At 37.6% G+C, this 68,878-nt stretch overlaps 1 protein-coding gene across 1 annotated transcript; it reads right to left on the bottom strand.

Annotated features, from left to right (window-relative positions):
* Nucleotides 1–10,676: 10,676 nt before the first annotated feature.
* Nucleotides 10,677–40,183, bottom strand: CRISP1 (cysteine rich secretory protein 1). Its single transcript, XM_067755750.1, has 7 exons — nucleotides 40,091–40,183; nucleotides 21,483–21,611; nucleotides 17,592–17,682; nucleotides 16,273–16,421; nucleotides 14,642–14,733; nucleotides 12,442–12,530; nucleotides 10,677–11,310 (listed from the first exon to the last, which is right to left on the bottom strand). Exons 1-7 carry the CDS (start codon nucleotides 40,181–40,183, stop codon nucleotides 11,183–11,185), a joined length of 771 nt encoding a protein of 256 aa, XP_067611851.1. The 3' UTR covers nucleotides 10,677–11,182.
* Between the last annotated feature and the right edge of the window lie 28,695 nt (nucleotides 40,184–68,878).

Genomic DNA, 68,878 nt, shown 5'->3' with positions numbered 1-68,878 from the left:
TAGCTTATTGGATAAGAGCACAGTCTTTGGAAACCATCAGTTCTTGAAAAATCTTCTCTGATCTACAGATTTCTCTTCTGTAAACTGTGGATTATCATATCATAATTTTGCTTTGAAAACAGCATAATGTACATAAAACACCTACTATGATGCCTGACATATAATACTCAATAAATGGAAATTATTAATATTTTATTATTACCCTTCGCAATGAGTAGCAGTCTGCTGAGCTCATACGCTCTCTCTGTAAATGCATGTTGTTTGAACTGCTAGTTTTAGAAGTGTTTATAAGACCTGTTTTTACTTCCAGGTGTCATAGGAAAAAAATCACTATGATCTAATCATATATTCCAATGCTCAAGGCCCAGTTCCGCTGGAGACCTTTTGGCTAACTTGATATCTAGGCTGTTGTATCCTTTGCTACCCAAAGAGCTGTATCCTATCAGCTCTTTGAAAGACATACACATGAGCCTGACAATTTTGTATAGCTTAATCATGCCACAGGTTTCCATTAGATGACCCGTAATTCCATAATTTAATAGACAAAAGATGCCACATACTCCTCCCTGACACTTTCCTCTCCCTACTCCCTCACTCACCCAACCTAATTTTTTGTTGTATCAGTGAAGGCAGTGACACTTTGGGTGACAAATATTTAAAGAAAAATTGATATTTTATTCCTTTAAACCCTAATTCGTGCGTAGTTGAAAAGCTGGCTGCCATTATTTTACCTGGATACTTACTAATGGAAAAGTACTGTGCCCTTTCTTGTAGGTGTTTTAAGACCAGGATGATATGGTTCTTCTAGGGTGTCTACAAGAAGAGCATGGTGTATGGTTTTGTAATCCTAGAATAGGGAAAAAGAATATTTAAAGTAAAGACATGAAGAAGAGATAGGTAGTATCAATAATCCCTGTCACAAACTTAAAACGACTCAGCTGTTTCGTATTGTTTTTCTAATGCTTTACTGCATTTATTTGATCTCACCATTAAGACAATAATCTCCTTCTGACATCATTTTGTGTTTTGATGTCCTGGTATTTCCTTTAAACACTAACAATGACGTAAGGTGCTTCTTTTTTTTTTTTTTAATTTTATTTATTTATTTTTGGCTACGTTCGGTCTTTGTTGCAGCGCACGGGCTTTCTCCAGTTGTGGCGAGCAGGGCCTACTCTTCATTGTGGTGCGCAGGTTTCTCATTGTGGCGGCTTCTCTTGTTGTGGAGCACAGGCTCTATGTGCGTGGGCTTCAGTACTTGTGGCACACAGGCTCAGTAGTTGTGGTTCGTGGGCTCAGTAGTTGTGGCTCACAGGCTGTAGAGCGCAGGCTCAGTAGTTGTGGCGCATGGGCTTGGCTGCTCCTCAGCGTTTGGGATCTTCCCAGACCAGGGATCGAACCCGTGTCCCCTGCCTTGGCAGGTGGATTCTTAACCACTGTGCCACCAGGGAAGTCCCAAGGTATGGGCTTTTTAAAGAAGCTCAGTTAACTGTTGGTTGACCGACTTCCTTTGAATATCACAGCACACTTTCAAGACTCTCAGCTCCTTATCTAGGCCTCCAACCCATACACTCCTTAGAAGGTAATTTCTGTAAATAGCCAGGCATGTATTGAGTGGATTTAGGGGGGCCCACCTATATCTCTTCACGTCTTTTCCTGGAAGCCAGAAGATTACATAAAGTCCAGAAGAGTCCTCAGTCACGATTCTAATTATTTGTAATATACAGTTTCTAATAACTGTTTGTTCAAAACATAAGAAACTAAAACTCTTAGTTTGATCTCATGAAAAACCAGAGTTAGAAATGACTTCAGGTTTCTGCTATGACTCAGTGTTTCACATAACTAGAATGATTTGTCTTTTGCAATAGGTAATGAGTTTCAATAGGATATCTTAGACAGGATGTTGAGTCTTTGGTGGCTAGGTGCTGAGCAACAAAACTGACCACTCTGTCATCTGTCTGAACCGAATCAGGCCATGTACCAACCTGAGTGCCTGAAGAGGCATGAAGGATCAGAAGACCCCTCACCCCACAGATCTTTCTCTCCCCACTTTTCACCCACCTACCTCCCCACCCCCACCTCCGGGCTGGGCATTTCCAGTTTCCCAGCCTGCTCTAATTCTTTTTTTTTTCTTTTTTTCTATGAAAGAGTATTTAATGGCATTGCTTTTCTTGGTTTTCCATGCAGGCTTTATGATCACATATTAATCCAGATTCCTTAAGCACTGTTTCTTAAAATTGGAATGGATGTACAGAATATGGAAAATAGATTAGCATATTCAGTAATAAGTAGGTTATTTGATCCTGCAGATTAGCCGTAGTGTAATCCTACTGCAGAGTTTTCCCCACGGGGCTTCCCTGGTGGCGCAGTGGTTGAAAGTCCATCTGCCGATGCAGGGGACGCGGGTTCGTGCCCCCGTCCGGGAAGATCCCACATGCCGCGGAGCGGCTAGGCCCGTGAGCCATGGCCGCTGAGCCTGTGCATCCGGAGCCTGTGCTCCGCAACGGGAGAGGCCACAACAGTGAGAGGCCCGTGTACCGAAAAAAAAAAAAAAAAAGTTTTCCCCACACCCTTCCAACCGTCACCATTTTCCATCTAGAAGGAATGTAGAATTAGGCAAAGCCACAAGTGAAGCATTCCCTGTAGATTCTTACTCTTACTAAGCCTTCAGCAAAATCTTCTCTGGAATCAGAAGGTAAATGAAATTAAGGAGCAGTAATACATGGTTTGACTTGGGGTTTGTTTTTTTTCCCTTTGATCTGGAAGACACAACTACTCTGTCTGATAACTGTGTGATGCAAATCAAACCTAGTGTGTTCGCCATCTGAAGCCTAAAACCAGCGCTTTAGAACAGACATCAACAATGGTTTCCTTTTAATTCTGATAGCAGTTTATTCATGACACTTTGAGATTAAATTCTTAAGTGATAAAATCTGATATGCCAATTTGACATCAGAAGATAACATCTATTATTTTTTAAACGTTGTAATTTTGACTCAGGTAAGTTTTCCAATGTATTTCAGAGTTGACCTTTACCATGATTTTTTTCAAAAGCAAAAAAAGAAAATATCACAAAAATAGAAAATAAAGGTAGCCTTCAAAAAGCAGAGCATGGACTTTTCAAACAGCAATTCTCTCTCTTTCCTATTAACATCAGTGACATTGCAAACCAAACATGTAACGAAAAAGAGGAATACAATATACCCTGAAAGTAAAGAACAAGGTCAGAGGTGAGGCTTTAGCTAAAAGACTTTCTTTAGGCAACAGAGACAGCAAATCAAGCTTATGTTTTTTTCTGTTTGAATCCTCATTAAAAAAAAGCCGTAATACCTCAGGTTTTTATTTTTAATTTCCCTTCCATGAAGTGCTATGTTAACACTTTCCTGCATTGCTATTTCCAAACATATTATGCATAAACCAGCATTGAAAAAGACTGTTAATTTTTTAAAAAGGAAGGAAAGAAAGAAGAAGAGAGGGCAAGAGAGCTAACAGGAGGGAGATGGGACAGAAGAGGGAAAGGGAGGGAGACAGAGGGAAAAAGATAAGAAAAGGAGAGGGAGGCAGGCAGGTAGAGAGAGACAGAGAGAAAGAAGAAAAGAAAACGGAAGGGAAGAGAAATTGGAGGGATGGAGAGACATGTTTTTATGTCAGTCTGGTACATGTGATGTGGGTAAGCAAATTAACAAAGAAATCTAACAGTATTAACAGAGAAATCTAAAAGTGTTTCATGGCATGAGGACACTTTAAATAAGTCTACCGGGTATGAGACTGGATTTCTATATTTCTTATACTTTATCTACTTTATAATTTCCAAATTTATTTATTTTTTTCCCTTTTATTAGATAATTCTTATAAACATACATCTACCAGATTCCTCACTATGATTTTTGTTTATCCTTCTGAAGTATTCAGCTCCTAGTGACTTATTTCTACTTCCCTTAATGTATTTGTTATTTGTTCCTCTTTGCCGTATTGCTTTCTCTTCCTAAGTTTAAAACATCATCTTATCATAGGGATACATGTAGTATTATTATTATTTTTTAAGTCTGTTCCTAAAGAATGGATCAAAAGCAAAATGGAGCCATTAGAGTAATAATCTGTTTCAGTGCCCTAAACTGGCTTTATTCAAAGCTCACCTGAAAAGGGTAGATTGTTGTTTTTGTAAAGAAATTATACTCCAATAAAGATGTTTAAAAAAAGTACTTATTTACAATCAATAATTGTTTAAACACTTTACAATTTATCAAAGTTAACAGAGAGAATATAAAGAATTTTGTCTTTGATCTGGTAGTGTATTAAATGATGAATTATTTCAGTCATTCGTTATATTATTATTCATTTATGCAGTTGCATCTGACTTTCACTTATGTTATCCTATCCTAAAACGTCCTTAGCCAATAACAAAGGTGTCTATCGTGTAGTAGAAATCTTTGCAGTGAGCATTATATTTGTAAGTGTATCTAAGAAATAGAGCGAAGGGATTGTGACTAAATTCGTAGGGGGAGGGGAATAAATGGTTCTATTTGTAAAGAGGGGCACAGAACACTGTACAACGATTCTCCCTGAAACATTTGAAAATTGATCTCAGTTTGAGCTGAAGTCCTTCCCAGCCTCACCTCAACAAAGTGCCCAAATGACTTTTTAAAAGGGTACAGCGCAAACCAGGGGAGAATAAGGGAAAGGGCAGGTTTGAAACTTACAGTGTTCCTATAATCAGGACTCTGCTCCTGAACAAAAGTGTAAAGAGGCGGACAAATGTGCTAAACTGCATTTCAAAAATGACATCGTAATTGCAGGCACTGCCCGGCCTACCCTGGCCTCAGCATTGCCAGGTTTTAAATGTATTTCAAACTGTTCTTCCAAGGTCTGCCTAATTTTTTTTTTGTACAAGTAGCAGCAACTCGCAGTTAGTGAACAAAGCTTCAGGATTTTTTTTTTTTTACTTACAGCTAAATTTAACTTTACCCATCCAATAAAAAAGAAATAAGGGAGACTTTATTTTCTCCCTGGATTTCTGGGTATGATACCACATCACAGAGAAGTGGTTATTAGAGACAGTGGCCTACCAAGGTGAAGTTTGTAGTAAAGCCTATTACGTGGTTTCACCATTGACACTAATGGAATAGAACAATGATTTAGAATGATTTAATGGTTCCCAAGTTGTGCTCTAATAGTGCTCTTTATATTATGATGTATATCACAAAACCTAATGTGGCCGTTGTGATATATTGACAGTATTCATGCTGTTTCATATTTTTGAGGAATTTAAAAAACTGTCAAAGAGGAACATTAATAGCTACAACTGCTTTATTTTCAAGGGTTCTGGTATCCAAATGTATGTGCATACATTTCCATTTGGTGCCGCTCTTAGGCTAATAAATGCATTTGCCTTTTCATTCTGAGGTAATAAAGGGGTGCATGTGTGTACGGTTGTGTGTGTATTTATGCATTGTATAGCTATACATATATATTTGAGCTTGAAATCCGACTTGGAGAAGACTGCCCTGTCATTTCATATGTTTGCAAAATGGTTGTATTAGATTAAAATGTACCTGAAGGAATAGTACAGGAGAAATCATAGTTTTATGGTGTAAGATAAAATTATTTACTTTGAACTGTGAAGCAGAAAGCTAGGGTTTTACTACTAGTTTACTAATAAAAAAAACCAAAAACAAAATCCCTTGGGTAGCTGTCCTGTGAGCTCTTAGATTTCTGAGTTAAAGGAGAATAGAATTAGTCTAAACCAGCCTGCCTCTAATTCTTACCCTGGCTTAGAGCCCAGATCTTTGTGCTGCAGGGCAGCGGCCAGGGACCGGCTGCTGTTCACCGCTCCGGCCACGTGTGTAAAATACCCCGCCGTCCACGTGCGGGCGACGTCACCGGGCTTTATGCGCTCAGCGCAGTCCTGAGCCAACTGAATTATTCGCGCAACTCCCCCATCTCCCTTCAGGGATGCGCTGTGAAAACCCTACACGTTTTCTCATTACCGTCATTACCATCACTTGATGAGGAAAATAAATGTCTGCTCACATACATGAACAGAACAGTACGAGCCGGATGGAGATAATATCAGGATTCAAAATGCCCAGGGCGTGGCTGAAAAAGGAGGCCCTCCTTTCCCAACAGGATCTCCTGAATTAACAATTTAAAGAGCTGATTGGAAAAGTCCATAGATACTTGAGTTTGCCGCCCAATACCAGTGTACTGTCAACAACGCACTCAGATAAAGTTGGCATTTTGAAGGTTTGCTCACAAACACGCGTGTTCTTCTCCTCCTGCCTTCCACAGCAGTTCTGTGGTCAGGAAATTCAAGAAGAGTAACAGGACAAGTTTCAGAAAAATACCCAGAATTCCTGATCCCTGGCTGCTGGCTTCAAGTTCAGCAGGCATTGGTTGAAGACATGTGAAAAAATCACAAATATGTGGAAATTAAACACAAAACTCTTGAACAACCAGTGGGACAAGAAGAAATCACAAGGGAAATCAGAATATGTCTTCAAATTATAGAAAACGAAACACAATATCCAAAAATTTATGGTTTGCAGAGAAAGAAAAACAGAGATGAAAATTTATCATTGTAAATGTTTATGTTAAAAAAAGAAACACCTCAAGTCAACTAGCTAACTTTACACTTGATGGAACTAGGAAAAGAATAAACTAAATCCAAAGGTAGTAGAAAAAAGGAAACAATAAAGATTAGAGCAGAGATAAATAAATTTGAGAATAGAAAAACAGTAGAGAAAATCAACAAGCTGGTTCTTCAAAAACATCAACAAAATTGACAAACATTTAGCTAGATTTGACTAAGAAAAAAGATGACAAATAAGTAAAATCACAGAAAGAAAAAGGATTATGAGAGTGCTATGAACAATAGTATGCCAGAAATTGAATTGCCTAAAAGAAATGGGCAAATTCATAGAAACACACAACCTGTCAAGATTAAGTCATGAAGAAATAAAAAAGCTCTGTAGGCCTATACATAATAAAGAGAATGAATTTTTAAGCAAAATCTCCCAACAAAGAATAGCCCAGCACCAGACATTTCTCTGGTGAATTCTACTAAATATTTACAGAAGAATTAACATGAATCCTTCTCAAACTCATTCAAGAAATTGAAGAGGAGGGATAACTTTCTAGTTTATTTTGAAAAGCCAGTGTTATGCTAACATCAGAGCCATAAACAGACATTAGAAGAAAAGGGAACTACAATAAAATTTAGGATTATTACTGAAAACATCCTCAAAAATACTAGCAAACTGAATTCAGGAGTATATTAAAAAGATTGTATGCCATGACCAAGTGGAATTTATTCCTGGAATCAAGGATGGATTAACCTACAAATATAAATCAACTTAATAGACCACATTAAGAGAAGGAAGGGGGGAAAAACATGATCTTCTCAACTGTTTTCAAAAGTGTTTGAACAAATTCGACACCCTTTTGTGATATACTCAACAACTAGAATAGAAAGAAACTACCTCAACTTAATGAAGGCCATGTATTACCTTTATTACCATGAGATACTCCATGTAATACAATTGTGATATACTAAATTTTATACTATGAGCAATTAATAAGTGACAGCTTTGATTAGAAGCAACTATAGTGTCAGGCATCTCAATGGAAAATTGTGAATTATAAAAATAGCTAACACAACATGCCGGGATCTGTTAGGAATTCTGTATATATTTTCCCCTTACTTTACCCTCACGGCAACTCTACAAGGGAGGGACTATTATTATCCCCATTTGCAAATGAGGAAACTGAGGCTCAGATATGTTATCAGGTCGTTGTCAGCAACAGCTATTCTACAAGTAATCAGTAGGGTGTGGGGCGAATAACCTCCCTAATGCTATTATCCTTTCATTGTGTACATCCACTTAAAGGACTGTGACCTGTTGCCAACAAAGTGTGGAGGTTGTTTTGTTTTTACTATAATCTTTTTATGCAAATCGTTTAGCTACTCTTTAGAATAATTTTAGGATATCAATCTAACAGTTAATTTTCCTTGGCTTCAAAACAAGTTTAACGATAATATGTATATGCTGCCATCTTGTGGTCATTTTCTAGAATTACCCTTCATGTGAATGAATTTTCTAAACCCTGAGATGAATGAAGTGACTAGAGAGAAAACCATGGTTCTACAGCTTTTAATAATTTCACACCAAAAGACATATACCTGTCAAACTATATGTACCTGAAGGGGTAGAACTGACAGAAAATACCCAATCAGGGCATAAGATCTTCTGGCAAAGGGAATACTAATGCCCTCACTAGTAAAGAAATCTAGCTGTTATGACCAGGTTACCAAATGCTTAGAACAATGACCCCTAATATAGGCAGTTGTCCATCTGCATATCTTGGATAATTTTATTACACATGCTTCCATTTACATCTGAAGAGAAATGAGTTTTTATTGCAGAACTTTTAATTTTTTTATTTTTTTCCTTCTAGATCATTTATTGCAACTTTTTTTTTTTTACATCTTTATTGGAGTATAATTGCTTTACAATGGTGTGTTAGTTTCTGCTTTATATAGCAAAGTGAATCACTTATACATATACATATGTTCCCATATCTCTTCCCTCTTGCATCTCCCTCCCTCCCACCCTCCCTATCCCACCCCTCCAGGCGGTCACAAAGCACCGAGCTGATCTCCCTGTGCTCTGCGGCTGCTTCCCACTAGCTATCTACCTTACGTTTGGTAGTGTATATATGTCCACGCCTCTCTCTCTCGCTTTGTCACAGCTTACCCTTCCCCCTCCCCATATCCTCAAGTCCATTCTCTAGTAGGTCTGTGTCTTTATTCCTGTCTTACCCCTAGGTTCTTCATGACATTTTTTTTTCTTAAATTCCATATATATGTGTTAGCATATGGTATTTGTCTTTCTCTTTCTGACTTACTTCACTCTGTATGACAGACTCTAGGTCTATCCACCTCATTACAAATAGCTCAATTTCGTTTCTTTTTATGGCTGAATAATATTCCATTGTATATATGTGCCACATCTTCTTTATCCATTCATCCGAGGATGGGCACTTAGGTTGCTTCCATGTCCTGGCTATTGTAAATAGAGCTGCAATGAACATTTTGGTACATGACTCTTTTTGAATTACGGTTTCTCAGGGTATATGCCCAGTAGTGGGATTGCTGGGTCATATGGTAGTTCTATTTGTAGTTTTTTAAGGAACCTCCATACCGTTCTCCACAGTGGCTGTATCAATTTACATTCCCACCAGCAGTGCAAGAGTGTTCCCTTTTCTCCACACCCTCTCCAGCATTTATCGTTTCTAGATTTTTTGATGATGGCCGTTCTGACTGGTGTGAGGTGATATCTCATTGTAGTTTTGATTTGCATTTCTCTAATGATTAATGATGTTGAGCATTCTTTCATGTGTTTGTTGGCAGTCTGTATATCTTCTTTGGAGAAATGTCTATTTAGGTCTTTTGCCCATTTTTGGATTGGGTTGTTTTTTTTTTGTTATTGAGCTGCTTATAAATTTTGGAGATTAATCCTTTGTCTGTTGCTTCATTTGCAAATATTTTCTCCCATTCTGAGGGTTGTCTTTTGGTCTTGTTTATGGTTTCCTTTGCTGTGCAAAAGCTTTGAAGTGTCATTAGGTCCCATTTGTTTATTTTTGTTTTTATTTCCATTTCTCTGGGAGGTGGGTCAAAAAGGATCTTGTTGTGACTTATGTCATAGAGTGTTCTGCCTATATTGTAGAGCTTTTTAAATTGAGAATCAGGATATATTACCTTTTCTTATGGCATCAAATCGAAGTCATTCAGTTTGTCTTTCCTTCAAGTTTCCCTGTATCCTGGATCCATTTTTGTGCCCATTTGCTCTCCACTACAAACCCAACAATCTAATCAGGTTTTTGCCCTCAATGATGCTCTCTACTACCTCTGTTTTACAGGTTTTCTGGACATCCATTAGTATATGTACACACACACACACACACACACACACACACATCTATGTTTTTTTAAAAAACTGAAAGCAGGTTTATTTAGAGAGATACACATTCCATAGACAGAGTGTGGGCTGTCTCCACACACATCCGTTTTTAATAGAACAATGTATTTGGGTTCCTGAGTCCAGTCTTGACACTCCCCCTGATGGTGACCCTGGAACATACCATGAGATTTCAAGTCTAGGAGTAAGAATGCTGCTGTGTCCACAAACACTCCTGATAAGCTGTGGTCATTGGAGTGAGGTTGGGAAGTATTCAAAAAGTTGCCCTCGTGAAAGATTAATAAACAGCAACCTCAATGAAGTAGAGTCAGGAGACCAAAAGGGGAAGCTCTCATACCCTGTGAGGATAACAGAGCCCAACAGGAAGACGAAGGACTCTGCTTTCTTGGCAAGGACTCATCCAATGAAGAGCCATGGGCTCTTTGTTTACTACAGCCCTCCTCACTAGGCTTCTTTAATGTTCCAATTCGGTTTGAAATGAGGGAGACAATATCCTCCATATATGGATTACCCCTTGCATGTAATCAATGATGAATACATCTTTTGTTAAATTAAGCACTCACGCGGTTTTCTTGCCCTGCTTTACAGATGTGTATAGACATGGCAATGAAACAATGAGACGTTTAAATCATTTCCAATTAACCAATGTTTACCTTTCAAGTAATGAGACTGGACTCTTTGTTTGCTTCGTGGATTGTTTTAATGGTTGATTTAAGGTAGAAGTAAAGTTAAGAAGTGAAGAATTATTCGTGCATGTAAATTGTACAGGAAAGACAAACATCAGGGCGGTTGGAGACCTGGGAAAGCAGGGGAAGGAGACAAACAGGGAAAGACCCTCCTTTAGCACAGGTTGCTGAATCAGTTATCCAGTCCACTGAATCATGTCAACCTGAGAACGAGACATCACATGATTTAAATATGAGGCACGTGTTGAACTGCCGCATATTTAAATCATATTTCATAGTTCAGTCATATTTCATCAATCATATTCACCCCAGGTTTAAGAAAGTTTACAACAGTGTTACTTCACGATGTATGAGAACAGGAGTGAGGGGCACTGTCGTAAACATACTGATGCCCATATTTGATTAGTGAAAATTAAGATCTCCGGTGTAATTAAAACCACATGAAATGCAGGAGAAACTGCTGAAGCGAAGTAAGGTCAAAGGTATGATTCAACAGCACATTACAGCTGCAAATAACAAAGGCTATTTTATCTCAGTGGGACACAGGCAACTAGCTTTGCAGAGTCGTTGAACTGACAGGTGGCTGCAGGCAGGACCTCGTGTCTGTGTCTTACAATTACTGTATTCATCGTAGTAGATGCAAGGGTTCGCTGAAAGGAAGAAGCAGGGTTACCCAATATTGACTCAAAAGCTCATCTCTCATTTTCTCATGCATTTATAGGTGAGTAGAGGGCTTAAGAGATGTATATTCTGTGTTATATAGTCAATATTCTTAAGTAATACTTTTTTTCTTTTCTACTCTCATTTCACTTCTGTTGCATTTTTCAATTCCATTGTAGACATTGCTTTTGTCTCTTGGATTAAAAAAAACCTACCCCATTCCCTGTAGCAAGGCTAATTAGTAGATATATGATCTTTCTCCAAGTACATTTATTTTCAGAAATGAATTACTGAAAGTGATAGGATTTAAAAGCAAACAGAATGACCTGGTCAGGTGAAGGAAAATAAGTTTTTTGGTCTTACAAATCTGAAGGTAAAGGATATTTTTTTGGGGGGGGGGGAGGTTTGTTATTTCTCCACAAACTTATTGAAAATTATGATATAAACATATCCCTGTGGAGTAAGGAATTATGCCTGCAGGAAGCTCTATAAAAAGAAACTTTTGCTATCTAAGGAAATGAACATGTAATTGGAACTCATTTGGTTAATATTACATTTTAGGTAAGATTTACTTAGGAAATAAAAGGAAGTGCGGTAAATGGACAGTGTGATCATCAGCTAGTATCTTCCAGTGTATCAGTGGAAACTTCAAAGAATAAGGATCACTCAGTAAGAAATTGCCGGCCATGATAAGTGGTCAGGCAGGTTAGGGAGGTTATGACCAGCAAGTAATCTGAGAACGCCGGTAACCTGAAAGCAAGATGTCTAACTTCAGGGCTGCAGTAAGAGAGCCAAGAAACTTTTTATAGAGCAGAGAAAAATTTATACTTATATTAACATGTTATCCGAGGTGCCCATATTAGGGTGGGAACTTTAAGCTTTAGGGTAGAACCTTGAGTTTAGACTTGGACATTCTAATTTCCAATCCAAAAGATTTAATCAGTGGTCTTCTGGGTCACTCTGGGGGTGGGGGAAGGGAAATCAGAGAACGTTGATTTTTCCTTTGGGATGATTGAAGAAAAAGTAATAGAAAAGTACAATATTGTTACATGCTTGATTTTAAGGACACATCGCTCCCAGATCAACAGTCAAGAGTAAGCACACTGAGATGTAAAACTTACTACAAAGTTTATCTTCACAGTTATTTGGACAGTCTCCGCATGGAGCTCCCTCATTATGAGGCACATTCTTTTTGTCAGGATCATTGCCCCTTAAAAAAGAATAAAGAAAAAAGGGCCTAATAAAATTGATGTTTGAAAAATGCATATAAAATTTTACTCACTATTGAAAATCAATTAAAATAATTTAAAACAATGAAACAATTTTTGAAAACCACTTGTAACCACTTGTATGTAATCGCTATGACATGTAAGATTTCTAGCCTTAGAATGAGAATAATTTATCTTTTTGAATATACCGCAGGCAACTCTGAGGTGCTAAGAATATTTTGAGACAATTTGCATCTCTTTGGACAGTCAAGTTCTAACAAGCAGGGGGCTTTAGAAACATTTATGATAGGACTGTTATCCTTATTTATACCCATAAGGACTTGATAAACATTTATGTAAAAGGGCATGGTTCTTAATAATGTAAGAAAATTTTTAAGTGAGTCAAATTGGAGATGTTGTAACTTCATCTTGCCCTATATCATGAGAATTTTGATACATGTCAGTGTCATTTGTAGAAACACGTGCACTATTATAAAAGATGAAAGTACAACAACATGGATAAAGCCAAAGTGTTGGAGTTTGGGGAGAGAGAATAAATGAGAATTTCCTGTTTTGAGCCAATTTAAAATTTCAGAGAAGACGGTCTTCCCTTAGATATCTAGAAAACAATGGGGATTTTGGCTGATTTTCACTTAAATCTTTTTTTCTTTTGGAGTAGAGGAAGGTTTATTGCAGGGCCAAGCAAGGAGAACGAGTGGCTTGTGCGTGCTCAAAAAACCCCAGACTCCTGATTTGCACTTAATATTGAATAAAAAATAAAGTAAATATTCTATCTGATATATTTCTCCTTGAATGAATTGTTAAAATTTGAATTTATAAAAGAAACATTACTTAATTCAGCAAGGGGTTTTGTCAGACTCTTGGCCTCATCTTTGGCTGAGAAAATTCTCGTTATTTCAGCCCCATGTATTCTACTTTTCTGTGTTGTCAGAAGTTTACTGCAGACCATGAGCTCCCATAAGGATTTAGTACAATTGATGCATTGTATATGCAAGGAGACCTTACTGTCTTTAGTACTAATCACACAGATAAAATCACAACAAATATTAAGTACTGAAATCAAGACATGATAAAACCAGAAGAGAGCCCACATAGAGCTACTGTATGAATATGTTACATCTATTGAATCTACAGGGACAGTGGAGGCCTCATTTAAAGTGTAAATATGGTAACTTACTATGAGAGAAATCAATTTCATTGATTCATGTTGCATATCTTTTATTGTGCTACACACATGGGAACTGAGAGTTCAATAATTACCATACTTGGAGCTCATCTTATGGAGGAAAGACTTGTGTATTGAACAAGTAAGCACAGGTAGCTGAAGGAGACATATGCAGACCAACAACTTTCCTTAGCAGAAGAACATTTAAACTGGCATTTGTAGTAAACTAATGGAGGTTTATATCCAGCTCAGAACAATCCCTGCTTTCTGATAACCACCACTCAAGCCACACAAGTGGGTCCCTGTGGGTTCTTGCAGTTACCTTTTCTGAAGTTGACCTTGCTTCATAACCAGAGGTGACAAGACAAAGGAGTACAGCTGTCCCTAACCAGAGCAATCAGAGGATCTCTTCTTGGAATTGTTGCTCACACCTTTGGTAACATGTAAATTTAATTTCTAAAGGAAATACATATGTCAATACTAAAATGCTAAATACAAAAACACTTGGCTTTTTCATTTGTTCATTCTTGATACTCCACTGCATTTTTGCCCTTGCATTCTAAAAATACTCTTGCATTGTTAAAATAAATATCCTTTTTTTTTTTGCTTAAGCTAGATGAAATTTGTTTCTCTTAACTAATAGTACTTGAGGAAGGAATAACACATAGCCAGATGACTGGTAATAGTGCCTAATTTGAACATTATATTGAGATAAGGATTTATTTAGAAAAATATAAATAAAAATATGTGTGTGGGGGTGTAGTGTTTTAGGTGTTGGCTAAAAGACATTGTATCCCTAAAGTTCTTAACTGATAAGAAATATTTATTTGAGTTTTATTTTATAATGGTTGAGAAACTAAATTAGGGAAACTAGTAAGGGAAATATATTTCTAAAAGCTATGTGAAGCTAAGCTGTAAAATACATACTCGTGACAATAGTGACAAATGTAGAGATACTGAATTCCTTTACGACATGATGATATGCTGCAGCCAATAAGGTAAGAAGTGGCCCAAACAACCTGTAAAGATAAGGTTATTTTATTAACAATTTGGTAGTTTGCTAAATGATTACTCTCCGAATATTGTTATCCTTGATTGAAAATAAACACACATGTTTTTAGGATGCTTTGAGCATGGCTTATTAGGAAGTCCTAGAAACAGGAGGATTCCCATGTGTCTAGATAACACACATACATATGCACACCCAGTTGCCATCGCTGACCCTGACTCATTCTCTTCTTCTTATCAAATCTATATGGAATAACCTGATGAAGGCTGCTTGGTGATCATATAAAAATCAAAGCATGGAAGGGACTTTACTTAATCATCAAAAAACTGGCATGGTGGAGAGTAACGAGTTGACCTTGGAGAAAAAATTGAGTCAGGTTCGAAGTCTGTCTCTACCACTTCCTGGTGGGATGGTATTTACCAGTTTGCTTTATGTCTTGAAATTTCATTTTCCTATTCCTCAAATGGAATATAATAATATTATCTTTTACATCATAGGTATTTGGTGGGGATTAAATAATAAACCTTTTAAGTGTTTGGAAGAGGAAATATTAAATTACTATTCCAAAGTAATAGAGCTCATGCTCTTTTGATGGAAATAGTGGGGCTAGTCTACTTTTATCTAAAAGAAATGGAAAGTAGGAATTGACGTCACACATTTGTCATATTTTTAGCTCTCTGGGTAATTATTTTGGTTTTTATCCTCTGTCTGATAACGTAAATTATATAAATAAATCGTCTAATGCTATAATATTCTTGGGTTCCTGGCACATACTGCTTTTGTCCAAGGATATCAGTCTTAAAAGAAGAATGCTATTTGCTAATCTTTTACCTAGAAATGTCTGCATTGCTATACATGAGTGATTTAAGTCTATGAGTTTTAAATGTACTATCTTTGTCAGCTTTTAACATTAATCTTAAGTAGGCTTTATTTTAAGTAAATTTTATTACAGATTTTGCAGTCACATCTGAGTCTTCTGCTTTGGGGACAACAGCTGTTTTTCCATTTTTGTATTTCTTGCACGTTCAATGTTTAAATCTATCCATTCTGGATAAGTTTTGTTAATTTATTTTGTACTGGAAAATAACTCACCTGATTTAGATATTCAAAGTCATTTTTGTAGAATTAATTTATTATCTACACTGAAGCCCAATGGTATTTTAAAAACATGCATCAGGTTAAATCATTCACCTGTTTAATGACTTCTACTGCATTTAAAATACAATGTAAAATTGATGATAGCTAATAAGGCTCCAGTGACAGAGTCCCACTTCCCTTCTGTGTTCATCTCCTTCCACTCTTGCATTTATCAAGTTTCAGCCTCCTTTTCCAACCCTCTTCCCTAGTTTTTTCTCTGTCCTTGCACATACCCAGATCCCAGATACTGGTTTCCAAATATTATTTTCCACTAAAAGTAAACAAAAATCTTTAAAGGGTGTAAGTTTGCAAAAAATGGATAGAATGATTTTCCGTGGTTCTCATTCGCCTATTTTCCACGCATGCTTATAGTCACTTAACCAATGGGTATATTTGCCAGCACACAGTTTACCTGAGTGTAATGCTCAATCATCATGTCATCATCTGTCGAGGCCCATTCCCCATACTTGAAATATTTAGACTCACTGTACCAGATTCTGATTACGTTTGACCATGAGATAGGATAAGATGTCAGATGCATATTTTCTCCACAAAAATTATCTGAAAGGAGGAAAAAGGGCTAGGTCATACTCTACAAAATTTGGAAATACTTTATAAGCATACTTTTTGTACTTTTATTCTACAAATGTTTCACTGGGCATCCAAGCAATGTTTGATAAGAGGAAGCAAACTCAGCTCTATCTCTGCTAACAGTTTTCTTTCTCACTGATGAATAAACTTGTGGTGCTCAAGTTTGCTGAGAATTTGACAGTAGGGGATGATCTGCAAGCTTGGGAATCAGATCAACCAACATTTCAGTCTCTGCCATGTCCAAGCTGATGGAGAAGGGTGCAACCAATCAGAATAACCTATGCATTGTAACCAGGCCCATGGCTTGAAAGCAGCCACACAGAGGTATTCATCACGCATAGACCTTGAGATAAATATGTGCTCATTTAACCATCCATCCTCTTGTGACGTGGGCCTTGATCAAATATGATATTTGGGAGTAAACTGCCCTTGTCTGGAGCAGGGAAGACTCACATTGCTAATTCACAGCTCAACAACATTGGGTAAAGATGCCCAATAATCTGTAAATATAGCAGGGGGACTCACATTGCTAATTCACTGCTTAACAACATTGGGCAAAGATGCCCAGTGATCTGTAAATATGGAAGTTTCATTAATATTTAAAAATATTTATAATAAACAAGTATCCTATAAATGTTATTAATGTCTACTTGTATAGGAGGTACTGATGGCTTTTCTGGAAACCAGCAGGGATCCACCTAATATACATGGCATGAGATGGACTCATTTTTGAGCACCTAAAATTGTTCTCATGGGCAGCTTAGTAGAGTTGGATATAACTCACTTCTCAACTGTATTAGTGTTCCAAAGCTAAGGATAGCCCCATGGTAATATTGTGAGAAGCTGAAATAAATAGAGTGGAAACCTTCTAGCTATACAGCTTTCCAGCTAGTCATCATCATATTACTGAATTCTTCTGTGATAGTGAGAGCTTTGATTCTTTTCTTTTGGTGAATCAGAAATTTGAAAATTTGAATTTCCAAATTCAAAAATTAATAATAATGAAACAGTGCAGTGGGCCACAATTCCTACCATTTATGGGGCAAATGTAAATACAGACTAGATGACTTAACTTACCCATACCAGGTTACTTAACAATTCCTGAGAACTTTTGAGCAGAAAGGTGTGTCATATACCTGCTTGTAATTCGCCTCTTAACTGCATTGCTCTCTACCAATTCACAATCTTTTGACAACATTCTGGCGTTTCTTGCAGCTTCTTCACTCCAATTCTACAGGTGAAATACAAGCACATGGCCTTATTAACATTTCCTTGATAAGATTCTAGTTTATTGTTTCTAAAAATCCAAGGCTAGCAATATCCTCAATTGTATTAGCTAACAATTTAAATCACAGCACCTCTCTTAAATATTTTGGTTGGAAGAGAAAGACAAATCTTTCAATCCATTGTTTTAGCCCTTGAATTTACAAAATCAAAATTTGGCAGTAACATTCAGTTGTAGCTTCTCTTTCAGAAATATTAAAGAATTTAAGTAAATGCTTCCAGTAAAACAGACCAGGGTTAGAAATCCATCCCATCATTTATTAGTAGTTTTACCTCTGACACATTATTTAATCTCTTTGAATCTCAGTTTTTTTTCATCTGTAAAATATGCCCCACAATTCATACCCAATAGCTTGTTCAAAAGTTTTAATGTGATAATTTATGCAATACAACTGTGACATGATAAATCTTATGCTACATGCTCAATAAATATTTCTGTGATTAGAAACATGTATAGTATTACACATCTCCATCTAAATTATGAATAATAATAATAGCAAATCATAGCTAATACTTCATGCCAGGACCTCTTACCAATTCTATATGTATATTCTCTCATCTTTACTCATAGCAATTCTACAAGGGATGCACTGTTGTTATCCCCATCTGCAAATCAGGAAACTGAGGTGCGGAGATGTTGCATAATTTTTCAGGATAATACAACCAATAATGGCAAAAAGAGAATTGGAATCCAGGTTCTTCTGGCTCTGGCGTGTGTGCTCCTAACTTGTGATATGTGTCAATTGTGCTAAGCTGAAGCATTTTGTTGGGTTTTTCTCCAACGTTGATGAAAGGCAGAAAATCTACTAAAAAGAGACAAAGTTTGTATTTACAAATATGAGGTCTTTTGTGTAGAAAAGGATAACACATTTTTGTGATTTGAATGAGTCACAAATCAAAGGACACGGGACTATGTCCACACTAGTTATGGGACTATGTGACGGATGTTCTCCCAGGCATTCTTTCATTCTCACATTATGCACATCCCCTTAAAAGACTGTCCCGATACCTGCATGCAACACATTATTACCAACAAAAGTTGTGGCCTTTCTTATTTACTACAGGCTTTCACATAAATCATTCAGCTACGCTTGAGAATAATTTTTGGATGATGCCCTAACTTAGGTTTTCAATATTTTTTCTGACATCGAAGAAGTTTCTCTCTTATATGCATAGGCTGCCATCTGTGTGAGTTTTACAGAATTACCCCTCAGGTTGATGAATTGGTTAAACTGTGAGGTTAATTAAGTAACTCATTAGCCTAGGGTCAAAGTAAAAATGTGGTTTTTTAGGGTTTGACTGTTTCATGCAAGAAAAGATGTATTTCAGTGATGGATACATCTAATTGAAAAAGTAGAGATGACATAACACATCCCATTAGGGCATAGCATCTCCTGGCAGCGGGGATACCATCATTGGACTCACGAGCATAAAATCTTGCCTATTATGACCAGGTTACCAAATAAGTAGGTCTGGAACTTATCTGGTTAATTTACTGCTGATTGCTAGTTGTGCATGCATGATGCACTACCCATACCCAGATCGCTTTCTGAACTGAAGCACTTATTTCCTCTTAAGCTGAGAGTCCTGCCCTACTGTCTTCTCTAAAAATTATCCTCATTGGCGAGAATACTCACTTCCCTGTGGCAGCCCACATCTAACAGCAAGTAGCTGTAGTAACTATAAGTGCCATGTAACCTCCCTCCAACGCAGCACAAGGTTGTACTGAGTTGTCCTAGTTGTACAGCTTCCCGTAGGATTAGCTGAGGCCCCTGTTATGCCTACATCACAACCAAACTTCTTTGTATGCCCTATGTTGCTTCTCTCTCTGTATCCATGGTCGGTGTAAATCTGGAGATATTCCCCAATAAGCATCATGCATGCTAATCTCCATCTCAGTCTGTTATCTTACTGTGTAAACTACCTGCAACATTAATTGCAAACAGTCTGTAGTTCAGACCTCTTTGAGGAAGCTCTTTAGGATATTTCCTCTGATTAATGTTGCTAAGATGCTAATTTTTTTTGTGATACATCCGTGATTAAAATCAAAAGTAAGTATTCATGGTTATTGCAGCAAAGTTATGAATTCTGGCTTTAATCAATGGTTCTATTCACATAAAGTTCTAATCCCATGTGCAGAAACTTGTTTCATTTTTGGAAAATCTCTGCCTGGCAGTTGTGATTGGCTCTTCAGCTCTACTGTAATTCTATCAGTTCCTTTCTATCTGTGCCCTATGCATTATTTATGGAAAAACTCAACTCCCATATTCCCTTTAAAATGTTACTCAGTTTTACTGGTGCACTTACTTTATCATCTTGTTGATCTCTCATACCTTTGCACCTCAGCACTTGAATATTTTCATTCTATATATTCAAACAATATGTTCTAATGTTTCCTCTGTATTCACCTTGAATCCACAATAATGAAGTCTGTTCACTCCGTAACTGTTTTCTGTTCACTCTGTAACTTCTTTACTACATCCCAGCTACACTTATTTGCTCATCTGGAAACCAAGGATTTTGAACCCTGTTTGTCCTAAGGGAGGTAAAGAGTTAAGAGCAGGTGCCTGGAGCTGTGGCCATTTGTATTTGAATCTGTACTGATCCAGTACTTAGGACTTTGGATGCGCTACCGAATTTCTCTGAGGTTCAGATTCACTATCTGTGAAATAGAGATGATGGTATCATCTACATCACAAGATGACTGAGAGGATTAAATGAAATAATGCAATACGCTTCTAGAAGACTGCCTGCCAATCAGTAGTAAGCACAATATGCATGTTAGCTACAGTACTCACAACGCAAGAGTGCCTGTGCTACTACTGGCTTTTATTGTTCTGGATTCTAAGATGACCAAGAGATAAATTTCAAAATCATTTTTTCTCATCACTAGCTTCCTTCCTCTTTGTCATTTGCATGAGGAAGCTGTCTCTTAGAATCACTTCCCATAGCCTGCATTATTTCTGACCCTTGTTACTCTAAGCCAGTCCAGGGCTAAAGAGCCAGGTTTACGATACCAAAAACCTGAGTGATACTTCCGGGATATAACATAGGTGAGGCTAATCACCTAATACACCTGAGTAGTCCCTAAATCTGTTTGTCTGACAGCACCTAGTCTGCTCATGCAGCAGGTTTGTAGTGCAAAAACAATTTCTCTTTTCTCTTATGGGATGCCAGGAAACTGGGAAATAGATTTGCTAATATTTGTTCATCTGGCAGCACCACCTGGCTTAGAACCTGGACATCTTGATTCTCAGAGAGTGTCTTAGCCTCTGGGCTGCTGCTCAATGAAGACAGCTGTGAAATGCCTCTGTAATTTATTAAACAAAGTCTGCTACACGGACGATACTGACCGGCAGCGTCAGCATCATCTAGCAGCTTGGAGTGGTCCCCACCCCAGACCTCCTTAATCAGACCTCAGAGAGTGGGGCCCAGGGACCTGTGCCTTACCAAGTTCTTCAGCTGATTCTTAAGCACGCTTAAGTTTGACAAGCACTGTCTTAGGGTCCATTAAGAGTGAAATTAGACTTTCTGCGTTGGAATTGTGGCTCTGTCATTTACTAACTCTATGAGTTTGGGAAAACTACTTACCTTCTCTGTGCCTCTGTTTCTTCTGCTGCTGCATGATCGGTTTGTTTGTGAAGACCAAACTTTTAGTATATGGAAAGCAAATAGAACTTAATAAAATCTCAGTAAACACCGTTACTATTATTGGCATTGCTGTGGTTACTGTTTAATTAATCTTACCATTTTTAGCATGTTGCTGGCTGGTGGAAATACTCCTCTCCTGAGGGTGTTACGTACAGTCACTATTTCTTCTTGGACAGTTGCCGGTTCCATAAGGAGTGTATCATATGGAACTTTAGGTGGTTTTGCCTGTTACCAGAAAATTATTAATTAGTCTTACTTCTTTTAAGTGGAATTTGCAATGCATAATATATTACTTGTAGACTTTGTGACATGAATTTATAATTGATGTTGAATGAATAGTGATCTACAGCATTTTGTAATCTACAACATCTCAGTATATTAGTCTCCATTTCTCCAGTGCTGGTTTTGAGGACTTCTAAACGTCAGCCTGACATTATACAAGTCTAGAGAACAGTGACTGTTCTGGTTGTGACTGGTTTTCTTCAGATTTAGGATTGGTATTTTGGACCTTGTTGAAGCATTTTATTGGGCAATGTGCACCACAGTGGAAGATGTTTTGATAATATTACACCTTTTACTGACCGACTTCCCTTCCTTGGCACATTCTTCACCCCACCTAGAAGCCTTCTCTCTGTTTCCCAAATAAACACTTGCACTTGAATATTATTTAAAGGTATGTGTCTAGGAGAATCTAAAAGATTCATTATTGAGTACAAAACCTCTAATATCTTCAACCCAGGTTCTGCATCTCTGTCTTACTCATATGAGAAAACATTGGTATTTGTATCAGTATGTATACATACAAAATAGAATTCAAAAAAAATTTGTAATATGGAATTGACAATAACAGTTTTGTTTATTATTTGTTAAAAAAACCAAAATAGAATTCAAATCAACTACAGTCGAGAATTTGTGACCGTTCTTTTCATTTGTTTACCTTTTATCCTGTAACTCACTAAGAACAATGCATGGCCTTAATATTTTCGGTTAGCATTAATTTTTATAAAGAACATCTTTTGTGTGTGTGTGTGTGATATATCACATGCGTTTCATACTATTTTTTTTTTTTTTTTTCCCCAGTACGCGGGCCTCTCACTGCTGAGGCCTCTCCCGTGGCAGAGCACAGTCTCCGGACGCGCAGGCCCAGCGGCCATGGCTCCCAGTCCCAGCCACTCTGCAGCATGTGGGATCCTTCCGAACCGGGGCACGAACCCGCGTCCCCTGCATCGGCAGGCGGACTCTCAACCACTGCGCCACCAGGAAAGCCCCATACTATTTTTTTTAAGTGACAAAGCTTATGTAGTATAATTTGAGTGGTATCTATCTATTCCTCAACTACCACAAGACTATCAATACAGTTTCTGAATGGATGGGATTCAGCCATACCTTGCTCAAACATAGAAGTAGTTATTGTCATTTATTTTATATCAACAGTTTAAGGATATCGGGAGAAAACTATAAAATCAGTAGACTCCTCTAGAGACTGTCCCCTGTGGACATGATTTCCTCAAAAGCACACTCACGAGGTGTTATTTTCTGCAGGTAGCCTGGGCTAGATTTGAGGGAAGGCTGGGAACCCGTGAGAATACCCTTACAAGTTTCAGATTATAATTCTCCTTGCTCCTCTAAAAAAACCCTGCTCTGGGCTTCCCTGGTGGCAGTGGTTGAGAGTCCGCGTGCCGATGCAGGGGACGCAGGTTCGTGTCCCGGTCTGGGAGGATCCCACATGCTGCGGAGCGGCTGGGCCCATGAGCCATGGCCGCTGGGCCTGCGTGTCCGGAGCCTGTGCTCCGCAACGGGAGAGGCCACAACAGTGAGAGGCCCGCATACCGCAACAAAACAAAACAACCCTGCTCCAGTGAAACTCATGGCAATTAGCTCTACCTACATCATTCCTGAACATTTACTCTCCTACAATGGTTTTCCTGTCAGTTTCTCTCATTTATAGAAACGGGGTCTCCTAAAACCATTCATCTTGTCCACCCCAAATTCTGCAGTCATATGGAGGGACTTCAGCCTCCACCTGGATGACTCAACCATCTGATATCTCAGAACTTGAACTCTTCCTCTCTTAAACCTCTCCTCCAAGGCTTTTTAGTTCCCCACCGTGATGGTCACAGCCTATACCTGATGAGGACTCCAAAATGCCGCACCTCCAGCTTACTGGAGGATTGTGTACTGGGCAAGAGCTCCACCTGGTTTCTCTTTGGGAAAGAAGTGTGAGTGAAAAGATCCAAAACAGCACGCCAGTAATCTAATATATGTGGATTTTCTTTCATTGATTGAATTAAGCGCCTTTGACTTTTGACTTCTCCTATTTAGCATATGAAAATAAAAAAGGCACTCATGTTCTTTACCAAAACTATTAGCTTCAGCTCATCATAAAAATATTTTGGGTACATTAAAAAATGTAATATTTTCTTTATATCATTGAGATTATTTAGAGGTACATGTTAGTTGATGATCATAAAATATTAGGAATTTATATCTTATTAGATACCAAACATGAAGAATAATAGACTTAATGTCTTAATCCCTGTAACCTTTGAATGTGTTACATTGTGTGACAAAAGAGAATTAAGGTAGCAGGTAAAATTCAAATTGCTAGCCAGCTGACTTTAAAGTAGGGATATTGTCCTGGATTATACACATGAACTCAATGTCATCACAAGGGTACTTGGATGTGGAAGAGAGGGCCAGTGTCAATGATGGATTATGAGGAAGACTCAACTAGCCACGACTAACTCTGGAGATAGAGGAAGGGACCATGAGCTAGAGAATATGGGCAATCTCTGGAAGTAGGCAAAGACAAGGAAAAGGATTGTCCCCTGGGGTCTTCCTGCTGAATCCTGATTTTAGCTCAGTGAGCCCCATTTGGACTTCTGACCTCCAGACTATAAAATAGTAAATTTGTGTTGTTTGAAGATTCTGAGTTTATAGGAATTTGTTACAGTAGCAACAGGAAACTAACATAAAACAACAAGGTTCGATTTGAATTCTCTATTGCCTATAGCGAGGAGGTGTGACGTTGGTACAAGTGATGTATGTACATGATTTAGAGACATTCTGTAAAGTCTGATCACTCTGCTAAAAATGATTGTCATTGTGAGTGGAGCAAATCAGAGCTAATATACCCTCTCTTCTATTTCTATTTGATATAAGTTGCTGATGCTAGGATATTAATAAGCATAGGTTATTAAATTTGTTTGGTACATTCTTTTTACGATCTGACAAATTTATTTCTGAATCAGTCCTGCTGAGTGGGAAGCAGAAGAGGCTAACAGTTTGGTTCGTATTTTAAAGAAAACTTTCAAAAAGCAGGTTAAGTGATTTGTGCAGAATAATACACGCAATGCAATTTGCCATTGCTCTCAAGCTCCTCCCACACACTGCCAAGCATATTTGTTTGAAAAGAATTCTGTAAATCAATTTTTTCAGAGAACATACACATACAATCTGTCCCTTATTGCACTTTTTTTTCATCTTTTTCTTTCACTTCCTCTCTTCCTTCCTCCAAAATGTGACAAACCCTCAAACCCTAAGATAGACAGTAATATAGTAACACAGATGATGAAATATGCAACCTATTCTCTTACTTAGTCCTCAAAAATCCAATAAAGCCAATAATTTTTTACCTGAGTTATTGAAGAAAAAATAGAATAAAAAAGCTTCTGAACTGGGCTTCCCTGGTGGCACAGTGGTTGAGAGTCCGCCTGCCGATGCAGGGGACATGGGTTCGTGCCCCGGTCCGGGAGGATCCCACATGCCGTGGAGCGGCTGGGCCCGTGAGCCATGGCCGCTGAGCCTGCGCGTCCGGAGCCTGTGCTCCGCAACGGGAGAGGCCACAGTAGTGAGAGGCCTGCGTACCGCAAAAAAAAAAGCTTTTGAGCTTTAGTAGGTTGATATATACACACATATTAATATTTAGACCCCTTACACTATATCTCTATATCTCTGTATCTCTGTCTTTATTCAGTGAACTGTTATTATTCAAGTTAGTCCCCTCAATGAAGCTGTCTATAACTTCTGTTGCATTTTCTAAGGGAAAATTTTGGGGGGTGGTGTGTATGCTCGTTATCTTAATTGTTATGATGTTTTCTGGATATACACTAGCATGTACCTCAAAAAAGCTGTTATAAAATGTTTAGGAAATTTCAAAAATATTACCTGTTTCACACCAAACAACTGGCATTGACAATTTAGATTTTATCTTTCCAGTCTTTTTTTCTTATGTGTAAATTCTGCACTTAGATTTATACATAAACACATAATATACCCCCAAATCGTATTCAATAGCATTTCTATTGTTATTATATGTTCATTAAGAGCATCATTTTGATAAGGTGAATAAGTTGTGACTAACTTAAGATTTTGGCTAAGTTTGATTTTAAGCTTTAATATTTTTCTCAATAAGTAATGTTATCATAAATATTTTAACACAAACACCCAGCCATTTTTAGGATACTTTTCATAAATTACCATAGGATTTATGCTTCAGGATTGGAAATTGATTGAAATCTTTGCACTTTTTTCTTTTGACATGATACAAAACTAATTTTACTTCTAAGTATACCTGATACATAATAAGTGTTTAATAAATATTTATTAAATAAATTAAATTTTATACAGTTGAAATAATTGAAATAATAATTTAATAATTTAAATAATAATTGAATAATAATTTCAGACACACACACAATCTGCTAATCAATACATGTGGTATAATAAAAGTCATAGTGATCCTGGAGTTAAAATACTAATGTTTTATCCTAGGTTTTCCTATTATCTATGATACTGATAAATCCACAAGTTCTCTGAAAGTCAACTTATTTTTGCTTAGAATGAAATCCAACAAGATGGCATTCAAATTCATAGGACTCCAAGACACAACCAACTCTTTAGAATTGGCTACTATTGTTCTTTTTAGAATGTTGCAATCTGCTCAATGGGCTTCCTAATCCAAACTTGAAAGCATATGTTACTTTATAAATGGATTATAATTCTGATAGATGGCCTTTGAAAGCATACAGTATCCCCCATATTACTGGAAATAGATTAAAAACAACCTGGATATTTTACATAGCGATATAATATTTTTCTTCTGTCATAAATGGGTGAAAAATCATCATTTTGTGATATAAGATACATAAGGAATTAGATACAATACTGTGTATTGATGAGTTAATGCCAGAATTTATGGGCCAAACTTATCGTGACCTCGTGAGGGTGTTCATGGGACAATCAGTGTCACCTGCGATTCCAGTTACCTTAGCAACTTTGGCTCCTCCAAAGAACTTTGATTGGTTGAAGTTAAGGGCAACTAAACCGCAGGGGACCTCAGATTTTTGAGCCTAAGTTTTGGCTTGGGGTCTATGAATAGGTAGGATGTGTGCATTCGACCTAAAACTCTTCAGAAATCAGAGGCTATGAGGAAAATAAGAGGATACCTTTACTTAAGGTTCAAATATCCACTTGGAGCAACTGAGCCAAAACAGAGAGGTAGAGGATAATACCTGGGCATCAGTAGTATATTAAGCATTTTAGAATGAGATTGGATCCAAGTAGTTATAAAGGCATCCTTGTTGGCCCATAATTATTATAAAAGTACAGACTGGGCTCTGGGATCGTCTTCAGAGGTAGAGTCAGAGGGTCAGGTTAAAGGACTAGAAAGCAGCAGGCAATAGGCAGAGCTTTTGGCAAACAGTGACTCCAGCAGAAGTGACCAAGGTGCAGAAATAGAGATGAAAACTGGAGAGCGTGACTCCGAGGTTGAGTAGAGGTTATGGGGGTGGAAAAATAAGTGGCCCCAGGGTTAGAGACTCTGGGGACACACTGAGGCTTGTTTACTGGAGAATTAGAACAAGGGTAGCTTCAGGAACAGGACCAGGGCCAAACCTCCAGAATGATCTGAATGATTCTCCACTGCCTGGAGGACTCAAAACCTGGATACTAAGCAGGCCATTTTTAACTAAGGAATTCCAGTTGCTTGCACAGTACTCAGGTAAAGGCAGCTCTTCTGAACAGAAGTATTACAGAGCAGCTGAGATATCAGCTCACTGATGCTCCTTAACTTGAGCATCAATCCCTACTTAACATAGTTATCTAATAAGCAGTAGGCAATTTTAAGCCCCAAATCAAACTATTTTCCAATAGTAATACCGGAAACTTGATACACTATTAAAATTAATTTTCCCTACATTTCTGTTTCAGATTGTATGCCTTATTAACGTATAAACAGAACTTGGATATTTGTAACTTAATATTTGGTAGGAAGAAAGATCAAAAATGAGGGAAAAGACTAAGGAGAACTGAGTCCTGCCCTCTGGCATGCCCTGGGGAATGCATTCTCATATATGGATTAAATTGTTAGACCATGTCCTTCTCAGAAAGCACTTACAGGAAGAACAGTTCCTTCCTTCCCTTAATTAAAGAATTCAAAAGAATGAACTCTACAAGGATTAGATCATCAATCCTTTTTATCTTCTTTGCCTCAGTGAATTTGTAAATTTAAAAATAATTACTACGGTATAACTTATATTTAGTAAAGTATGTAAATTTTAAGTGTACAGATGGATAAATTTGTAAATATGTATGTACCTTTGTAACCACCAAAGCAATATATATATATAAAATAGTTCCACCACCCAAGAAGGTCTCTGGTTCCCCTTTCAGTCAGTAATTCCTAAGAGTAAAAATCATTCTGATTTCCATAATTACGGCTTAGTTTAATCAGCTTTGAAACTTTACATAAGCAGAATATATATAGTTTAGTATCTAAACTTTTTCACTTAATATTATGCCTGTGAGATTCATCCATGTTGCTTTTAAAGAAGTTTACTTTTGCTAATAGCTGGGTAGTGTGCAGATAATATAATTTATTTACCCAATCTATTATTAATGAACATTTGGTTTGTTTTCAGTTTCGAGCTATTACAAATAAAATTTCTATGGACACTTTTTCCATATGCCTTTTGATACATACTATTATTTACTTTTTTTGGACATATACCCAGAAGTGGAATTATTAGGTTATATGGTATACATATGTTTTCCTTCAGTAGGTACTGTCAAATATTTTTCCAATGGAGTTGTAGAAATATATACCTTTTTACTTCTACCAGCTTCATATCCTCACCCATACCTGGTATTCTTTTTTATTTTTTTTAAATTTTATCCATTATGTTTATGTAATGGAATTTCATCAGGGTTTTTAATTTGTATTCATCTAATTACTAATGATATTGAACACATTTTTATATGTTTGGCAGCCACTTTGATACCATCTTTTGTGAAGTCTCTGTCAAATTGTTTGCTCGCTGTTGTAATTAGGTTGACTGCCTTTTTCTTATTGGTTTGTATTAATTCTCTGTATGTTCTTGATATAAAGTATTTGTCAAATGTGTGTATTGCAAATCTTTCTTCTTCACCTGTCTTACTTTCTGAACTCTTTTAATTGTATCTTTTGTTTTAAAAACTTCTTTATTTAAATACGTTCCACTTATCTTTCTTTCTTTATGGTTAGTGCTTGTGTTTGTGTGTGTGTCTGTCCATCCTATTTAAGTCATGAGTCATGAAGTTGTTCTAAGCTTGATTTGAACATTGATAAAATACTGAAGTCGAACAAAGCTGGAGGACTTATACTATCAGATATCAAGATTTACTATGATTCTATAGTAATTAAGAAAGAGTACTAGTGGCACCACTGTAGATAAATGGACCAGTGTAATATAATGGCATATGTAAACAGAATCGCATATATACTTACACGGTTTATGACAATCCATGAAATGCCTGTTGACTGCCAAGGTAAAATTTGAAACTAGCCTGTCTTCAGTTATAAAAGAGACAGAGGACCCCTGTCTTATGACTGGCTGGTTGCTTTGGAAGCAGTGTCACATAGTTCATGAAATAAAAGATGCCTACCTTGGCACTTTAAGATGTATATAACCACATGGTAATTGGCCCTACATGAAAATCAGTTTCTTCTTAGCCTTGCTACAAGAAGTTCTCGAGAGTGATCTGAATAAGTAATATTACACTTGCATAGTATGTCTAAGTTTATTAATCCCTTTATTAAAAGCATGGAAATAGCTAACATTTACTTTTTTCCCCCCAAAGTGGTTATGTTGTTTTATTTACTTTTTTATTGAAGTACAGCTGATTTACAGTGTTGTGTTAATTTCTGCTGTACAGCAGTGATTCAGTTATACATATACATACATTCTTTTTTATATTCTTTTCCATTATGGTTTATCACAGGATATTGAATATAGTTCCCTGTGCTATACAGTAGGACCTTGTCATTTATCCATTCTATATATACTAATTTGCATCTGCTAACCCCAAACTCCCACTCTATCCCTCCCCTACCCCTCTCCCCCTTGGCAGCCACAAGTCTGTTCTCTAACTAACGTTTACGTTTACATTATAATGGATGGTGCTAAGATAAGGCTGCACATTATCTCTTATTTAACATTATGACAATGCTATTAAGTAGTCATTTATCATTAATCTCACTTTTCAAATAACTAAACGGACACTTAAAATCATAGATCACTTACCCCAGTTCACACAGTTTGTAATATTCAGTGTTCTGATGAGACCCAGATATTTGGCTCTATAGTGTGCTCTTGCCTTTACACAATACTCCACACGGAAGATTTGCTCTATGAGGAAGTCATCTCAATGAAAATGCTTACAAGAGATTCAGGAATTTACAGCAGACAAGGGGTATAAACACATAATAATCACAACAAATCTAGAGCCTGTGCAGCCTACAAGTCATGATTGTGGATGCGTTTCTAGTTTGTAATCTAGACTACGTCATCTAAGAACCTCACCAGTCTTAAACTTCCACAGTGGAACAAGCGGCAAAGATTAGTTGCATGATTCAATGGAGCCACAATCAGATAGCAAGACAATGAAAGGGAAAGTGACCCCATGGCCCAGAAAAGAAGAGCAGCTTATCAGCTTTCTTTGCATGCAAGAATGGATGCATTCAATAAATATTTATTGAGATACTAATATGTAACATGCTCTCCCCTAGACACTAAAGAAACCTGAAATAATCAAATATATAAACTGCTCAATCTCGTGAAGTTTGCAATCTAGCACCTGGTATATAGTACATACAATGTATTTATGGCAACTGCACTATAAATGCCAGACACTGAGATTCTGGGAATGAAAAGATAAATAGTCCATTTTCCTAAGGAGCTTCTTGTTTAACAGGAAAACTACCTGCGATATGAGAGCATTCTAATAAAAATTTGTCCAAAGTCTTGTGGAAGCAACGGACTGCCTTGAAACGTCTGGAAATTTTCAATCATATTGTATTAGATACTAAAATACTCTAGATGCCATTTGAGCTAGATGAGGGCAAATAAATAAGACTTTTAAAGCAAAGAAGGACATTGCTGCACAGACAGAAATCATATATGAGTGTAGAAAATCACAGGTAAAATCAGATGTTTTTGATTTATTATTCTGAAAACTTGGGAAATGCTTGTTTGCATGAGTGCATGGCGTTTATATTGAAGTCTCTACATAGGTTCTGGTATCCTTTTCTTTTTTTTTCCATTGTGGCTTATGCCTTTGTTCTTTGGAAGAAAGAAGACACTATTATTTAATAAAAATGTGTTCCTTGGGGGCTTCCCTGGTGGTGCAGTGGTTGAGAGTCCGCCTGCCGATGCAGGGGACACGGGTTCGTGCCCCGGTCCGGGAGGATCCCACATGCCGCGGAGCGGGTGGGCCCGTGAGCCATGGCCGCTGAGCCTGCGCGTCCGGAGCCTGTGCTCTGCAACGGGAGAGGCCGCAACAGTGAGAGGCCCGCATACCGCAAAAAAAAAAAAAAAAAAAAAAAAAAATGTGTTCCTTGGATCTTTCCTGAGAAAGGTCAATTGAATACCTATCTACAAGGGAATGAAATAAGGCAAAGAGTATGTAGTCATGAGTTATTTTGTGTTATGTGTTGAGATGGGGGATAGGAAATAAAAAATAACAGAAAGATTGAAGGCTCTTGAGACAGCATTTTCTAGCTTTCCAAAGAGGTGGTAATAAATGCCTGGAAAACAGTTTGTGAGGAAGGATGACTAAATGTCATTCAAAAATTGCTTACCTCTAGCCATGAGAATTTGTCGTTGTTGCTGGAGAGGGATGGTAGTAAGCTGGAAGCATGCCAAATCTCGTCTATAAATCTTTTAATATTTTGTGGACAGAGAAATTCGCGTCTCAAGTAAAACTCACAAATTACTGAGTAACTTTTTTTTTCTTCCACGTGATAAAAAGAAAAGCTGGAAAAGAATTCTGTTACTTCATCAAACCAACATGGTTTATAGATTGGAAATGTATGATTTGTCATTTATGCCTTGCTACACTGCTGTTTAGAAAGAAGAGTGTTGATTCAACACCAAGTCAAGTGTTTATGGAAACTTAATTGCTTTGGTTTTATCTGTTGGTCCTGTCAACTCCTGGCATTGCTCTACCCAACACAATGCTGTCTGCATTTTTATCACTGATGTCTTCATAGAGAGTTGCTATCCAGCTTCAAATATGGTTTTAAAAGAATTTGGGAAGTGTTGGAAAGCACAGAATAACTTGATTTGCATATGAGTCTGAAGCATGGATGCCAGTTGGCTGCTTCATTCACATCTCTCTTATTTTCATACATTGTTCTTTTTCTGTTTAAGCTTCTTAGCATAGTAAGAAATGATCTGCCATGACTTTTTTTTCTAAAACAGAAAATCAGGACACATTGGTCTAACATATGATATGATAACATGATAGAATAGAAGAGAATTGGAATCATCCCCCAAAATCTTTTGGAGATAGAGGAAGACTAATATGTTTATAAGCACATCATGTTTGTTAAAATATATGAATTAAAAAAACTTAAAAAAATCAATCATTTACTTGAAGGTTGGCTACCAAAAATTTCAGAAAACACAAACATAAATACAGAGAAAGAAGAAACCAGTGTCTGTGCGTTAAACGCTATTTGAAAAAGATATTTGTACAGGAAAAGTTACATACATTACGGCTATAATATCCTTAGGGTAAGAGTTAACCTAATAACATCTCCTGTAAGAACTTCCTGCTGAGATGTACATATATATATATATATATATATATATTTTTTTTTTTTTTTTTTTTTCTGCGGTACACGGGCCTCTCACTGTTGTGGCCTCTCCCGTTGCGGAGCATAGGCTCTGGACGCGCAGGCTCAGTGGCCATGGCTCACGGGTGCAGCCGCTCCACGGCATGTGGGATCTTCCCGGACCTGGGCACGAACCCGTGTCCCCTGCATCGGCAGGCGGACTCTCAACCACTGCGCCACCAGGGAAGCCCTGATTGCTTCTTCACATTAGTCAGTAAAACTGTACGTTTGCTTCAAAGTCCTCTGTGTCGCAATGCCTCAACAACTCTAGACTTGCCCAGAAACTTGGGCCCTACACATGAAATTCTCTAGACCCTATGAAATTCAAACATCTGTCACACACAGAATAAAGTCAAAGGAATTTTTGGAATATAAATTCTAAGAAACCTCCTGGATATTACAGCCCTTTAAGCTTATTTCCCACTCTTGTCCTATGATTTATAGCTTCTGTAGGGGTGGAAAACTTTTCCCTTTTTCTTTTTTAGGTTCTTTGGCTGGCCTAATAATTAAATTGATGTAAGATAGATTAAAAGGAGAAAAAAAATTTGTACGTGTGGGCGTCCCCATAAAATAGACTCATAGGCAGTCAGACAGTTGAGGCTTATACACCATCCTGAGCTACGGAGAAGTGGGTAGGGGTCTGAGGCTTCAAAGGGGAGTGAGACAATTAATTCCCAGGAGGATGAGAAGAGTTTGGTAAACAGATGTTTGCCCTGCCATACAGATAAGTCTTTCTGATATAAAAAGTTATCTCTGGTAATAGCTCTTTTCCTAGTCTAAATTAGTTTAGACAGTTAAAGGACAGGCAAAAAGCTCTTCCTGAGTCTGCTGGGTCCTATCTGTCTTCAGCTCAAAACAGTCAACGTGCCAAAGTGGCACATTTGGGGTGACGTATTCTGCTCCCCTTCACCACCTTCCATAATCTGGAATGAAAGTCAGTACACAGTCTCTTACTCAGTTTTCCTTTTTTAATTCTTTACTTCTTGTAATACAGCTGATTTCAAAGCTTAGTGGCTTCAAACAATAAATATGACCTCTGACCTCTCAGTTTCTGGGGATCAGGAATTTGGGACCGACTTGACCGAGCAGTTTTGTCTTAGAATTTCTCATTGATTGCAATCAGATGCAATCGTCTGCAGGCTCAGGCATCTATCCCTCCTGACGGCTTAACTGTTTCCAAGTTCACTCATTCATACCTCTTGAAAACTGGTTCTGTTTGTTGGTGGGACCTTTCGTAGCTCTCCTGATTGGCCTTTCCACAGGGATGCTTAAATGTCCTCACAGTAGGGCGGTTTATTGTTCCCCAGTAAGTGATCCAAGGGCACAAAGAGAAGCTGTGATAGTTTTACCATGTAGATTGGGAAGTCACACACTGTAATATTTCATTGGTCACACAGAGTAGCCCTAATTCAGTTGAGAAGGATATCACACAAGGGCATAAATAACAGGAGGCAAGAATTATTGGAGTCATCTTGGCAGTTACAGTCATAAACTCCCTAGCCCCGTCCCCTTTTTAACTCTATGTCCAGTTTTTCCTATTTTCAACTTAAAGACAGGCTTGTAATTTCTCTCCAATTTTCAGGAAAACATCTGTAGGAAGCAGGAAGTATAAAAATAGTATGTTCCTCCTTTCTCAGAAATAAGAGTGCTGAAACATCATGCCTGAAACTTAAAAAGAAAAGGAAGGACAGATAAATAAAATGCACCCATACACAAAAGAGTTCCGTAGCAACGCCAAGTGCCGTAATCACATGGATCTTTCTAAAATATAACTATAGATATCCTCTGCTTTAGCTCCTCTCTGAAGTACCTAGATAACAGTTTCTGATGCACATTTCCTGAGCCGTTTTACAAAAGTGAACCACGCCCACCAACTGGAAGACATTAACAACTTGATGACCGTGAGCACATAGCTCCAGGCCTCCTGGAGCCTAAGGACTGATAATGGTAACCTCTGTGCCACCACCCTGTTACCTCACCATTGGCCAGTCAGAGAATTGTGCATGAGCTGATCACATACCCTGTGACACCCCTCCCTCACTGGGCTTTTAAAAATGCTTTGCTGAAAATTTTGGGGGAGTTCTGGGTTTTGGGGCGCATGAGCCACCCGTCTCTTTGCATGGCCCTGAAATAAACCTTTCTCCAAACTCTGATGTTTCGGTTTGTTGGGCCTCACAGTGTGTCGGGCACACGAACTTGCACAAACAAATATTCAATATCTTGTAATAACTTATAATGGAAAAGAATCTGAAAAAAATATACATATAACTGAATCACTTTGCTGCACACCTAAAACTAACACAATACTGTAAATCAACTATACTTCAATTAAAAAACAACCCCAAAATTGTTATTCTAATAAGCATATGTGTTTGATACATTTTTATTAAATAAAATATTGATCATCTGAGAAGACTCTACTGTTCCTGACCAAATATTTAAGAATATTCAATAGGCTGATTCGTTAATTTTCAATAACTAAATTTTTAAAAAGACAAAACTAATAGCTGCTAGAGCTTGGATTTTTTTTTTTTTTTTTTTTTTTTTTTGGTTCTTCTAGCGCTAAAGTCATGATGTAGGGACTCCCAGTTAAAATGTAGTAGAGCTTCTAGAATCAGTGTAAGAAATGAGTATTAACGGGGGCGGGGTTGGGGGGGCAGGTAATGACTCTGTCAGCCTGGAAAGAAGCTCCTGTGCATAAGAATTAGCACCTGACCCATCTTCTTTAACTTCCCTATGATTTTTTGGTGAAAGGAATACAATGCTGTAGGAGAAATTATTCCATTTCTAGTTTCTATCCTACCTGAATTCCAGCCCATGGATCCATCATCCTGGCTCAATTTTTCGACTAAACATTGTTAGTAACAACTTCTCCTGGAATCTGATGATTCTGAGTAAAAGCCTTAATTTCAAGGACTTAATTCCCACTGCTGTTGAAAAGTTTGCCTCTCTCGTATGTGTGTGTGTGTGCTTTGTGTTTCTCAAACAAAGAACTTAACAAAGAAGACTCGTTCAGTAATTATTTGTTAAAGAAAGGAACAACAAAATGAAAAGTAAGGGAAAAATTGATATCACTTCTTTCACTATTATAAGACAAATAAGCACAGGATTTTAATTTAATTTGATTATGTTACACATACATATTCCAGATTTTTGATAAATTAAATTTAAATACATGTATTGCCTAGAATACCTTCTATGCTACTGACCAAGGCAGCCTTAACAGCTGGACAAAATGTGAGGCCTCTTCCTGACTATGGGCCCTTGAACTCCCTTTTATTAGAGCATTTACTTTAGAAAACTTGCAATTGTAAAATCTTTTTCTCTTCTTTGAAATGTGAAACTTCTACAACCCAGGAATGTCTTTCTCAAGGACCTTGCAACCATCCTTTGAAATGTAACCAAGAAAAGCAGAGCCACTGCTCCCAGTGTCTGTGGGAGGCTAGGAGCCTAATTTCAATAAGCAACAATTAGTAAACACAGAGGCCTAATCAAATGGACCGAACTACCCCTTAATGCCCTCTAGTAATTTTCCATTAGCTCACTCCAGCATTTAAAATCCTCTGTCTTTTTTTTCAAATTAGTTAATTTTTGGCTGCGTTGGGTCTTTGTTGCTGTGCACGTGCTTTCTCTAGTTGCTGCGAGCGGGGGCTACTCTTTGTTGCGGTGCACGGGCTTCTCGTTGCGATGGCTTCTCTTGTTGCAGAGCACAGGCTCTAGGGACGTGGGCTTCAGTAGTTGTGGTGCACAGGCTCAGTAGTTGTGGCGCACAGGCTTAGTTGCTCCATGGCATGTGGGATCTTCCCGGACCAGGGCTCAAACCTGTGTCCCCTGCATTGGCAGGAGGATTCTTAACCACTGTGCCACCAGGGAAGTCCCTGCAATAGTCTTGAATACAGTTTCCAGTAACCCTGGGAAATGGAGAGACTATCCTATATGGGCTATATAGCATAGTATCAGTACTTCTATATCTTAAATCTAGAATAGGAATGAAAATACGGGCTCTAACTTCTAGAAGAGAGTTACCTAGAAGCAAATTGTTTGTGACTTATTTTAAGCTTTTGGTTTCTCTGTTAGGATGGACATTAGAAAATCCTGAAGTGAATTTATAATGTGCTATATTTCAAAAAATGTCAATATTTGTGAAAGTACTGTGTACACTATCATATCCTACACAGAATTCCCCAGTGGTTCTTTATAGCTTTTATGATATATTTCATAGTATTAATGAACAAATCACTTCCCTCAAAAAGTGATCCTGCCTACCTCTTTGTTCTCCTTTGCCTTCTTAACCACTTAAACTTCATTTGCAAATCTCTGCGTTTTCGTTTGTTGAGTAAATCATTTGATAGCTGCTTCTGGTAGGGGTGGATAAGATAACACAATGAGCATATTTGTGTCATATGCAAAATCATTTTTTCTCCCGTTTTAAAAACCTGTAAACTGAATGGGCTCTTTTTACTTTATAATGACTTTCCTTGTTTGTTGGCTTTGATATCTTTTACTCTTATGCTCAAAATATTTGCTGATCTATGGCTGTCAGCTTATATTTGAGAATGAAACACTACAGACGCTGACAAGGAAGCTCAATCTGTGAGGGCAGAATTAGCAACTGGTACACTTGACCATAGAGGAATCAAACAACAATGTGGCTTTCATTTTAGAGATAACCCCAAGATACTCGTGGATTTACCTGCCAGAGTTTGGTAAACTGTACTGATGGAGAAGAGTGCTTACTGGGATGCTTAACCCCAGGCATGGCTTTTCTTTGCTCCCAGAGTGAATTCCAAATGATAATGAAATTTTAAAACTTGTGACTCTCTTTTACTCTTGCTTTTTTCCCTCCTCTCTTCTGATTCTGTATTTTCCTTTTTGTCTCTGGTTCCTGTGCAACCACTAAATGATTCCGCATTGGTGGGTGGCAGCAGTAATTGATAATTTGGTGTTAATGTCTGACCGTTTGGTGTTCTTGGTTGATCAATGGTATTAACCTGTTCTCTACTAGGTAAGAGATGGTGGAGAATCCAGTTTGTTATTTTCATTGATTTGTCTGTTTGCCACCTCAAATAAGTAAATAAATTCGTGCCTGCTAGGAAGGAATGTGCGAGTTTTTGTGCATTTTTACTTGTGACCTGTGGCTGAGATTGTAGAGCTGAAACTATAAGCTCTCATGTGTTTGTTTTATGTCTGGGAGTCGGTGTGTCTGTAATTAAGAAAAGCCTTGACCTTCATTGTGTATGAAATGTTTTCCAACCTCCAGAAATTATTAATAAATTATTATAAAAGGGGTGTACATGGCTGCAGAAAGTTGTGCTATGTGAAAGACAAATGCACAGGACAATTAAGGAGGTAACTGTGTTCAGCCTACTGTGATAGGGAAAAAGAGATGAAGAACGTCTCAAAGAAAAGTAGGAGTCTGGGGTTTTATAGAGGCAACTAAACCAAAGAATCATACACAAGTATATGAGAGTCATGAGGAAGGAGGGAGAAGTGTCTTATTTCTAAATACGTGAGAGTCGGAAGGTCCTTTATGGCTAGCCTTTTCTTGGAACACACAAGGCTTGGGAATTTCTGGATTTGTTACTACTTTCCAGGAACATAGAACTCAGATACAATTCAACATTGCCAGTTACATGTATTCAGTTAATTTCTTAAAATGTCTGTGTATGACAGTCAATTCTTTTCTACCTTCCATATTTTTCTCTGTACAAGGAAATTAGGTTATTTGGATTAAGAGTTACAATTGCTATTGCTAGTGAAGTCTATACGAGGAGCAACAGTGACAGAGAAATACATGTGTGTATATTATTTTTTTCCCAAGGAGAAATAGTATAATTTTATCTTCAAGTACCAGTTTATTCTAGAATATGAAAGCATAAGTAGCAATTAACACACAGAGAAAGGCAAAACTTTTCTATCATAGCTGAGTCTGGAAAGAAGCCATGACATATATATATATAAATGTTTTTCAAAGTTTACTGAGTTCCCATGGTCTTGCTTCTTTGTTTTGTTGATTCATGTCTTCCTCTACAATAGGAAAGATTATTATTTACCTTCATAATGTGCCTAGACAAAGACTCCTAGTCTTATCAGAATTATTTTTAATTATTTCAAAAGAGATAGCACTACTCTCTCTCTGTTTCTGTGGGAGATGGGACCCTGATTGTAGTGGGGTGCCTTATTCTGAGCTATGAAACTACCTCCTGTCCTAAAGATAGGAGAAGTTTATTTTTCCTTTGGATAAAACCAATTCACAAGCACAGATGGCATTTGACCTCCTCCCAATCTTCTCCAGTACTTTTCTTCTAGCTCACCCAGCCCTTAGAAATCCGACTGCTCTCTGCTTCAGCATAATAAAGTTCATACTTAGTTCTGGTCTCTCTTCCAGGCAATAGTCTCTTTCCCTCCCTCGCAATAATTCTTCTGAACAAGGTCTGTCTTTACTAATTCGGATTTGTTTTTTGTTTGACACGATTATGTTATACTTGTACAAGAACCATGATTTTCTCTCTTAAAAAAATTCTTTAAACACCTCAAATACAAAAATGTGGAGGGTCCCCCCCCCACTACACCACACCAAAGGGAAAATATAATCTCTTAATTTGAAGAGTATGGATAGTTATAGAATTGACTTCTGGTATTCTAGGAGCAGGGAGGAAGATTAGAACTTAGAATTCTGACGCAGCATATAGAGATTATCATGTACTAGCCTCTCCCTTAATTTTTCCTTCTATTGCATCCTTGCCTTGTGCTTCATTTTGCATCCCTGAATCCAAAGCTCTTCTTGTTTAATTTCCCTAATTTATAAACCTTCCATTTTCCGCAGGGGAGGAGTCATCTGCCTTTAGAGATAAAGGAGGGCACTGAAGAAGTGTTGGGGAGATGAGCTCTTCTAAAGAAACTTTAGAGCTCTTCTAAAGAAACACTTTAATCGATCATTCTATATCTTATATTTCAGTCATTTCTATGTATTTATATTTCCCAAACTGGCTTATAAATTCATGTTTCTAAAATTTTATATTTCTCACTGAGAGTAGCATACTACTTTTCTGTTTGTTAATCAAATATATGGTAAGCTTATAGACATCACATTTGTTTATATATATATTTATATATATAAATATATATGAATAAATTGCAAAAATCTCTAAGGGCTTATTCTCTTCTGTATTTAGTAAATTTTTTGAGTTCTTAAAAATTATTTTATTATTATTATGTTTTAAGAGCAAGCATCATCTAAACAAGTATCATTACAATTGCATTTGTGAAGCTCTGTATTTCTGCTGTGGCAAACAAGACTAAGCCCGCCCCCCCGCCCCTCCCCCCTCCCCTCCCCCCGCCCCCGCCTCCAATTTAAGAAATCATTAATAGTATGAAATTGCTAAGTTTGAGAAGAAAGAGATTTTTAAAGTGAGCCCTATAGATGTTTCACAAAGGGCTTCTCTGAATCTAAAAGGAGAAATGACTAAGGAATTCCTCTGTTTAGGAGTGGAGGGTGAAACGTATTGTGATTTTAGCAGCGCAGAGGAGTAGTGCAGGTGCGAGGCACAGATAGCCAGGCCGAGGCTGCCAAAGCAAGAGCAGCAGCTGCTGCGAGTGACAGCTGAGCAGATGGCGCGATAGCATGGGCCACGGTCGCCATCAGCAGTGAGACGTATCAGTTCACATCAGAAGTTTCTGGAAGAGCTGTCCTGAACCTAGGGCAATATGAAGTCAGTAAATTCAGTGATTATCTGTTAGTGTGCCCTGGTGTTGAGGGTAGGTAAAGGCAGCCAATGGTTATCGATCAGAGGGATGACTCTATAAAAATACCGTCATTGATTTCATATTTTCAGTTATCTGATTGAGTAAAACAAATATTATTCATTGTATGCATATTTGCAGGGATAAGAAGAACACCCAATATTTGTACCAGGCAAAGTTGCCGATGTATGTTGCTATGTTTTTCAAGTACTGGCAAAACATGTAATTTCTTAATCCTTAAAGCCAATTTTTCTTAATGTATGAAAACCTCAGATATATAAGAAACACATGAGATATTGGCTAAAAAATACAAATTCCTGGGTTCTTTCTCCAAATGGTTAAATCAGAAATTCTAAAAGTGAAGCCATAAATCTGTCACTAACAAGCTTCTCCAGAGATTCCTAGGCACGGTAAATTTAGCGTCCACATCCTTAAGGAAATTTGGGGGAAAATTATAAAAATGAAAATCTGTGAATAAGTATAATTGCAAATGAAAGAAATTATGTTTGTCGTCTGTACCTGGGAAGTCAGATGGTATAGTTTTGACTTTGTGTATGGCTAGATCCAGATGCTCAAATGCTGTTTCTCCTGATATTTTTCCATTTCTCAGGTGTGCTTGTCTCTTCAGGAAGGTTTATCTTCCAAACAACTTCTTTTCTCATCCCTAAAAATGACTCTGTTCTTAATTGGTTTATATTCTCACCCTAGAGAACAATAAGCCCCAGGTCTGCAATGGAAATGTTATCATAGGTTTGCATGTATAATGACTGGGGGGATAAATGAATATGGATCGCTTGAGAAACTGAATATAGCTTGATTTAATGCTTACAAGAAAAAGATGGTGGTGAGTCTGAAACATCAACAGAAAGCAGATCAGTCTACACAAATGCTACAAAATTTAAACCTTATTCTTGAGGGGAAAAAATGGAAAGATGTAATCACGCAATAGACAGCTTTAGATAATCATTAAGAAAGATCACCTTTATCAGCCTTGTGTTCTTAGGTACAAATATTCTTCAAAGATTCTCTGGAATCATAACAGAGAACTCTTAACAATGGGTCTCCTCTTACAATTCCATCTTCCTACCTCAAAATGTGTTTCTCCTAAAATTGACAAAAGGTTAAAAAAACAAACGTTTTCTAAAGAATTTACTGTGGAACCCAGAATTTATAATTCTGCAATATTTAATTTTTGGACAAGTGTAGGAAAGTATATTGCCCACATTAAAAAAAAAAAAAAAGAAGAACCAAAGAAAGAATCTTTTCCATGTAAGGAATATGTATCTTTGTGCCATGGTGGCACACTTGACTGTACCTGATTCTCTGTAATATGAAAATGCCCTTAATCTTAAAGCTGATTTTTCCCTATGTCCTATCCTAACCGTTAGAAAAAAGTCAAAGATTAAAAGATGTCAAACAGCCTGTGGGTTTGTGACAATATAAGAAAAATAGGGCTCCATTATTGAGTTTCTACAACATGTTAAGAGCTTAACATATGTCACTAAATTCTCACTATAATCTCACAAAGAGGTACTGCAATAATTCCCATTTTTCAGGTGAAGGATCTGAGGCTTTAAAATATAAGCTGGCCAAGATCACATAAGAAGCAAGTTGGCAAAGATAGGACTTGAACACTTTTCTGTCTGATCTCAACACGTATATTTTTACGATGTCCATCATGTCAGTGATGACCAATTTTATGCTCAGTTTCCTAATTTATCAGATAGATATAACACTACTCCACAGGACAGCTGAGAGTACTAAATGAAACACACACACATAAAGTGACAAGGCAATAATTTAGGCTCTGCAACATGTAAACTCTTGAATCACTGTGGCTTTGGAAGAAACAGAGTATTGTTTACTAGTTTTTTTTTTTCCACTTTTTATTTTATATTGGAGTATAGCTGATTAACAATGTTGTGATAGTTTCATGTGCACAGCAAAGCGACTCAGCCATGCATATACCTGTATAGGCCAAGAAGGAACTCATACCACGTTTGCTCAAAGTTTAATGGCTGGAGATATTAACGTGGTCCCACTAACTTCCTGGGGGTGAGGAGGAAGTATAGGGAAGCAGAGGGCCTATTCGGTGAGCACCACTGTCACTCAAAGACAGTCAATGAATCATGTTTTGATTTCAAGAAAGGATTGTTATGATATAAATCTAAATTTTACCTCAAATATAAATGCAATTATAGGGGTATTTAAGTTGAGGGGGAAATTTCAAGCGAATATCCAGATACTTAAAGTTGTATAATTCCATTCTTTACAATATCTTTTAGTTTTTATAAGAATTCTTACTTTCTAAGTCGTCCTCAAATCACAGATTTTTTTTAAAGAAGTAATTCTGATATTTATGTGTTCTTATTTTTATAGCTATCTATATATGACTTGGCTCTTCACACAATATACTGAGATTTTATATTCCCGGTTTTAACATCTGAACAGTTGAGCTGGCTAAATTAGAGGCTGGAAATTCCTGCCTCCTTTTCTCTTTAAGAACTAGGTTTTAGGTGTATCGTGACTCATAGTTAGAAAAATGCCACTGGAATCCCATTTTTAAAAATACAGGGTCTGAGTGAAGAATAGCAAAGCAGTCACTTTTTATTTTAATTATAAACATTTTACATAACACGTAGTCATTCATGAGAATTTTTTCCCTTGCCTCTTAGGTTGTAATTCTGAGCTTCTCTTTTCTTATGATTTCAAGAGCACATCATGAAATCATGTTTAATGTTTTACAAATATGTAATCAACATGATTAAGAGCTCATTTTGCCCACAAATTTTCCTGCTTCACTACTTTTTATCAGTACATAAAAATCATAACTAAGGAAATGATTATTTTTAAATTTATTCCAAGAATTCCCGTAGGAATAACTTATTTTTCTGGCAGTGTTCATGAATACTTGCAAATATGCCAAAACTAAATCATGGGAGAGTGGTGTTTGTCAGGATATTACCTCCAAAATGGGTTATTGTCAGCATCTAACAGTTGGGAGGTGATGACACAGTGGCAGGTCCTATTCCCAACTAGACTTGGCATTCCTTTGAGTAATGAAAGCCAAGACGTGTTAACTTTGACTTAGGCTAGAATATGTCCCTAAAATTTCTTTTCCTCCCTAACACATAAGCAGTCAAGGCTTCTGTTCTCCTCTTAAACCAATGAATATATCTAATCTTAAAGGTAAATAACCAAAGGGGTAGATTATATTTAACACCTGTGTTATGTGTAAACTGCCTCTTCTGAGGATTTATAGACAAAGAGGATCCAGCTGACTTGACGAAGAGAAGTTTATTCTAGACAGAAAGATACGAAACTTGTCATTTTATCTAGTCCCTTTATACGTAAAGGATTTGTTCTATTATCATGACCAGTTAACCTAGAACTTGTTTCTACTTATTTTTCTGTTTATAGACATACTGGCATGGTTATAAGAAGCTCACTCATTTTAGGGGAAATAATTCCAAAATAATCTTCCTAAAATATGATATTTTTCTATGTATGCAAAATGAATTCAACTCATCATTTATAAACATTCATTAATTTGCTCTTTATAGATATTTCCTTTTTAATAAAGTAAGAGGATTGAAACTAATTTGATGAGTAGACAGTTCCAAACTGACAATGTTGATTTATTCTTAAGAAAGCTGTAAGAAAAAAATTACTTGACTATTGTTCTTGTTATAATCAACCAAGCTTAAATCTGTTCTGAAGGATTTTCTTAGTTACCAACTTTCTAGCATGCTTTTTACTCTTTATTATAGGTAACTCAAAAAATATGTTTACCATGTCTGAACCTGTAATAGATGGTAAGATGGAGACTCATTATTTTACATTTAGTGTTAAGTACCTGTCTTTATGAGTATACCTATGATGTAAAGTCTTTACGCTTCCATCTTGAATACGTAACAGCTTTGCAAAATATTTTGTGAGCGAAGTATATGTTCAAAGTATCTCAGTGCCTGAACTTTGATCGAAGGTATAGAGAAATAGCATATACCGCTAAAGTAATTTTGATGATAATAATAATGAATATGATATAATCTAAATCTGTTATTTTGTAGTTTACTGCCAGATACTTTAACTCTTGGGACAAGCTTGCAGTGAGTTCACTTTACAGAAGACAAAGAGGTTAAGTTCTTACCTAAGGTCACATAGCTATGAAATTCTTGAGCTGTGATTCTTCTGCACTTCTCTGTTTATAGTCTTTCCTGTGCATAACATTGATTTTATCTTATGAACACTTTTTCTCAATATTAGACTTTTCAGTGTAGACACCAGCATTTGGATAGAAATCAAAGAGCTATGCTTTCAATTAATAAATTAGGGATTGACATATAAATCAAAATATATAACATGGGAGATGCATAGTTAATTCTATTCATTTCAAGCATGTTGAATTTCTTCCACCTAATAAGATTTATTCCTTTATTCTAAAGCAAGTTTATAAAGTACCTTAATACTTAAATATATACTTAAATATTTAGTCTTTAGTGACATTGGTTATTAAGAGTGCCTGGGTTGACTATGTGAGCATCAACGTTTCACACCATTTGGTGAATCTAATTTTACAGAAACCTCTTGTTATTCTTTGATTTGAGAGTTTTGCTATCAGTGTATTTCTCAAGTAACATTATTTCCCAGTAGAGTGTTTGAAATTTGGTTATTACAAGTGACACATCTGCATGCAATTTTAACTCTTCCTTCAGGATGGCAACTAAAAGGGAAAGAAATGGCAAGATAACGAAACAGTAAGACTTTAGAAATACAAGGTATTTATTGCAAGTGCTGCTTTCTTTTATTTTTTTGCAAGTGCTGTTTTAAAAAGGTGAATAACTATAGAAAGTTGTAATCTTGTAATGTATTGAAAATAAATTCAGTATGACTTTCAAGTGCCCCTTTTTCTCCTTTGAAACATCTCCTCAAAGTAGTGTAGCCTTCAGTAGCCCAGAGAAAGCTATTGTCAACTCAATGGTCTCTTTTACTTCTTACCATCCCAACTTTCCCCTTCAACTTAGAATGGGAACCAGCTTCCTGATATGTGAAAGTTTGGGATAATGAAAGCAAGGACGTTAAACTGAATGCAAAATCCTGGTATTTTAAAGAAAAGAACAGTCCTCTAAGAAAGATCATGGTTGGAAGTTTCAACACAAATGCCCTTTATAAAAACGTGTTTCATTTTAAAATAAACAGGCAATGGAAAGGATAAAATTGGGAGCAACTAGGAGAAATATTGACACATAAAATCCCTGTGACATTTTCTGTCACATTCAATCTTGGAAGGACAGTGCTTTACACATGTGGAGGGATGGCAATGCTATCTGATGGAAACAAAAAAAACAAAGTGCATATCTTTATCTACATATTCCAAAGGTGTCGTTAAGGGTAGAACATAGAAATTTAAGGAGACAGAAGAAGCGAGAACTGAGGACCTGGTGGCTGAGAGTAATAAAATGTAACGCTGGAGAGTCCCCCAGAATGGAATATCTCAGAATGATAGTCTCTTAAAATCCAAGAAGTATTCATTGAATGCTGGAAAAATTCTTACCATGGGCTTATATATACAGAAACAATTTGTTTCTTGTGTTTCTGTATGAGTAAGAAAATTATTTTTAAAAAATATTAGATATAATGTAGTCATTTTCATGGCTCTCATTTGCTTAAAGTTGTATTCTTTTTCTTACGTTCTTAAATTCTTTGTTCTTTTCATTTGTTATTGCATTTGAATCATAAGAAAGCATCTTAATTATTTAATTTAATAAATATTGATAGAGACCCTACATATTGAAAGTTGATATACCATGTTCAGGTGCTCTGTGGGATAGAAAATTCCCCAAAGAAAACGATGCTGTGTAGACAAAAATAACAGATGGTTACCCTAGCAAAATGTGTGACTTATCTGAGTTCTCTTAAAACTTAGTTATGCTCTATACAGAGTAGATGTCCCTAAATACTTGTTGGCTAAAAAAATGAATGGTTCATATATAATTTTATACATATTGCCACATTCTCATTGGAAAACTAGCATGGAAAAATTTTGAAAGTTTGGCACAACTGAAAGTTTGAATTGTATTAGTATTATTAGCACTGATAAGATCAATATGTAAATACTTGAAATAAATGGATTTTTTCCAATGGAGGAAAACATTATCCCACCTATTTCTGAATAACAAGTATATTTCCTCATTTGGCTTCTGCAATTTTAAGTTTAATAACCTAGCAAGAAAGTTGATTCATGCTACTTATTTTAAATATTCATATTGCCAATTTAAGCTTTTTTTTGTACTGAATCAATAAAGTGATTTAATGTGATATTAGATTTTAAAAACATCAACATTTTGTGTCAAATATGAATTGATGACACTTTAAAATATTTTTATAGAGTAAGATATTTTACGGAGTAAGATATTTTATAGAGTAAGGTATTTTACAAGATAAAGTCAGTTGCACATTCTTTTTTTTTTTTCAATTGCACATTCTTGATAGCATTCTGAACATGTCTTTTATTGGAGAATTATATACCCAACAATCACATATTCAGGTCTCAGAATCTCTAAACTATGCTTATTATATCTATCTATTGATTAATTGATTAGTCGATTGATAGATCCCGATAGGTATGTTTTGACACCTTTAAATTTTGTATCCATAGGTTAAATATATTAAAACTGTAAAATATCCTGTATACCAATCTTAAAATTTATATTCCAGGTTTCTCCATTCTTGTGTTTAGATGCTTCATGCCCAGATAAATAGCCTGCTTTTATTTGCGAACTAACATGTTCTGTATTCCTTCCGATCTTTGGATTCTGTAGAAAACATAACCTATTATGAAACTGTCCAAGGTTAGTTTGGACAATATTAAACATATATTTTAAAATATGTTTTTGGGAGGTCTTCTGGCAAATACGTTAGAGACAGTAGGCACTGAATCCTCATACACAAAAACACAACATGACAGTTGAAACATTATTAGTACATATTTCAAAAGATATATTCATGCTCAAAAGTGGATTAACTTTATCTGGGGAGCAGAATGGAATGAAAACACAGAAAATAAGACCTCAAAGAGGCAAACCCACAGGCTCCACTACTGGAAATGACTCGTGGCATCTTTGTGTTCAACTCCCATGAGATCTAGCTCTAACAATGCTCTACCCTCTGTGAGGGAACAGAGCGCTGGGTCTGCAAATGGAGGCTGGAAGTAGCTTGGACTCTGGTTAGGATCTGAGCAATATAGCATATATAATGAGCAATATCACCGGAATGTCAAAGAAGGTCAGTGACAATCCTCCGACGAAGAGCTGGGTCAAATGACACCCTGATTCTCAAAACGGATTGGTTATATTTCCTTAAGACAATAATAGAGAATCAGAAATAGAAGAGTTGGTTCTCATCTGGGAACCCTGGGGTCCTGGAAAAGTCAGTGCAGAGAAATCAAACACAGAGGAGTAAGCATGGACAGAAACTATCCAACCAGCCACGATATGGCTGCCATGAGAAAAATTAATTTAATGGAACGATCCCAATGAGAGATCATTCCTGAACTAACATAAATAAACGAGTAATCTAAAAAAAGGAATTACCATAAACTGAATAAGCGTCTCAAAAAATATGACTAGCATTCTAAAAATAAACAGAAGGCTATGAAACAAAAACAGTTGGATATGGATCAAGAACTGTTGGATATGGAGAAAGAATGCATTTGTAATCTCAGAAACAAGAACATTCAAATGTATTAACCCTCACTTGCAGAAGAAGTCTTTTGCTTCTTCAAGATTGAATGGATGGAAGTGATTTTGTCCTGAAAGAATCTGGGATTTCACAGGGTTATTATCCACTAAACAACCCCCAGTTGGATGACCCTCAATAAAGCTTTGACTCTGCCTGGTAGAAAAAAAATAAAGCCTTAAGATTTAATGTCAAGGTTTCCTGTGTCAGTGAAGTATCCTCCCCCTAAACCACATTAACAGCCCTTAACCTAACAATGCCTTGAAGAGCCTACATTTTTATGAGTTGCCTTGTGAAAATCAGAGCTAGGAGGGAAAACGAACAGCATATATCTTAAGAATTTATTTAAAGTAAGTAAACTGGTCATGTCCTCAAATTCCCTAACACCTAAGATCTTACAGTCATCTACTTGAAATAGCCACAAATCTTAGCCTTCTACAGAGCTCTGATCATCATTTATTACTTCCAGGGTCCTCCATGCTCACTGGGCCACTACTATTCCATTTAGACAATATTTCTAGGGAAAAAAACATCATCTGTCAGATGGCTATTGAAGTACTATTTTTACAATAAAAAATGTATTTATCACAATAGTTTAAATGGTTACAGAACATTTGTTAAATCGTTTTAGGCATACATGACTCTACTTAATACTAAATAAGAAAAACATAGGTGCAGCCCATTGAGGCCCTCGGGGTCTAGATTGTGTGGTATGTTAGCAACGTTCACAGAGCCAAGAAGCTGTCACCTCCACGATTGCTGGTGCCAAGAGAGGCCTGAACAGACTGCTCAGTGCTGGCACTCTTCTTTCCCTGACAGTGATACTGATGATGATAAGGACACCCCTGCTGTTGCTCTGGTCCTTGTGTCAGAACAAGAAATCACAAGTAGGTTTAGTTGAAACAGTCTGTCAGTATCTTCTAGGAGCCAAATACAAAGCATTGTTAGGGGATCAGAGGCAGGCTGAAGCCTACAGCTAAGAACTGTAGACACAATGCTCTGTCTTCTCTAGGTATATTTCTTTCTAAGAGCAAATAAGATTAATGAGAATTTGAGAAGAGATTCCCCCTTCTACCTAATCCCCCAAATTATAATTCCAGTTCTACCACTAAGTTATTTCCGCAGCAAATATAAGGTCAGATAACCAGAATTTACACACGACTTTACTGTTTATAGCCAATGAACGAAAAAAAAGATTCCAACACAGAAGTAAAGAATAATTAAGGCAACAGTCAAATGTGACCCAGTCTGTTATCTGAGAATTGACAATATCCTGTCAAGGCAGGCATTCAGCAATAAGAAAGTTATAAATAATTCTTCAGTAATCAATCAATTACAAAATGTATTACTGAATGTAATTGATATTCTTAATTTTAATATGATACAGCTTGTAGAGCATTATGAGGATATATTTTGCTACCTGTCTTCCTTTTTTAAGATTGTAAATCAGATAGTAGTTTTTCACCTGCGTGATAACAACAAAATCTATTACAGGGAACGCCAATCATGATATTAATAAGGTTCTGAAATTTTATTTTTAACATCAAAGCAATTTCTGTGCTTTTGCAATTACTGTATGACCTCTTAACATGTCCCAGGAAGATTTAAATAACATATAATGATATATAAAATATATATGTATATGTGTGTGTGTGTGTGTGTGTGTATATATATATATATGTATGTATGTATAAAATAGCAGCTCTACCTTCTGTGAAAGTACAAATTCTGGGTTACTAAGGGGAGTATTTGGCATACTGAGAGGAATAACTGGCAATATGGCATGCCCACAGTACAGTTTGTTTTCCTTTTTTTTTTTTTTACGCGGGCCTCTCACTGTTGTGGCCTCTCCCGTTGCGGAGCACAGGCTCCGGACGCGCAGGCTCAGCGGCCGTGGCTCACGGGCCCAGCCGCTCCGTGGCATGTGGGATGTTCCCGGACCGGGGCACGAACCCGTGTCCCCTGCATCGGCAGGCGGACTCTCAACCACTGCGCCACCAGGGAAGCCCTGTTTTCCTTTTCTAATTGTAAGGACTATTAAAACTGTTGAACTAAAAATGAAAGGATTTTCTGGATGGAATTATTTTTAACCCTCTGCCATTCTAACGAGCTTAATCACATATTAATAATGATGTACTGAAAACTTACTGTGTTCTGGAGGTAGAGTATATCACAACATGTAATTCATTCTAGGAGTAGTAGTCATGGAATGAAGCAAGCAGTTGCCTTTTTCTTGTCATGAATTTGTTGTTTATGATTAGTAAAAAGAAAAATCTAAAAATGAAAGATTTCTACTTTATTTTTAAAAGTTAAGTAGATTATATTGAATTCCAATAATAATAGTATAAACACATTTTTGTTATTCACTTTTTTTTGTTAAAATAGATGATTTGGAAGTTTGGGGGAATTTAACTTCTTTTTCTTTTACCTTTCTTTTTTCCTTTCCTTCCTTCCTTTCATTCTTTCCCTTTCTCTTTATTTCTCTTTCTTTCTTTCTTTCTCTTTCTCTCTCTCTCTCTCTCTCTTTCTTTCTTTCTTTTCCCTTTATTTTTTGTCATTTTGATGTTTTAAATTGTGTCACAAAGCTCATCTTTTGAAGAATTTCCATACTGCCTCTTTGGGGAGTTAATAATTTATCACCTTTGCATCACTACACAAATTAACCACAATACAACATCATTTTCTGGGTAACCTTTGCAATTGTAAATGGTGAAATTGTTTTAGTGGCTTGCACACGTCATTAGTCAGGGACATTTTAATTAAATTTAAAGTGATAATTGCCCTTCATAAGCAAATTCAGTGTGTGGGACCTAACAAACAAGCTGAAAAATAGAAACATTGGTTTTGTTTATTTGAGTTTAGATGTACTGAGGTCTTAAGTGCTTGTTCAGATCTTCAGAGCAGCTAGAAAGTGTAGAAAAAGTTAGTACATGTTGTAGCACAGTTTTTTGTTTTTTGTGGTTTTTTAAAAAATCACACACCTAAACAGTACTATTAGGAACATGCTTTCCTTCTTAATGTGAGCCTCGTGCTGGTAAAAAGTGCAAATTGACAACTTTGGGGAAATAAGTCTCCCATCCAGGGAAGGGTCCCAGATTGACGGTGACACGGCTAAATCCTCCCATCTCACCTCCACCAGTTGGTCTCAGCCAAGCAGGAGCTGGCAGCCTCTGAAATGCCTGCTGAGGATCCACATCCAGTGACCTGTTCAGCTCCTGGCCTCTCTGCAGAGACCAGCAGCAAGGGACAGAATTATTGCCGGTCTGTAACGGGGACGCCCCACCCAGGAGTAGCTGAACGGAGGTCGCGTCTTTCACAGCTATTCCATGTCCTGGCTGTGAACAGCTATTAACCAGTGAGGACATGCTCCCAGTAGGGTCAGGTGGGGATTTACGTTACAGACCTAGAAGTAAAGGCTCTGTAATGAGTCCCTGGAGTCATCCAAGTCTCTACTAGTCTTGCTACAGTTCTGAAATGAGATCTTTAAAAATCCCTGCAAATTCTTTTTCATTTTACCGGCTGTAGATTGTACTCTCTGTCTGGTCTCCACTTCTCTCTGCATAAGCAGTTTTAGGCTTTATTTAAGTGTTGCATTTCCAAGTGCTCTTGACTCTGTGCAGGGCTCCTCACACATCACTCATGCCTTATTTTACAGGGTGAGCGGGTAATTAGCATCTTTCACAATTAGCCAGGATTTGCTCTGCTAATTTCATTCCCTGATGAAGGTGCTAACTTGGCGTGAAACTGTAATATGTTGGGTGATTTATTAATTCTCCACTGCTGGGTGGAAATCACATGCCTGTGCCTTTACTGTTGAGAAAGTTAACAGCATCCACTTGTAAGAGATGGTATTTGAAAAGTGATGCTGGTGTGATTGAATGTGTGAATGTATAATGAAGTCAACCCAGATAGTCCCTTTCTGATTAAATTGTATTAAAATTATGTGGCAGTTCCTTGGAAAGAGATTCTTAAGAAAGAAATATGTGCTCATCTTTTAAGAATAGCTGTCAGTCACAGAGTGTGTCACTGGGGGCTATAGAGGAAAAAAGTCATACCTGTTTTTTAAGCCTCAAGTAGAAGAAACCATGCTGATGTGAAGGCCCTTTGCCTAAACAAGCTGTAACGTAAATTTTAACAACACAGGGAGCAAACTTCTTTAAGAAATCCCCAAATAAAGCAATTTGACACATATATCATTAGATTTACTGTTATGGGTTTCCCTTATCTTATTTCCACTCTAAGCGTAAGCCTTTGATATTTAGTATGAGAATTCACAATCAATAAGAAATATTGACTATACTGAAAGCTAGGTTTCTGAGAACACTTTTCCTGTCGCTTTTCCTCATTTATCCCAAGTACAAAATGCTACTTGATCCGTCTCATTCATTCACTTAATAAATATGTACTTGGACACTTACTGTGTTCTAGGTGCTAAGTTACACACACTTAGCTAATGGAGGAGTGAAATGAATTATTACAGCATCATGTAATTACAGCTGTGTTATGTTCTAAGAAGAAAGTGCCACAACCCCACACCTAAACATTTTTTTTGGGTGTGTGGCACCCTTTGCTTCCTATTCCAGAGAATTCTCTGACAAAAGAGGTAGGATGCCACAGAGCTCTTCTTACTGCCCATGAATGTGTTATTCAGAAACGTGGGAGAATGGACACAATGTAGGCAAGAACTTTGACCAATAAGAAATGAGTATTTATAAATAAATTTATCCCTCTTTCTTTTCTGTGAAGCACAGTCCTGAGACACAGTTAGTACGGCTGCTCAAAAGCTGGTACCACGAGATGGAGCAGTGTCTGTGTAGCAATGTCCTGCTCAGTAATGAATGCTTACATTGCCTCTTGAGGATCTAGAACAAAAGTTTATAAATGATAATTTTTTAGTATTATGTAGAGGAAGAAAACTCAGTAAAGGAGTCAACAGTGTTAGTGCCAGGAAGAGAACCAGGTGACAGTCATGCCAAGAAAGGAAGTAAGTGAAAGTTAAGGAGTGAATTCCTCATCTGGATAAAATTTGAAGATACTCTTTTTTTTTTTTTTTTTTTTTATTGCGGTACGCGGGCCTCTCACTGTTGTGGCTTCTCCCGTTGCGGAGCACAGGCTCCAGGCACGCAGGCTCAGCGGCCATGGCTCACGGGCCCAGCCGCTCCGTGGCATGTGGGATCCTCCCGGACCGGGGCACAAACCTGTGTCCCCTGCATCGGCAGGCAGACTCTCAACCACTGAACCACCAGGGAAGCCCGATACTCTTATAATGAGAAAGACAAAGAAGAGCTAGTTGAAAACAGGATCAAGGGAGAGTTTTTAGAAAATAAGAGTAATTAAAATGGGTTCACAGGATGAAAGGAAGAAATCAAAGTAGAGGAAAATGATTGTTGAGATGTCAGAAGAAAACTAGGGGATGGACTTTTCCTAGAGGCAATTGATTAGCCTCAGACAGTAAGGGAAGCCCCTTACTGTCGGAAACACTAAGGAAGGCAGTACTAAGAAGGCAGAGATGGACATAAAGAAGTACAGTTAGAATAGCTCATGCTTGGTAGACATTTTATTTTTTTCTTTTGGATAGTGAAGAAAGATGCTGAACGTAGATTTGAAGACAGCTGGAGGGTAATCAGGGACCATCCATTTTCTCCAGCGGCATGCAGCAACAGGGTATGGAAGAGTGGGGATTGAACCTAAGGTTAGAGTTTTTCAGGATGGGTTGGGCACAGGAGTTGAAAATGCTGGTAGGAAAGTGGTTGAAACTTATCACCAAAGGTAATTGCACTGGAAATAAACTGGGATAGACTTTTTTTTGATGTAGCTCCCCTTTGTTGAAAGAGGCAATCTAGGTCTATTATAAATGCAGACATAATTGATATGGTTTGACATGATGCCTAGAAGTTGTATGTAATCATGGTATATAGACAGTATGGTGAAAATCAAAACTATTGAGCCAAAAATGTGTTGGCCATTGCCCTTTTCTATTAAATATGACCTATTTTGAAGCAAGATGTAGTAAGAATCATATAGGACTTTTTTCTATTATTACAAATATGTTTTCATATTTTAACATATGTAGATAAATAATTTTTTCCTTCCAGTCCTTCTGACTATCATGAGAGAGAGTGTGTGTATGTGTGTGTAAGCTTGTGTGTATACACATCCACGTGCAGATAGCATTAATTGTGATCTGAAGACTAGTTATGACTTATGCATGAGTCACAGGTTCCTAGCCTGCTGGATTGGGAAAGGCAATGCTGCCGCTGCCAGCCTTCCCTGTGACACCAGACGGAGCTCTGGTAACATCTCTGCCTGGCCTATAGTGGCTGAGAGGCAAGAGGAGTTTCTCATTTTAAATGCTCCACAGCTGGAATCTTGTCTGCAGTATCAGCCGATGCCTCTGGGCTCTAATCTTTCGGATTGGACTCTAGAAGGTTGCTTATTCAGTTTTGTAGGCTGTTTAATCAGTAGCTGTTTTGGACATAAAAGACAATGTTCTCTCATTGAAAACAGTATGGAATTATTTCTTCTTTGGTAATTTGCTTGAATCCAATACATTTTTATATATATATATATATAATCAAAAAGGAGAGGACTTATAAATGACTTTTATTATATGCATTATAGAAAAAACACTTGTTTTAATCTTTTTGAAATAATGAAAATAATTTTTTAAACATCTCTTTCTCTAAAACTCACTTGACTAATATGCAGGAGAAAATTATAGGGTTGAGATTTATCAGTTTTTTTAAATATGAAGAATTATAAAAAACAATTGCTGTTCTCCTAACTTATAGGTTCTTTTTAGTAAAACTTCTTAGGTTTTATGAGATTTTATTTTAAAAGCAATAGTAAAAATAATATTCACAAACTTCATAGTAAAAACAGTTTTTTCTAATTTCTATGCATTTTATCTTCAAAGTAATTTCTGCTTTGCATTTAATGTATCAAAGAAATTATAACAAGTAATTTGATTTCCATATGTATAAAATTTCTATCAGTAATTTAATAGATCAGGAAAAATATCTTAATGCACTGTATGACCTGATTTTCTTGTTCAGAAAAATAAAATCCAACACAGTGAGAAGAATCCTTAACTTTGTTTCAGCTCTGATTTCTAGTCTCAATTGTTCCAGAAACCATATAACTTGAAAATATCATTTAATACATTAAGATTTTAGATTTTTAGTTTTCATTTCTAATGCCTTCTTTCATATCTTCATTACCTCTTTATAGATGACTTCCAAGTTTTATTTCCATCTGTTACTTCATGCCTGATAACCATATCCTATTACAAAACTACTCAAGGACTTGACTGTCTCACAATTTTAATGTGAGAATCTATGAATTTGAATAATTTATCTAAAAATCTTCTTCACTCCAAAGAAGGTTCTCCTTCAGATTTTCTACAGTGATGTACTTTCTCATCACTTATTCAGTCTCTTGTGCTGGGAAACATGGAGCTAACTTTGATCCATTCTTTTCTTTCAACTCTTTTATCTAGTCTGATCTCAAGTCATGATGTATTTTTCTTCACAACATCCCAGGGAAAATAGATCTGGAACTTGAGGAAAATAGTTACGAGTCCATAATTTAAGAACAGAATAAGGAGAAATAACTGGGTGTTTGGCGAGTGGCATTCTAAAGATCACAAACGTCCTTGGAAGAGGTCAAGGGACCATGGGACATAGTGAAAAAGGCAAAAGTAAGGAATTGGGATCATGCAATGCCATGCCAGTTCAGAGAGAGGAAACTAAACAATATTGGGAATTTTCAGAAGATCAATCTACCTACTATGTAGAAAAGATTGAAGAAGGGAGCAGTCGCAGTGATCAGATGTGTATTTAGGAAGACGATGAATAGAATGGTTATTCGCCTTTATCTTGTTGGTATAAATTACAGTAATAGGTTTTCTAATGTTACATCATCTTTACATTTCTAGATTTACTGGGTAATTGTGTTTTCTTAACTACCTAGCATCTGAACCTCTTTATAATATTTGGCCCTCTTACACTTCTCTAAAGTTTGTATAAAACATTTGCTTGAAGTTTTCATAGAATTTAGCTATATTTTACATTAACCTAGATAGAGGTAAGGTGGGTAATTCACTGAGATATCCTGAAGTTGTTTTTGTGCCCTATATTTACCAATGTAAAGAACTAAAAATTAGCTATACACTGGTAATAGTATGGAAGGCAATACCACTGCATAGCTTTGAGGTTGCTTAATAATTGCTATGATATACTGGGCTAGTACTCATGCTCTTAATATGCTTAGACAAGATTTATTTGAGCTCTAAGAAATGCCTATTATAATGACTTCCCAGGGGTACAACTGGGTACTATTAGTAGTTTGGTGTCCAGCAAAATAATCTGCAATACTCTCCCTTTCCCAAGACATAGGAGGTTACAAGAATGACATACTGCCCCTGCAATGTGTGCCAATATTTGACAGAGTACACACATATCCAGAATGCTCCAAAGCACTGCTGAAACCCAGGTCTCCCTGCACCTTCCTTCACTGGTCCACTTCTCATGGCTGTAGCTGAGATGAGAGAGAAGTCAAAGGCAAGGCAAATTCAATTTACCTTTCATAATTTTACTTTTTCTTCTCTGGGAAAAAAATCCCTTACAGCAGTTTGCTAGAGGCAAATTCATACTGAGCACATGGACCCGTATCTAGAGCTGACTCAACCCAAGGGTCCATGGAAACACATATGTCAGTATCTCCAGAGATTAAAATGCCGTATGTCAGAGTTATTCCAGACTTACGTTCTGGAATGGCTTTCTTAGAACTATATACACTTTAGAATTGTAAGAACTATCCAAGGTCACTCAGTTTAACTCTTTGTTTCATGGATGGGAAGACTGAGAACCAGAATAGCTAAATGACATGCCCCTTGCCAATGGCTACCCATGCAGTTTAGAGAAAGAAGAATTTCTTAAAGTCCAATTCTGAATTTAACCAAGTTTATTTTTTCTTTCTTTTCTGCTTCATTTTCCTTCTCTGTAGAAAAGTTGAGAGATCACTGAAAATTACTTTAGAGAAACCCTAAAGCTTCTGCTACCTTTTGTCTTACAAACGTGGGAGACCATATAATCTGCACTTGAACTTTTCTAGTTCTCCCTTTTGTCCTTTCTGTGACTTCTTACACCAGGTGCTGTTTTATTTTTTCTGAGATTATACTTCCATCTGATTAAGTGTCAGTGTGATCTTGAAGCTATAAGTTTGCTTCTTCATAGAGCTAACAAATATAATACTAATAGGTATGGAGAATAATGCATGAGGAAAAAGATGATAACTTCTAAAGAGGTTGCATCCCTAAATTATTCTGAAATAGAATTTTTTTAAATGTAAAGACTTTTAAAATTACCACAATTTATAATCTCATGTCTACTGTAGTACAATGTGATACATTAGCACAGTCAAGCCCCTGATGTAGGTTGGGGATGACTCCCCGCAACACATTCATTCTAGTTCTTTACCAAGGCCAACCCAAGGGAGGTGAGTTGCCCTCCAGCCTTCCCTGAAGTAAATCAGTTATGTATACAAAGCCCCTTTGCTCCGTGGCAGCTTCGCTTCTTTCTGTCTTGAGCAATATTGATAGCTATCAATAAGCCAGAAGGAAGAGGGAGGGTGGGAAATGATAAAGGAAGGAAGCTTAAACTAGTAGAGGAAAGAAACTCCCACAATGTAACCTGGGCCAAAGCAGTCATTAACAGTAGAGGATTCAGGTCAGTGGAAACACTTTGAACTTCTTAAAATGCTGCAGCTGCCAGTTAGTGGTAGGCAGCAAGGATCTGAGTTAATATCCTTTACTGAATGTACAGGACAACAGGACATCGGAGAAAATGCAAAGTTCCAAAATATGCCTGACTCTAATACAGTAATACAGTATTTATATAAAAACATCTATCTATATATATTATACATAATACATATATGTAATTTCAGGGAAATCATTCACAGTAGACAGATGAGCAAAATTTGTTTCTAAGATGGGTGTAATTTTGAGAAAGGTACTCTCAGTTTTCCTTAACTCTGCTCTGTATGTCAAATGGTGTCTGGAAGAAAATTGAGAAAGAAAATATTAGCTTTGTTAACTTAATAAAGGTTAGTTATCCCTAGATAGAGACATTAGACTGTATGAGTAGATAAAAAATAAATCCAGACAGGGGAGGTGTTTCATCAGTAGTCAAACACTGCCTGGAGTCTTGCATTTGATTCTAGAAAAGAAAATGGAATACAATGGAAATCCTGGAGCAGTTTTCTAGGCAGGGTGCCTGAATGGTATGAGGATGTGAAACCATATTGTATGACAAAGAAAATGGAAGGCTTAGCAAAAGAAACGTAGAATACAAAGAGAGACTGTGGAGGAGTCTTTAGATATTTAAAAGTTGGACATGGGAGGGTGATTAAACGTGTTAAATAAAATCTCAAAGTATAGAACCGAGATGTGAATATTTCAGGGAAAGTGATTGAGGCTGATCATGGGGAAGACGGTTTTTAGGTCTCTTAGATCAGCTATTTAAAAGTGGAACCAGTTACTCCTGGAAGTTGCAAATGTACTGTTATTGAGATTATTCAAGAGCAAGTTTGGTAACTCCTTGGTGGGAACATCTTAGAAAGAATTCAAGCATCAAAAGGAGGATGGACGAAAAACAGAGAATGATATCTTTTAATCTTAAATACTGTTTGCAAAATGAATGAGCATGAAACCTGGACTATTACTCCCTACAAAGAACTGTTTGTGCCTGATGCGTCTATTTATATGCCAAAGCCCAAAGAACACGAAAGATGCATTTTGTACAACCACTGAACTAAACACACTGGAACACTTGGATTCTGAAATGAATTCTATGGTTAGTATTAGAGCTATTAGTTGTGAATAAATTTAAATATTATATGCTCTTCTTTCTGAGCTCATGTGTGTGTGTTAAAAACAGCTAATTAACTATTTTCTGAGTGCCTTATCTATAGCATGCTTTACTGGGTATTATGGGTATACAGAGATGTATGGCTACTGTTTGCTAGCTTAAACTGTTTACCTTACTTTTCTTTTCTTTTTTCCTTTCCTTTCTACATATTTTTATACTTCAAACATCTTGATTTTTAACTTCACATGACACACAGATTTTAGTCCAAGATTTGTCATTTATTAGCTGTATAATCTTGGTAAAATTACTAATCTCTTTAAGTTTCAGTGTCCATATTTGTGAAAGATAAAAAAAAATAGAACCAGCTTCACAGTGAGGACTCAGTGAGATATGGGCATATCTCTCAGCCTATAGTAAGTGTTCATTCATTCACTACTAGCTATTATAGTATCGTTCAAACTCACTGTCACCTCTACCCTTAGCATCTCTCATTAAACCCTTCTTATTCTGGGTTCATTAGAACCTCCAGCGAACCACTACTCTCTACCTCATTGTTACCACCCACTCTGTTTGGTGGTTATCCTACCTTGTTTTGGAAAAGGATGGGCTTCCCACTTCAGTTTAAACCCCCGCACATCTGTACCTTTACTCTCAACTCTTGCCCTTACATGGGCAGATGGGCAAATCTATAATGTCATAGAATTCTAGGTTGGTAAATACTAGAGTTTATCCAATTGACCCTCTCATTTTAGAGATAAGGAACCTGGGATAACGAAGACAGGTCTGACCTTTTTCAGATAACAGAGCAGTTAGTTAATAGGAGCAAGTTAATAGCAGAGTAAAGTACTCCTCTGCTATAGAGTATCCCTTGTTCCAAACAGTTGTGAGTGAATTGAGAGTATGGAGAAAAAAAAGAAAGGTCAGAGTTTGATCTTTAGCCCTCAGTGGCATGTAGGACAATGTTTTGAGTATTAAAGTGAATAAATTAAAAGAAACTAACATATTTTTCGTGCCTATTCTGTTCTGAGCACTAAGATAGTTTCTTTATATATAGCACATTATTTGATCCTCAATAACAAAACCAAAACATATAAACACACTTCCTCATTTCTTAATTGAGACAATGAAGTTCAAAGAAATTATATTTGACCAAAGTTAAATACACTAATAAATGGTAGTGCCACAATTTTAGCCCATGTTTCTATGAATGTAAAATCTGTGCTCTGCTTTTATGGCAGTGCTCACTCTTCCCAATCTTGGCTATTATATAATCCCAGTCCTCTAAGGCAAATAAGTCCACTTCTCCTAGGGATGTTCAAGATACTTAGGGTGTATTTGTCTTTGGGAGAAGAGGTGGGTATAGAAATTAACTATGTAGACTGTCACCTCTTGTGGTTCCTGGGCAGTAGGAAACCTAATTTAAACAACCCCTCATCAGGGTGCTTACCCGAGCTTATTCTACAAGAAGTTGGATCTCACCAAGAGAGACGTAGTAAAATTCCCCAATCCCCAAGGATATAAGAAAAATTTAATGTCAGAGACGGCAAGAGAGTGAGCAAAATAATTTTTTTCTACAAATACTAAGAATTGTTTGAACCTCAGAATTTTCACTGGCAACTTTGGATAACAGGAAACATTGAAGCAATATATTCAATCTGTATGTTATTAAGTTTAGAGCACCATCCTTTCAAAGAGCAAAAATTTAGAAGTCATAACTCTGCTTTCAGAAAAAAAAAACCCACAACCCTCTGGTTTGTGGCACTGCCTAATTTCTGTATTATAAATATTCCTACATGGCCAATTTCAAGGTACCAACATGAAATTGCTGACTGCAAAGTTGAAAGATACATGCACGTTGTCTTTTTTTTTTATAAATACCCAGCGCTTTTTTTTTTTTTAGATGTTGGGGATAGGAGTTTTCGTAATTTATTTATTTATTTCTGCTGTGTTGGGTCTTCGTTTCAGTGCGAGGGCTTTCTCTAGTTGTGGCAAGTGGGGGCCACTCTTCATCGCGGTGCACGGGCCTCTCACAATCGCGGCCTCTCTTGTTGCAGAGCACAAGCTCCAGACGTGCAGGCTCAGTAGTTGTGGCTCACGGGCCTAGTTGCTCCGTGGCATGTGGGATCTTCCCAGACCAGGGCTCGAACCCGTGTCCCCTGCATTAACAGGCAGATTCTCAACCACTGCGCCACCAGGGAAGCCCTGCACGTTGTCTTTGATGAGCCCACTGCAAGTTCTCATTTGCATATGTCAGGGTTATATGGATATTTAATATAGGTACATGCATATTTTTATGTGTGTGCATAGAAAAAGAAGGTCTGGAAGTATATGAAAAAATTATTTTATCAGTTTGCTCTGGAGAGAAGAGTGGGTTTAAGATATGTCTGATAAAAGAGAACTTTCCTATTTTATTCTGTATATTTTTGTATCTTTCTAAAACATTTTATTAACATGTATACACAAAAAGTACATATATAATAGATTTATACAGTTGAGTTTTCACAAACTGAACACACCTATATAGCCACTTACCCACATCCAGAAACAACGTTATCAACACTACTCATATCTCTGCCCAGCATTATTCAACACCCCAGGAGTAACCACATTCTGATTTCTAACAACATAGATCAGCTTTGCCTGCTTTTGAAATTTATATAAATGGTACAGCATATATTATTCTAGTTAACCCAAATATTCAGTGATGTAGACATTATACCTACGAGCATTGTATTTAGGTTTAAGTATGAATACAGCCATGTCACTAGGGAGAAATGGCTTGGTGATTTTAAACTGCCAATCAGTATGAGGAGTTCTTTTTAAGACCTTATGAGAGGGCAAGAAATACGTAGCTGTGGAAATACGTTGATTACAGACTGATGTTCAGCTATGTTACCTGGGGCCTGAATCAGCACTGCTTCAGACCAGTGCACAAGAAAGGATATAGGGAAGAAAGCACAAGAGTGAGGGAGAGAGGGAGAGATTCCAATTACTTCCCCACAGGACAGATGGCAGATTCAGTCCCCTGAGGGCTCAAGGAAAACTCTTGCAGGAGGTGGCTATACCTGGTGCTCAGCTTTCTGAGACAGCACAAGAAGCAGAGATGTAAAGAGGGAAAATGACAGCCTGACTTGGAAGAAGAACAGGAGAGTTCTGGTTCCATGGGTAAATCTCATATCTTTCTGAGATTCCTTTTTTTTTTTAACATCTTTATTGGAGTATAATTGCTTTACAGTGGTGTGTTATTTTCTGCTTTATAACAAAGTGAATCAGTTATACACATGTTCCCATATGTCTTCCCTCTTGCGTCTCCCTCCCTCCCACCCTCCCTATCCCACCGCTCTAGGTGGTCACAAAGCACCGAGCTGATCTCCCTGTGCTATGCGGCTGCTTCCCACTAGCTAGCTATTTTACCCTTGGTAGTGTATATATGACCATGCCACTCTCTCACTTTGTCACAGCTTACCCTTCCCCCTCCCCATATCCTCAAGCCCATTCTCTATTAGGTCTGTGTCTTTATTCCCATCTTACCCCTAGGTTCTTCATGACTTTTTTTTCCCCCTTAAATTCCACATATATGTGTTAGCATATGGTATTTGTTTTTCTCTTTCTGACTTACTTCACTCTGTATGACAGACTCTAGGTCCATTCACCTCACTACAAATAACTCAATTTCGTTTCTTTTTATGGCTGAGTAATATTCCATTGTATATATGTGCCACATCTTCTTTATCCATTCATCTGTTGATGGACACTTCGGTTGCTTCCATGTCCTGGCTATTGTAAATAGAGCTGCAATGAACATATTGGTACATGACTCTTTTTGAATTATGGTTTACATAGTTCCATGCAGTCTTGGTTGTGACTATGAGCTAGTGATATGTCCACAGATATACCCATAATCTGGTAAAGTTCTAATTATTTCTATTGAATCCATACTTCACTTATAATGAAAAGTGAGTACATGAAAACGTTGGAAATCTTAAAGAGGAGGTATTGCAATTCTTGGAATCTCAATGAGAATGCACATGATAATATAAAATAATTATGTTTTGATTGTATCATGATTTTTCACAATTTTTGTCTAGAGAGGAAATTCTAATGACTCTCTGTAGACTTAGCCACAGTCCACGAGTGATACTGAGGTACGAGAAAGCTGGTAACTACAACTTCTTTCTATCTGACCCATGTTGGTAGTATTGGAACCTAAGGTTGAGTCATAGAATTGCTTTAGAAGAGATCTGAAATGATAGGTTAAAAATGATGTCTTTTCTATCAAAATGGATGAAATTCGTTGGTTGAAGGAAAAATATATTCTAGAAATGTCACCCTTCCTTCTACAATTCTCCTCCCCAGCCCAAATATAGAAAGGGTGATATATCTCACAAATATCTGTACCAGACCATTGCAGAGCCAATTTTTCAAAATTTGGTATAAGTGTATAGCTTAACATACTTATTAGGAGTTTCCCAACTAGAGACATTTTATAAAGCAAAGATATATGCCTATACAATGCTTTTTTTGGTTAAGATTATAGCTTTATGATGAATATTGCAGGGAGTTTATTAATTTATTCAGTGACCACTTAATAGCCAAATATGGAGGAACAGTAAAATGATTTAGACATGATTTCTATCCCAAAGAAGTGTGCAGTTTTGTGCCAGAGAAAAACACATAAGGAAATAACTCTGAAAGTAATTATTTTTCTAGTCCAAAATGATTACGGACATGTTGGTAGGGTAGCACATAGGTGGCAGTGTATAGCTATGCTTCAAAATAAATACATATGCTATAGAAATTTACTAAGGTTTTGTACACTGGAGTTTTAGTTACTCAAGATTTTCTGAGGGTCCCATAAATGTAATGAATTTTTAATCATCAAGTATTTTTTTTTAAAGATTTCTCATGTGGGTGTACTATTTTTGATGCTACGATGAGAAAATTTCCATTTTAGGATGCAGGACATAATCAGAAGTATTTTTCCATGCTATAACGATAGAGACTATAATCCACGCATTATTTCATCTAGAAAGCTGTGAAAACTGGCTTAACAGTGTTTTATTGTATATTGTGGAATAAACAAATCCAAAGATGGGGAAGTAAAAAAGCCCTCATAAAAGAAATAACAATCATCATGTGGTCTGAAGAATGAGGAATTCTATGGACTAAAAATAACAAAGAATATTTTTAAAAATATAACTCAGCAAGCACAGTTTTGGATCTATGAATGTCACCAGATGTGAGGTGTTGATGTTAATATTAGGAAGGCTAGACCACTGTGAAACTGGACAGGATAAGTATTCTCTACAAATGAGAAATCAGCATGCATAAGAATGAGAGTGACTTTAGAAATTTTCTTTTCTAAAGATAAGCCTGGTGAAGTTGTGCAGTGACACTTTTGTAGGAAACTATTGATATTAAGGCAAGAAGAAGCAAACAACAATTACAATATAGCAAATCAGGGATAACAAATGCCACAAATTCTGTACTGCTGGCCAAACGAAACAAAGAGAAAAGGGGCTCCAGAAAATTCACCTTGGCATTTAGAACATGTGAATATCCATGGTTCAAACGTGAAAACAAAGGAGTATGATAAATCCAGAGTCTGTCTGGATTCTGAAATCAGAAACCAAAATTGTCAGTAAGGGGAGAAAAATTGTTCTAAAGTTCTAGGACATGAAAACTACAGTTCAGTAGTAATTTTAGAAAACGGGTAAGTGTTGATTGTTAATTACCAAAACTCACGCAAGGTGATTTTAGAAATAGCAAAAAAGGAAGCCCAAACCTGAACTACAGCTCTGGTAGGAACTGTGAGGGAAGTAGGCTGAAGTTGTGATTTGGGATCATCTTTTGGGTTTGGGTTAAGATTAGTATTCATGACTTCGTTATGAAGTCACTTTATTTATTTATTGAAACATTATTATTAAATCATTTACTTAGTAACAACAATCAGCAGATAACAGGAACACGCTGCAGATACTCATTTCCCATTTGGCCTGAATAAGCATTGTGTTTTTGCTACACAATGCTATCCTAATGTAGGTTTTTCTGTGGCCAGGGAAAACAGTATTTAAAATAGTCCATCTTTCTAAAATTAAAGTGACTGTTCTAAACAGGTATTTAGAAAGGAAGTGGGAACAGTTAAGGCTTAATTACTATGAAAAAGCAAAACACAATTACAAAAGAACATTTAAATAGGAAAATAAGGAAACTATACATTAAAAAATTATACATGTACACACTGTATCAAAATACCTTTTCTATTTTGGTAACCAAATTTTGGAGATTAAAAACAAACCAGTTCAAAAAATAAATAAATAAAAAAACAAAACAAACAAAAAAAACCAAACCAGTTCAAGCATTTCTAAACATAAAAACTTCAGGTTTATATTTATTAAAAACAAGATAATATCAGTTTTGTTGAAGTAATCATATATACACCATGATAAATATTTGGAATTGTGAAAATGGAAATAGTGAACAGCTTTAAATTTCCTGAATATTTTCATGGCTTAAATAAACTTTTTTCAGTTTTTATTTTAAAATAAGTTTACTTAGTTTTAAACTCAGGCCAGTGTGCTTTTCTTAAAAGACAAAATACTTATTAAAAATGGTTAAGTATTAAGGTTTGCACGAGCTAAAAAAAATTTACATTTGCCTAGATGTAACAATTTAAAAACATACAAATTCAAGATATAGTAGGAAAATATGTAAAAAAACACATAAAGAACCATAGCCCATTAAAAAATATAAATGCACCTTCTATATATCGAAAACTAAATATTCTGATTTAAAAGTAGCTTCTGTAAAATGTCTAAGTAGTAGGCATTGTTTGCTTTCCTAATATAATGAATAAATAAGAACTATTTCTATCGCAAACAGTACTATCAGTATTTCTTAGCAAAAACTGTAGTATATACATATACATGGAAAGGCAGGCATTGATACAGGATGTTCTGCATCCAAGTTTAAGAGTTTGAGTTCCATTAAAATGTTTTCTACAACTTATAAGGACAATGCACACAAAAGTAAAAAGATGAGGTAAACATCTTACAATTTTAAGCATTACTTGAAACTTAATACTTAGATATTCCCAATGCCTAGGCTCTAGAACGATGCTTAGGAGGTCCTCCATAGTGATGATGATATGACACGTATCTGAACCACATAATGAGCAGCAGGTTTCTTGGTCTTCTGAGTAGGCAATGATGATCTTCCCTGTAATTACAAAGTAATCATGATTAAGTTTTGTCAAGAATATTGCTTCTGTGTGGGTTTACAGGAGGCACCGAGCTACAGTAAGAGCAGTTACAATGCCATTCAAAATTGCCATACTATAGCTCACGTGGAAAGAATGTCCAGTCAGTTTCTTGAACCTGGCAGGTGAAAGAGGAGTAGGAGGAAACATTCCTGGTTCATGTAAGGAACGGCACCAAAAACGGAGGAGAGCTTAAACAAGCTTTATTTGGGAACGCTCCCGGGCGAGGTTCACTGGTCCGAGAGAAAGGGGCCAGAGAAGTCGCGACCGGGTGCAGGCACGAACAAAATTTCTAGGGGCGGACGCAGGGGAGGTGCTTGCTGCGTGAAGCAGCCCTTTCTTGGTAATCTCTCGGGTGTTGTGGCAATGTCGGGTGTCGGTTGCATCAGCCTCAGAGCCGTTGGTTCCGCCCCTCGGGAAGCGGGAAGACCGGGGCCGAGTGGTGTGGCAATGTCAGGTGTTGGTTGCATCAGCCACTTTGGCGGGGGTTCCGTCTGGCTCCCTGGGCCCTTCCCCGGACCTGCTGGCCTTACATCTTGACTTCTTTGGTGTAATGGGGCGACATTTGGTCTCTGGCTACCTCCTGCTGTACGGGGGCGCCGGAAGGGAGTCGGGCGGCCAGCGGTCCGGAGGTTAGGGGAGGACGGCCGCGGGGGGCTCTGTGGGTAGTAGGTATATGGGTGGAGGAGCATCTGATTTACCGCCACCCGAGAGACTTCTTGTATGCAGCTGCGGAGAAACCTGAGGAAACGGGGCAAGCATGAATAGGATGCAGATAAGGATTAAGGGGCCTAGGATTGGTGTCAGCCAGGTATAGAGGGTGGACCGCCACCAGTCGGGGATGGGGGAGGTGGATTGTCACTGCCTGCGTTGGAGTTCTTTTAAGCATCGGAGAGCATCTACATTGTCTTCAACGACCCCTGTCTCGTTGATATAGTAGCAGCACTCTTCCTGTAGGAAGAGGCAGGTACCTCCTTTGTCGGCTGTCAGAAGGTCCAGGGCGCGTCGATTTTGGAGGGCAACTCGGGCTACTGAGGTGATCTGGTGCTGGAGGGAGGTGATGGAGGCGGCAGAGGCCTCGATGGCTAGCTGGAGTTTCTGTTCTAGGTCGCGGGATGTTGAGACACTGTGTGTTAGGGCTCCTCCCCCGATGCCCGCAGCGACGAGAGAGGAGGCGAGGGAAATGCCTGCGACCATAGGGAGAAAGATGGCCCTTTTTTGTCGGCCAAAAAGTTGTGTGGTAAGTGAGAGAAATTCGGCTTGGCCACATAATGTGAGTTGTGGAACAAGGGTGACGGGGATACATGGGAAGGGGGAGGAAGAGTTGACCTCTTTTGTAAGGGAGCCATTACACCAAAAGAACAAGCCTGGTGGGGCCCCCATTGGCGTAGTTATGGGGAGAGATGAGTTGCAAGGGAGTGCATCATTCGTTAAGTTTGGGCGGCTGCCATAGCAAATTGTGAGGTTCTTTTTTTCTAAATCTCTGAGGGTGAGAAAGGCCCGTTGAACAGTGGAGGGAGAAGTAAGGGGTCCTTGGGGGGTTTCTTTAGCAGCCAAATATAGGGGTTTAGCAAGAAGAGCAAAGTTAGGTATCCAGTGTCGGACAAATCCTATCAGGCCCAGAAAGGAGAGAATCTGGTCAGCTGTCTCTGGAGGTTGGAGGTCGTGGATGGCCTGGGTGCGGTCGGCTGTCAGGCTGTTTGTTGTGGGGGTAAGGTGGATTCCCAGGTAGGTTACCGAGGGTGTAGACAGTTGGGCCTTGGCTGGAGAGACCCGATAGCCGCGAGAGCCGAGATAATTGAGGAGGTCAGCAGTGTGCTGTTTTGAGAGGCTGAGAGATGGGCTACAGAGGAGGAGGTCATCCACGTATTGGAGGACTATACTGGGGGTGAGAGGGCAGGAAGCGAGGTCCCGCGCCAGAGCCTGGCCAAAGAGGTGGGGGCTATCGTGGAAGCCCTGGGGAAGAACCGTCCAGGTAAAGCTGGCGGGAAGCCTGGGTATCCGGATCTGTCCAGGTGAAAGCAAAAAGGAAGTAGGAATCAGGGTGTAGGGGGATAGAAAATAAGGCGTCTTTGAGATCGAGGACCGTAAAATGGGTGGTGGACGGGGAAATATGGGAGAGCAAAGTGTATGGGTTTGGCACAACTGGGTGGAGGGGAATTATCGCCTCATTGATCAGTCAGAGGTCCTGGACCAGGCGGTAATCTCCTGAGGCCTTGCGGACAGGCAGGATGGGGGTGTTGCAGGGAGAGTCCGTGGGGATGAGGAGCCCCTGGTCTAAGAGTCTGGTGATAATAGGTTGTAAGCCCCTTAGATGAGTTTCAGAGATGGGGAATTGGGGCCTGGATGGAAACTTGGAGGGGTCTTTAAGACGGATTAGGACAGGGGGGTGGTGTGTCACTATTATGGGTCTCCATGTATCCCAGACCTGGGGGTCTATCCGGTTGGGGGAAATGGGAGGAGGAAGAGAGGAGGGAGAGGGCTCCGCTGCCAGACCGAGGAGGGGGAGCAGGAGTTGAGAGGAGGGGGCCTTGGGATCAAGTCTGGCCAGTTGGAGAGAGGCCCCTAATTGGAAGAGAACATCACGACCTGGCAGAGGAACCGGGCAGGACGGTATGACTAAGAAAGAATGAGTAAAAGGGAGCCTCTCGATGTAACATGAGAGGGGGCCGGTCTGGAGCGGGAAGGACGGCTTACCGTCGATGCCCATAACCGAGATCTGGGAAGG

This window comes from Pseudorca crassidens, chromosome 10 (genome assembly GCF_039906515.1).
Source record: "Pseudorca crassidens isolate mPseCra1 chromosome 10, mPseCra1.hap1, whole genome shotgun sequence".
NCBI lineage: Eukaryota > Metazoa > Chordata > Mammalia > Artiodactyla > Delphinidae > Pseudorca > Pseudorca crassidens.
Note: the sequence above shows the minus strand (reverse complement) of the source record. Positions and strands in the feature narration are given on the sequence as shown.

Excerpts from the sequence above, each read along its gene's own strand:
- CRISP1 (XM_067755750.1), bottom strand. The coding sequence starts at position 40,183 with ATGGCGACCGTGGCCCATGCTATCGCGCCATCTGCTCAGCTGTCACTC. Across the intron at positions 17,683-21,482 it reads CCAGCAACATGCTAAAAATG|AATTGGAGTGAAGAAGCTGC; the intron begins GTAAGATTAATT and ends TTTCACCTGTAG. Across the intron at positions 12,531-14,641 it reads ATTTGTCACTATTGTCACGA|GGGCAATGATCCTGACAAAA; the intron begins GTATGTATTTTA and ends TTCTTTTTTAAG.